At 43.2% G+C, this 71,772-nt stretch overlaps 2 protein-coding genes across 8 annotated transcripts; both read left to right on the top strand.

Annotated features, from left to right (window-relative positions):
- Window positions 1–15,976: 15,976 nt before the first annotated feature.
- On the top strand, window positions 15,977–50,313 carry SLC25A48 (solute carrier family 25 member 48). Of its 6 annotated transcripts, XM_080996356.1 has the most exons (9): window positions 16,230–16,262; window positions 19,245–19,330; window positions 24,827–24,870; window positions 28,130–28,201; window positions 29,310–29,562; window positions 36,440–36,700; window positions 39,760–39,893; window positions 47,785–47,911; window positions 49,813–50,313. In XM_080996356.1, the coding sequence occupies exons 5-8, from the start codon at window positions 29,331–29,333 to the stop codon at window positions 47,902–47,904; spliced, it is 747 nt and encodes a 248-aa protein (XP_080852482.1). In that variant the 5' UTR covers window positions 16,230–16,262; window positions 19,245–19,330; window positions 24,827–24,870; window positions 28,130–28,201; window positions 29,310–29,330; the 3' UTR covers window positions 47,905–47,911; window positions 49,813–50,313. The 6 variants fall into 6 exon arrangements, with proteins under 6 accessions (XP_080852479.1, XP_080852480.1, XP_080852482.1 ...); XM_080996353.1 differs by lacking the exon at window positions 19,245–19,330 and having other exon boundaries at window positions 15,977–16,262; XM_080996354.1 differs by lacking the exon at window positions 19,245–19,330 and having other exon boundaries at window positions 15,977–16,262; window positions 36,443–36,700.
- A 5,965-nt stretch (window positions 50,314–56,278) lies between these two features.
- On the top strand, window positions 56,279–63,373 carry LOC308468722 (uncharacterized protein). Of its 2 annotated transcripts, none has more exons than XR_013981828.1 (5): window positions 56,279–57,437; window positions 57,538–57,570; window positions 57,660–57,686; window positions 61,150–61,253; window positions 63,148–63,373. XR_013981828.1 is itself a non-coding variant. In XM_080991128.1 (5 exons), exons 1-5 carry the CDS (start codon window positions 57,342–57,344, stop codon window positions 63,268–63,270), a joined length of 414 nt encoding a protein of 137 aa, XP_080847254.1. In that variant the 5' UTR covers window positions 56,279–57,341; the 3' UTR covers window positions 63,271–63,373. The 2 variants fall into 2 exon arrangements, 1 of the variants encoding a protein (XP_080847254.1); XM_080991128.1 differs by having other exon boundaries at window positions 61,119–61,253.
- The last annotated feature ends 8,399 nt before the right edge of the window (window positions 63,374–71,772 follow it).

The raw sequence follows: 71,772 nt of genomic DNA on the forward strand, positions 1-71,772 counted from the left end.
TGGCCTAACATATCACACGCATGATCATCAGTCTTCACCAAAGAAACACTTGTTTTAATGAGCCATGCTGTCAAGACTGCGTTGCTGTGAAGGACCTTAGCTCTCACTGCAACTGAGAGAAATGTTCCCCTAGGTATGTACTGTGAGAGCAACTATAAACAACCTTTTTTGTGTTTGATTAACCACAGTTAAACATTTTGTTTGACCCCTAAACTATGGTTAATTTGAACTATGGTTTCTTGAAACAAGCCAGCTTCATAAAGTATGGTTTGAAGCTGGCATCTTTCAAAGAAACCATAGTTAAGATTAGCCACAGTTCAGATGACACAACAAACTGTGGTTATTCGAAAACAGATGCAAACGATTTCAGATGCCTCCACATGGCACTGCCTGAGGAGGATGTGGGCAGGCAGTGTGGCCTGAGGCTCACCAAATCTCATTTCTATCATGCTAAATCATAGTTTATTGTGACATCTGAATATAGCCTTAATTAATCATTTTTCTCTTCTTCAAATGGCTCTGGGTATTATTCGTTTTTAACAGTTATAAGCACGAGGTATAGTATCCAAGCTTTTATTATTATGTGTTAAGGGTTTACTTAATTGTGTGTTACATAGATGCTTCCTTTTCATCCCAGAGCTCAGCTAGCAAAGAAAAATAGGAATTTTTAAAGTGATTTACCTCCTGCTTATTTGAGGCAGATATTCAATAGCATTGGATGGGATTACACTGTAACTTAGTCCTTGGAGGACAATATTTTCTTACTCTTTTTTTATTTTTAGACCAGCCCTAGTTCTGCTGCCCTGGGAGTAAGCCTCATTGAACTCAATGGACTTAGTTTGGAGTAGACATGCATAAGATGACACTGTTGGTTGTGGGGTTGTGTGACAGTGTCTGGTTCCAAATGAGCCTCGCTAGCATCTAATGGTTTATGATGAGAGATGATTAATGGTCCTTATTCTTTCTTCCCCATTTTCCTTTCATAAATATTTATATCTGGCAGATGTATCCCCACTGGACTGCTTGAACTATTAGGTCTTAGTCATCAACGCACAGCTGAAATATTACGCAGCAACCTGGAGGATGCTTTTCAAAAGCACCACATGTTATGTGCAATTGTATCTTTACATCATTTTTATGACACTGTTAGACAAAAATGTTTCGTTCACATACAATGAACAATGAAATAAAAATATATAAAGAGTGAGGACTAAAAAGTTGGCATTAAATGCTTAAATAAGCTATTTAGAGCTAGTTACATCACCACACACAGTCAAAGCCACAGAATATAATTTAAACAACCTTTAAAGATGACAGCTTTTCTACTTATGGAAATATCGCTCCAATTTGTTTGGGGGGTGGGGGTGGGAAGCTTGCATTAAGAGAAGCTTAGCCGCTCTTTTGCATCATCTGCTTAAGATGTGGAGATCTCCTGTTAACTGAGTTAATGCCTGTTCATAGGTAATTTATATGACTGTCTCATAAATTAATCAGAAATTAATTTGAAAAAACATATGGTGCTTTGAAAAGCATGATCCTCCAGACAAAATGGCAAATAGTTTCTGTCTTGTTTCTTATTGGCAGAATTTATTTCTACTCAAACCTCTGAGACCCAGTCATTTGATGATGGGAATAAATTTTCTATGCCATTGTGTCATGATGTGTCAAGCCATGGAATATGAAGGGTGAAAAACACCTCCCCCCCCCCCATAGTTGCAACATAATCCTATCCATGTTTACTAAGAAGTAAACCTCACTGAGTTTGTGGCCACTAATTTCCAGGGTAGTGGGCTAGAACTGCAGTCCTGGTTGGCATCCGTCTACCTCAGGAAACAATGATGAAGTGCGCCTTTGAGTCAAACTGTTGGAGAGTTACAGTGCCTGCTGTGGTGTAGAGACAGATACAAGAGAGACATGTTTTGTTGCAGCTGGGGCAGATAAAGGAATCTGCTTGTGCTGCTGCATATGCACCATGGCGTTTCTCCTCTCTGCGCTCCTCCCAGCGGCTATTCCTCCTCTGGTCACTTCTATTGATACTATGGATTCTATGGACCTGTCTGTCTGTCTCCAGGCACTGTGGTTGTCTGCAGGGGATTCCCACATGGTGGGGTTGATGATTCCAGCCTTCATATCACATTTGCAGATGTCTTTGTAATGCAGAGTTAGTCTGCCAATGGGCCTGGGGCCTGAAGCCAGCTCTCCATAGAGCACGTCCTTGGGGATACGACCATCTTTTATTCTGCGGACATGACCAAGCCAGTGTAGATGTCGCTGAGACAGGAGTGTGAACATGCTGGGAATGTGGGTTCAGGAGCGCACATCTTTGTTTGAGACTCTGTCCTGCCACGTAATGCCCAAAATCTTCCTGACGCAGCACATGTGGAAGGCGTCGAGGCGTCGCTCCTGATGGTTGTAAATTGCCCACAAGTAGCATGCTCAGCACGCAAGGCTGGTATACCTTCATCTTGGTATTGGACATTAGCATCACATTCTCCCATACCTTTTTGGAGAGGTGAGCCATTGCTGTAGCTGTCTTGCAAACACGTTTGTCCAGCTCAGCGTCAGTGGAGAGATTACTGGTTATGGTGAAACCCAGGTAGACAAAATCGTCTACCACCACTAGTGTGTGGTCACCAATGCTGATGTGTGGAGTACTGGTGATGCCCTGACCTAGGATGCTGGTCTTTGTCAGGCTGATGATAAAGCCAAACCCCCTGCTGGCTTGGGCAAAATGGCTGATGGGTCTCTGCAGAGCTTTCTCGGAGTGTGTGGTCAAGGTTGTGTCATCTACAGACAATATGTCTCAGATAAGGACCTGCCACACATTTTTCTTGGCACTGAGACATGTCAGGTTGAACAGATTCCCATCACTCCTTGAAGGGATGTACACACCGTCAAGCTGAAGGCATATGAGAACAACCTATTTCTTTGTTAAACAGGGTAAGAAAAGGGGCAGCCAGTTTACTTTGTTAGCTGGACTTGCTCAAAAGGAGGCTTTACAGCCTAATTCCTATGCTTTCAGTTGGCTGTCAAGAAGGGGATTTTAAAACTCTGCTTAACTCACACATGTGGATGCCTGGAGGCATAAAAGGGAATTAAGATATCCTCCCCTACCTATTAAAACCCATCCTATACAGGTGACCTAAATCTTGCTCTTTAAATTTCCACCCACTGGAGTCTGGTGAAGCTCAGCTATTGATTCATGTGCCCCTTAAAAAAAAGAAAGAAAAAAAACAAACAAACAGGGTCTCCATATTTAACTGGCTGTAGCGGAATTTGAGGGAAGCTAGGCAGTAGTATATAAGTAAGGAACACATGGGGAAGAGCCCAACTCCATGAGTGCAAGGCGAGTCCTGGTTGACAAAGCTCCGCTATGGGAGAAAGGCAGTGTAGAAATGGAATAAATAGAAATGAATCAATCCACATGGTGGTGGTTGCATATTCTCATGTAGGAACTCACTCTCTATGTCACTACAAAATCGTGTTGTTGTTTTTTTGTCATGGGGGAAGAACAGTTTTATTCTATTTGTTGTAATCAGAACTTGAATAGCACAGAAGTCCTCTTGAATCAGTTTGTTCCTGTCTTTGCTTTTTATTTGTTATAATCCGTTGAAGAAAGCAGGTGAACAGGTGCTGGGGCTTGTTTGTTTATTTATTTATTTTTAAAAACGATCAAATTATAAGCACACACTGCTGCCTAAAGGATATCTGAGGAATGACTCAAAGCAAGGCAGGGGAAAGTAGTCGTGCTCTGGATATATTGTATGATATTTGCAAATATATATCACCAATCTAAGCAAATAGCCTTGAATTTTAAAAGGTCCACCAGTGTGTTCAACTTATGTTTCAGTTACAATTTTAAAAAAAACAACACCCCCAAACCCATCAAAACTTAGAGAAACAATGATTTTAGGCAATGCTTTGTCAACAATGCTTTGAAATACAGAAAATTAATATTTCCAGCATGATTCCCTGTGAGCTTGATCTGTAGCCTTTATTCTCTCAAGCCAGTCCTGCTAGTAACATGCTTGGGATTGGGCGGAATCCCACCCTGTTCAGCATCATGGCACCAAACATGGAGGGCTTCTTATGAAGGATCAATAGAGTACAATGTGTCTCCAAACCACCGTAGGAGATGCTGGGGCATTCTCAATGAATTTGTCTAATCCCCTTTTAAACCCTCTAACTTTATAGCCCTCACTGTGTCTTAAACGGCATCGTTTTAACCATGTGAAGAGGTACTTCCTCTTGTCTGTTCTGACTCTCTTGCCATTCAGCTTAATTGGCTGACTCCAGGTTCTAGTATTAATAGAGGAGGAAAGAATTCTCCCAGTAGGCAGCTGATTGGCCACTGCCAGAACAGGATGCTATAACAGCAGCAGCAGCAGCAGCAGCAACAACAACAACAGTACCCTCCCCACCCATCAGACTTTTCTGTGATCTTTCAGGGCTGTTTTTATATTCCTGTCCACTGTATAAAACTTTTATAAACTAAAAACCAGGGAACCAGGCAGAGGGCCTTCTCAGTAGTGGCACCCACCTTGTGGAACACCCTCCCATCAGATGTCAAGGAAATAAACAACTACCTGACTTCAGAAGACATCTGAAGGCAGCCTTGTTTAGGGAAGTTTTTAATGTTTTATGTTTTACTGTGTTTTTAATATTCTGTTGGGAGCCACCCAGAGTGGCTGGGGAAACCCAGTCAGATGGGTGGGGTATAAATATTTATTCAGTCAGTCAGTCAGTCAGTCATTAGGTTATAAAACATTATAACCTTTCCTCACAGGAGCTGTGCCCTGTTTTCTATAGTTGCCCCTTTTCTTACTCAAGATCTGCATCATATCCATGAATCTTCAGTTTCCTATAAAATACCTGACATGCAGAGACTTGGAAAGAGAGAAAAATATATGGCCACACCCTCTGCGGGCAAGTGCTGCATTTTTAATGGCAAAGCATTTGCTCCTAATATTCTGGAATCTGTGAATAGCTATTTCTGCAGATTCATAATCAATTATTTGTTTCTGATCCTTCGTACATGTGATATGATCCACTTTGGTTTGCATTTGGTTGGTGCAATGGAAGGCTTGGAGCAGGTGTGGGGTGCCTTCTGACCTCCACATGATGTTGAACTACAGTTCCCACCATCCCATGTCATTTGCCATGCTTGCTATGGCTCATGGGATTTGTAGTTTACCAATTTCTGGAGGTCTGAAGGTTCCCCATTCCTGGCTTAGAGGATACATCAGTCAGGAAACCTGACAAGTACTTTATTGTTGCTCTCAGTCAAGAGCAGAGCAAAACCAGAAAACTTCTGACACTACTCAGATACAACCAAGTCCAGTGCTACCTAGTGGCTAAACTATATAATAGCACCGTCCCTACAGAATTCCTGATTTCAAGAGTAAAATGGACTATAGTTAAAGTACTACTGCACTTTTAAAAGTACATAAATACGGCTGACTCCTATCCTTGCTTTTCACTTAATTTGCAGTACATGCTCTCCAAATGCTTTGTATTTAAGCCTGCAATAATCCTCTGTGCACATGTTGTGCCTTTCTGTGGAAAATTACCTTTCGTTTTTGAAAGATACACACAGCATTTGCCAGGAATATTCTCTGTTAGAATTAAACAACAAAAAGTTAACAATGGGATAGATAGACTCCTGCCTTTATACCACAACAGGCAAAGGAAATGTACTCTGTGTTACGGTAATACATAACATCCAATAATAAAAAATAGCAGGTGTTTATAGTTTATAATCAATATTATTTATACCCCGCCCATCTGGCTAGGTTTACCCAGCCACTCTGAGTGGCTTACAGCATATCTAAAAACATAAAACATCAGGTGTTAAAAAAATAACATTGAGGTAACATTGTTACTGTGGCAACAGGGAAGGTGTGTGATTATTTGTGGTAACAATATGTTTCCGTGGGTTTAGGTGGCACACATTTTATGATTATACAACTGTGGCTAAAGGGAAATTTTGGAAACACCAGCTGAAATGAGAGGAACATATGAACAGAAACAGATTTGTAGCGAGACACTGAATTCTTTGCAGAACTGAACTTTTGGACTGTTGTGGAGGTGGCCTTTTGCAAGAAGATCTGTCCATTTCTCTCCCAACTTTTCGTTAAGGATAGGTTAATTTGTGGAAGTAATAATGGGCAAATATCAGAAACTTCGTTAAAAAGTTGGCTGCTACCTTTGCCCCACCTATTAAAAAATAAGCACTCCAGTACTTCAAATCTCAGGTCCTAACACCCTTGCTCTGCATTCCAAATTGCAGCAAGTGAAAAGATGCATGCTTGAGTTGCAAGATGTGGATAAGAGGAGACACCACAGGAGGGAAGGTTTGTGCTTCGTGACAGAGCACCTCCTTTGCATGCACATGGCCCCCGGGTTCAATCCTAGGTAGGGGTGGGGGAGACCCCGCTCTGGAACCCTGGAGAGCCTCTGCCAGACTGTGTAAACCAGGGACAGTTACACTCAGACCTGTGGGGACAAATGCAGACTTCAGAACTTTCTGTCTTGACTCAGGACTCTCCTGGGCCATGTTCCTGCCAGTTTTCATTTCTTAGTACAGAAAGTATTGATCTGATATGTAGAGATCTTTCCTATTCTGATTAGTTCAGGAGGATTCTAGAAGGTTTATTTCTATGTGAGAGAAACGGAAAGAAGGTTTCTGATGTTTTGGTTATTTCTCTGGGAAGCTGTGTACAGCTGGTTTAAACTGGTTCTGTTATGTTTCTGTCAAGGTCATCCTATAATAGCCAGGCCAGGAGGAGCCTGGCTCTCACTCACGCTCTCCTTCTGTCTCTTTGTTCTGATGTTCTGTATGTTTAGTGTTAAGGTTTAAGTCTCGTTATAAGTTCTTTTAAATATAGGTTTTGTTTTAAGTGCTGCAATTGGATTTTTTATGGACTGTGCCAATCCTGATATATTGGGTTTGTGACCATTTATGCTCATTTGCCTTCAGTAGAAAGTGAAGCTCTGCTGGATGAAATATCTGTGGTCTATTTTTTTGAAACTCTGCTACATGTTTAAGTTTTTTCCTCCTCTGGCGCTGGTGCAACAGTTCCCTCCCCAGTCAGTATGGCTTAACAGTCCTGCTCCACACACCCCATCTGCCTGGACTATTTCCTTTAATTGTGATAGTGCCTCTAGCTTGGATGTATGAATTGAAGTGTATATAAAAAGGGGGAGTATTTAAAAAAAAAGTTCTGGCCTTTGCATAACTGAAATGCAGCCTACTGTGCAAAAGTAAGAGTTGCATCCATTGTGCTGCCCTTTTTTAATCTCAACTGCTACTCCTCTCTAGCAAATGGTTGCTCTTGATCCTGTTAATGCCCTCTCTGAATCTGTACAAATGTTTCTCCATGCAGATGTGAACCATACTCATAATCCTACAGACAGCAATGGCCAATTGCCCTGAGGCTACACTCCAAAGCACACTTACTTAGGAGTAAATCCAAATGAACTTATTTTGGAGCAGGCATGTTTAGGAATTGGAAGCAGAGAGTTTAAACAGTTTTAAAGATAATTTTGCTCGCATTTATCTGCCTTGGGGATCTTGTAACCTTCCCTTCGTTCCTCAAATAAAAGAGCAACAATGGGGGGGGGGGGGGGAGAAATGTAACTCTGTAAGAAACCAGGGAATTTGTAGGGCTGAAATGGACATTGGATATAGGGACAGAGTCACGTCTGAGACGAAATAGGAATCAGAGAATGTGTGTTTTCTCCTAAACACAAATGGCCATTTTCTGTCTATCCTGGTATTTCCTTTCTTCCATAAAAATTCTCAGTGCTATTCAGGGCTTTTCATAAGTCTCTAGGAACTCTCCTTTTAAAAAACCGCCTTGTGATTTCACTGTAGCACTGTATTTCCCCCCATTATTGTTTGCCAATACGTCTGTGGGTAAACAGAAACATTTGCCTTCAAGACAAGCCAGCTTCTCCTTCCTAAACGATGACCTCAGGCTACCATTGAGCCCCATGTTGGCACCAACACAATTCCATCCATGGAAAGCAAACAACAGAGTGAGAAAGGGGGAAGAACACTTGGAGAGGCAAACATGGATGGAGCTATATTTAGCTTTGACAAATTCCCACAAACTTATACTATTCCTGAATTAAATATTTCAACAACTTAAAAATTGGATTTGCTTTGGCATTTGAAAGCCCTTCTCCCCAAAGCTGTGCATATAAAGCTACTTAGCTAGCAAGTAAATATGTTAGTGAAAGTAACATGCAAATAGGCATTATTATTATTATTATTATTATTATTATTAAAATTTGTTAGTTGCTTTATCTTGACCAGGGCAAACCAAAGAAACTTATAAACAGACAGACAGACAGACAGATGGACAATGAACACCTCATAGATACATTAAAACCAAGGGGAAAGAGAAATACAATAAAAACATCCCACCCACTTCTAAAAAGCCAAAGATAGCTAAAGGCCAAAGGCCTGATTATAGAGGAAAGTTTTTGCCAGGCGCTAAAGATATATAATGAAGGTGCCAGGCAGGCCACCCAGGAGAGAGCAGTCTATAAATAGGGAGCCACTGCAGGAAAGGCCCATTCCTGTGTTGCTGCCCTCTGTGGAGTGGGCAGACATAGAAGGGCCTCAGCTGATGAGTGCATGGTCTGGGTTGGTTCATATGGGCAGAAGTGGTCCTGGAGTTATTACAGTCCTGAGCCGCTTATTGGGTAAAGAAAGGGGCTTGCAAAACAAAATGTGCACATTAGTCAAAGCTACATACAGAATTGTGATTATCAGGAGAAAGTCACACATGAATTTTCATGCGGATTAAAAATAAATAAATTGGAAAATTCTGTGGAAATGTGGAGAACTGAATTTGAGATTGGAAAAATGAGAAATTGACAGGTTTGACTGTCCCTAGGAGTGAGCATTTCATATCAACATCTTTACTGTCACCATGAGCTCTATGTAGGGATTATTTGTGTGCAAACAAAGCGCTGTTTGCAATTGTCCTTAGTCCTGCCTCAGCAGCAAATAAGTGGTATAATACTTCCAGTAAGGCAGGAAGTGATTGGGATCCTTCTGGTTTGCTCCCAACAACAAACACCAATCTCCCCCATGATAGCTGAATGATGTCAAAGAACCAGGCCGGCAACAACCTGAATAAGGATAAGCAAAGGGTTGGGGTCAAGAGAGGAGTTTCCAGTTCTTCTGCATTCAAGTTTTCTCTCTCCACTCATACAGAGGTAAGAGATGTCTGAGAGCGGGCCTACAGTGAACTCATGCCTGCAGCCAAAAACTAGCTGTTTTATTTCTACCCCTCTCAAGTTTTCCTTCATGATGGATCCCAGGCTTAGAGGCTTTGGCTCAAGAAAGCTCACTTCTAGGCACATCTGCAGAAGGAATTGCAGCACACGCAGGAGACAGCTCCACTTTGTATGTGCAAATTATGTTAGACTTAATTCTCTTGATCATACTGCAGCTCTGTGAAGTCTGAGCGCAATAAACAAAAGTCTGCTTGACAGCTACACTTTTTTATGGAAAGAATTTGGGATTCAGAACAAAACACAACATCTCTGGACATAAAAGCACAGAATTCTGCACCCAGTTTGGAATGGAGAGCTTCCTGTTGTTCCGCTTCTGGCTATATTACAGTACTGTTGTGCTCCATTCTGTCTTCAAGACTCAGCGATGAGGATATGCTAATCCCGTATCTCTTTGGTAATCTCCAGGCTTCTTGTTAGAAAGAAAAGATGACTTTGAGTTCCACTTGGGACAAAGGAATATTTTCCCTCTGTGTATGAAGTCAATATAAACAGAGAAGGGAACTCTGCCCAGAGGCTGGAACATGAAAGAAATCCAGGACTTTAACTGATGAATGTTATGAATATGGGAGTAGAATGTGTTGCAGTAAAGCAGGTGCAGAGACATGAATTATAACTGCGGATAAAGGACCTGAAGGCCTTGATGGCATCCAGGTGGCTTTCTTTCCCCACCCAGAGAGTTTCATATCCTCAGCAGCCAATTGGATTGAGAGCTTAAAACATCTCCATTAGCACAAGTTGTTGGCAATGCAAGTGAAGACAGGAGAAGAGTGGAACTGGACAACTGGGGAGAGAGCCTGTCTGCCAAAAGTCCAAATATCCTGTACTAGTTCAAGCTCTCACGCTAGTCCAGACTCCTACATTAAGGCAAGTTCCTCAAGAGTCCATACCCAGCATGTATTAAAGTATTGAAGGCAAAAAAGAGGAAGGGTTGCAGATGAAGTGTTGTTATATCTTTCCTTTGCTTCAAGACATTTGGGCAAGTCGGTACCAGAGTAATAGCTAGGCTCTGGCATTAACTGACACGTTGATGAAAATAACGTCTGCTGAATATTCTCATGTGTCTCATTTGTCTTTTTTAGAAAATTTAGCACTTCAGGGCTGAGACAGATATGACAACAGAAGGAGATCTCTGATCTGATCTCCCTTTTTTAACTTTACAGGACACACAGCGCCCTCTGGGTTTGGCTGCAAAAGCAGAGCTGGTTAAAATGCTTAATTATTTTATCGACACCAGTTTCCTGATTAAATTGGCCTCCTAATTAAATTGTCCTTCCTCACCTGCTGTTATATCCACAGCAGGGGTGAAAAATGAAGATACAGTATTCTACCTGTATTCCACCCCCTGTGGAATTGTGTAGTTTTGGGGAGGTGGGGAGTCCACCCTATACCTGTTTTGTTTTGTTTTTTTACATAATTTCAGAGTGCCAGTCACATATTTAATTCCTCATCGTGTCTTATTTACCAGCCCTCAGTTGTATTGGACAGACTTTGTGTTCACTAAATGGGATAATAAAGGCCCAGGGAAAATCAGCTCTTGCTGACAGCAGATGGCAGTGTGCTAACAGTTTTCCTTTCTTTGTTTCTTTTAAATTTCACCTGCTGCTTGAGTCAGAAGCAGTTTGTGGCTTGTCGCTGATGGCCCAAATGCAAAAGGCAAATGAATTCCTCGCAAGCCATGACTTGGAGCCTAACTACAATGATGCTAAATGCATCACTACCAATAGCAGGGCAGGGGAGGGGTTTTCATGGATATCACAGCAGGGATTTGGAGATGTGAAACCACCCTTGCATCATAGTCTTGATAAAAAGTGGGTGTTCACTATTAAATAAACAAAAGCCACTGATGTGGATGGGCAGTGACCCATTTAATATCACATGTAGTTAGAGCGTTAGGTTTGTGGGGTCATCAGTGCCAGGATTATTTCTCTTTTTTAAGGTGAACTTTGAGCTAAGTTTACAGGCACATGTACCCCTTTGCTGGGAAAAGCAGCATTTCAAGGTGGAGTGTGTGTGTTGTGATTATCTTATTAAACAAAGTACAGCGAAAATGAATTAGTTGTGGGGAAAGTTGCAAAAATATGGCACATATGTGTTTTGAAAGTTTTATCTAGGCAGCTTAAGGAACCATAAAGTAATTTAACACATATTTTTGAGCAATGGTGTGCAACGATTTTGGTTTCCCTCGGTTTCTCATTTGTCCAATCTTATGCTCCGTTCTTTACATTAGCACATCGGTTTGGGAATTTTTTAACTCCTCATGCAAAATCAACAGTATTTCAGTGCGAATTTCTCCTAATATAACATTTGTATGCAATTTTATCTATTAGACTCATTTTTACAAAGCAATTTTTTACTTTTCACATATATATGCTTTTTTAATATACCTTTTCTCCTAGTGTGTGACTTTTTGCACACATTTCCTGGCTGGAAAACTGCATTGCAATGTTTGGAGAAGCCTGAATTTCACAGGATGGCTGTCTTTCAGTTTGCACAATGTCTCAAAAAGTGTGAAATAGTTAGGTTTGCCTTTAAATGAGAACTGAATTGAATTTCTCTTCCCTGTCTGCTCAGAACTAAGAGATGACAGAATTCAACCAGTCTTACCTTCCGGTATTTGTGACTGGCGATATATCTAAAGACCTGGAAAGGCGAGCCTTATTAGACTTGCTATGTCAATTATTCTTGAGACGGCTGAGAAGATATTAGAGAAGCTGTTAATCTGCTGATGTAATAAAGTAAGCCCATTGCAGAGTATTATCCCTTGGCACTTTTTCTCTCACATACATTTCTGACAGGTCATCTTTCCTCTGAGCTGCTGTTGGACAGCAAAAGCCAAACCCCCTCATTTAATTTTAGACCTGTACTATATTTCCAGTTACTGTTTTCTCTCACTGTATGTAATTCAACTTCATGTTGCAGAAGAGCTAAGAATAGTCACCAAATCCATTCTGGCATGACTTGAAGAGTGGGCACAACAAGAGTTTGGATTGGGTAAGAACTCAAACTGTCACAGTAGAAGTCTGGAGCATATTCTCAAACAGAAATTCAGAAGACTGGTTAACCAAAGTATGGGGTATAGTGAATATGATAAAAGTGATCAATCTGATAGGGCAAGAGGGGGAAGGTAGTTTTAGAATGTTTTGTAGAAGAATGATGTACGTTCATAATGCATTGGATGAGAAAGGCACAATCAAATGCAACTCACACATACAGTGGTACCTCGGTTTAAGAACAGCCCTGTTTACAAACGATTCAGCTTATGAACTCTGCAAAACTGGAAGTTGTGTCCTGGTTTGCAAACTTTACCTCAGTCTAAGAACGGAATCCAAATGGTGGATGGGCACCAGCGGCAGGAGGCCTCATTAGGGAAAGCGCACCTCAGTTTAAGAACGGTTTCAGTTTAAGAATGGACTTCCAGAATGGATTAAGTTCGTAAACTGAGGTATCACTGTACTTTGTTAGGTGTGATCTATGATTATTATCAAATGCACACTTATTCTTAGTCTATATGGCCATGTATATGATAGTATAATTATTAATGGAAAAGGTAATATTTTTTTCCTCATTTTTTAATTATCTTTTCTTCCTCTTTTTGCACATACATTATATAAATATATCTTCCTTCACTGGTACTGTACTTTTTTACAATAATGATCATGATAATGACATTCAGAAGATGTCACACAGTGGTCTCTCACACATTTTCCATAGTTGACTTTGTTTTAGCAACTTGTTCATGTCCAAACTGTATTGTTTTTAAAAATCCCATTGAGATAATTTGCTTTCATGATTGTGGCTCTGTTGACTGGCCTGCTTCTTTACACCTGTAGAGATTATTTCTCTAAAAGCTTAACTTAAATATGAAGGCACTTAAATGATAAGTGGTTGTTTTCTTAACAATAGTCACAGACGTGAGGAAATAAGAGTTCATTCTGGGTCTGCACAATTCACAGTTGGAAATCTTTTACCTTTGGGGTAAAAAGTAAAGAACTGAGGTCATCACATTATGAAATTATGTGATCTTAGTTAATGTGCCACTGGTTTTATCTGGTAATGTATAACTATAGGTCAAGAGTGAAAATCCTGAGAGTTTGGTTACTACTGTGCTAGTGAATCCCAACCCTCATTCAAAGTATTAGCACTGGGCTCTGTGGATTCTGAGTAGCAAAATGTCATTTCCATCATGGAAATTTTCTTAAATGCACAGGCCAGGGTAGGGGATGCAGTGCTGAGTTTGGGAGTGGAAGGCTCAGATTCAAATGTAATGATTGAACTGGGTACATAGACATTTTCTTACAAAAAGGGTCAAATACCCCCACTCCCCACCCTGATGAATGTGCAGAATACAATATCCAATTTCTTTGGATTTGCTTTTTGGGACAAAACACATACACAGTGTATACAGTGAAGGAACAGCACAGTACACATAACTCTGTGTCTATGCTGGTTTAACCATTTTGCAACCTCTGTGATACATTGTCCACTCTGGACAGTTACTTTGTATTTCATAATTCTGAGATTAGGAAACCTGTTTTTCTAGTTCTCAGTAACCTGGCAGCAAGTGATGTTACTCCTAAAATATGCCTCAGTTTAGCAATCTGTTTCCAAAGAATTCAACCCATTAATTTGCTTGTTGCTGGTCCAGTCTCCTTCTTTGCATGACATTTGCACCACTGTCCCAATAATGTGAAAAGTAAGCCAGCAGATCTAAGCAGTGTGTGCATATAGTGAAACGTACACAGGAACAAATTCAGCAGTAACAAAAGCCCCATATGGAATATACATGTGAGGGTGGACAATTGTATTGCACCTGCTGGTCCAACCACTGGCTTTCATATGCTCACTTGAACCTAAGAAAGGAGTCTACATGCGATTCAGGGATCACTGATGCAAACAAAGGTTGCAGGACATGTGTACTGACCCAAAGCACATACAAGATGAATGGGTGCAAGATCTGTCCAGGCATTTGGGCGAACAAACAGAGGACACAGCAAGTATGACAAGTTCATATCCCAAAGGGATTGCTATCTAAAACAGACCAGGGGAAATAACAATATTAAATAATTAGCTGAGCACTCCTAGAAATACGTAGGTCATTTTGTTGCAGCAAAAGGGGAAAAGAGACAATGTAAAGGTGAATTGATTATGGCACAAACTTCCACATCCAAGTATCTGTTGGAAACACCTTCCTGTCCATTGTTACATTTTGCTGGAAAAACAATTAAGAGCATAGGTATATTTCTGATTATCAACAATAATCCTCCTAGTGTTGATGGCTGGGGATGGGTGGGTATTAACAGAGGAGCAAGTATGCCCCATCCTAGCCTACTTGTCTCTTCACCAGCCTCTGCTATGAGAGAAGAGCACTGCTGCTGGGCAGTAGGGGGCTCACTAAGCAAGCTTCACCTGCCAGGTGGGAACGTACCACTAGCAGCAACCCAGGGTGTTTCACAGCACTGCCAGCTTTGCATCTGCTGAATCCAAATCCTTGTAATCCCTCCACAGCCCTGATCCTCAGACTCCTCAGCTGGGCCAGCCTAGAGCTAGTGCAGCAAAAAATGTGGGGTGGGTGGGAACTGTCCCCCACTCGCACTTTCTGCCTTGGCCAGCAGGAGTTGGCAGAGCTGCAGCTGAAGTGGTGGGTGCCAGACCCTCCCCAGGCCCCCTATTGCTCTATAGCTCAAAATGAAGCAGCAGCAACTAATCTGTGTTAAAGCTAATGCTATTTAGCCTAAATTCTCTTTTGGCTAAATTTTCCTTCCTATCCATCCAGAGAATTCATGATGATCTTCTTGAGTTCTTCTGTTTTCAGGAGGATACTTAAGTTAAAGATTGCCAAGATCTTTTAGAAGCAGAGTGCTCTCATGTTTCTGTAACTGCTTAGTAATGTTCACCCTATGGATGAGGAGGTGAGATGACTTTCATTTCATACCCACAAATATCGCTGGCCACTTTGGGTTTCTTATACTCTGTCAGGTTATGTAATTCCAGCTATATGTCCACCAGTGTTGGATTTACGAATAAGCTAAACAAGCTATAGCTTAGGGCCCCACTCCCTTGGGGGGGATTTAAAGAAAAAAATCCTGGATGTACATTTCCAAAATATAAGATAAAAAACAAATAAAATAAAACCTACATACAGCAACAGTGTTTTGTGTTGTGTAGGCTCCTATGATGTAAGTAATGGGCCCGGCAAATTGTTATTTGCACATTTGTTATGTGCAAATGGCTTTAGATAGCTATTAGGTCCACAAATTGCCATATAGCATATATTCAACACAAAAAACAGTGATAATTTGTTGTTGACAAAGGACAGCTGGACATATAAAGGGCCCCATTGCCTTCAGTAGCTTAGGGCCTCATCAAACCTAAATCTGGCCCTGATGCCCACCCATACAATTGTACTTTTAGGTTGCAAATCAGCACATACACATACAAACACACACACACACAGAGAGAGAGAGAGAGAGAGAGAGAGAGAATGAACTTCCCTTTTTCAAAAGCAAAAAACATATATGTGAACAAAGCAACTTAGTTATTTGCATTTAATTGGTAACATATCCAGACTGTTTCTGTAGCCTTTGACTCTTGTGGCACTGTCCCTTTAAACTGGGTGAGTGTGATGTCACTGTGGGCTTTGAAGGCACTTTGGGAGAGACACAGTGTGAGAGGTTGGAATCAGAGTTGTTTCAGTTCTGAGGCTGCTGAAAGTTGTCAAAGAAACAAACTGCTGCAGTCACTCTGGGACACTGTGGGATGTGGAAAAAAACAGGCTGAAGGAGGCAGATTCAGATTCTCTTCTGTTGCTTGCTTGGTGCTGAAGGAGCTGAATGCGAACTGCAAACTGTCCAAGAATAAAACTGAACAGGACTGCTTTTAAAAAAACAATAATAATAATAATATTATGGGCAGCCTTCAGTTGGATGATTTTGTAGCTGGATGGGTAGGAGGTAAGTGACCCTTGTGGGGTGCTGTGAAAAAGGATCAGCAGAGGGGCACATATTGAGCTGAATACTAGTTAACTCTGAGCTTGGCTGATGGTACACATGACATTCTGTGTAAGTGTTCCATGTATGTTAATATGTCCAATTTTGGAAGAAAAGTTCTGAATTAAGCAGTATTCCTTCATTGTGCCTCATGAAGTTTTATCTACTTGTTATGGATATAAAGACGTGTGTGTGTGTGTGTGTGTGTGTGTGTGTGTGCATGTGCGTTTGTGTGTGTCAAAGGTAGCATACTCACACCCACAGGTAATGTATAGTTCCGATTTAAAAAACAAAAAGTATACTTCTGGGTGAAATACCATTATTAGCATATCCTAAGTCAATTAGCTATGGAGACAGAGCCCAATGTTTGGACAGCTGGGACATTATGTTGGCCAGTCAAAATGCACCATTCATCCACTCCCTTGCCCTTCATGAACTCCAGTTCTTTCTAGAAATCCTGATAAGAAAATATGGATAATTGCCAGCATTTCCAGGCCACTTTGCTGCCTGTTTTCTGTGTGTGGACAAAAAGGCTGATTGCCTCCCCTCACTCTTCTTGTTCACTTGGATCCAGAGGTACTGTAAGGCCCTACAAAAAAAGAGATCATTTCCTTGGATTTCCTCTTCCCATGTAGCTCCCTATCCTCCATCAAAATTTGCTCTGGAGATGTGGGAAACATAAATATTTATGGGAAACATAAATACCAATGGGCTGGATTCATAGATCCAGTGGATTTCTGCTCTTTGAATGTTTCAGTTGATAGAAAGGGGGAAGCGAATTCCCCAAATTTATCTGCCAGCAGCCTTCTCCACAAAAACTGCATCAGAGGCTCAGAAGACTCCTTTCCCCCAAGAATACATGAGAAGTAATGCGGGTAATTTGAACCCCTGACCTTCCGATCGGCGCGCCCAAGAGGGTCAGTGGTTTAGACCACAGCGCCACCTGCGTCCCTAGGGCATGAATAGGGGAAACTAAGTGAAAATTACCTTTCCCTCCTCTAACCGAGAGAGCTTCTGCTGGACTGAAGCCAGATCTGCAAAGAGATGGAGCCCTTCCAGGAATGGAAGAACCCCTTTTGCAAATGGAAGGGCTCTGCTGGCTTCACGCCAGTTGTTTTTCTGGATTCCTATTGGGAATCGAAAGGCAATGCTTGCCACAATGGGCTACTAACAGTCCATGAGTAAATATACACATACACGAAGCATTCAAAAGTGGATCTTGTGGTGACAAGCGCTGCACTGTACATGGATGGGTAAAATCTCTCATCAGCTCCCTTTTTGCTCAGAATTTACCAGCTCTCCGAGCAAGCATTTGGGAAAACCTCATCTGTTTTCTGAAAACGTGGACTACAGGAGCCACATGCACCCCAGGAGATCACCTTGTGGTTTACGATGGTGGCATTTGCCATACATCCACGGCTACTGAGAGCTCAGATAGACAATTTGCCAGATTTTATTCTTTATTTTTTGTAAAACTGTCCAAAGGAAACATTCGGGACAGGAAAAATTACTTTCTGTGCTTTTCTCACTGGAGGAATAGTCATGCAAAAAGTTGCTTCAATTTAATGAGCTCTTGATGCATTGCAGCCCTTGAGATGAAGCTGAAGAAAGGAACAGTCATAGCTCGGTGCTAGCAGAGCATCTGCTTTGCATGCAGAAGCTTCTAGGTTCAGTCCCTGGCATCTCCAGTTTGGGCTGGGAATGTCCCCTGCTTGAGACCCTAGGGAGCTGCTGCCAGTAGACAACACTGAACTAGACAAACCAGCAGCTTATGTTCCTAGGAGGAATCGGAAATACTGGTGTGTGTTTTTAGTAGAAAGGTCATATTGGGTAGTATGGGCTTTTGTCCCTCCAGTAATGGACAGCTGATTCAGTAAAGGCTTATGTAAGCAGAATGGAGGGAGGAAAGCAATTTTTGCATATTTCCTCTTCTCCCTGCATTATCTACCACCCACCCCTCCAAATCCGCCTGGTGGATTGGGGGACTCTTTGAACCATGTGAGAGGTGGCATGGGGGTGAAGAGGGGAGGGCAAATTGGGATCAATATTCCCCTCCTTGTTCCATTGACAGGAGCTTCTGATGGATTAAAGAGCCTCCCCGTAGCAAGAAGCAGAATTAGATACGACTAACGTATTCCTGAACCTTTGTTCATGTGTTTACTGTATTTTCCAAGTATGACACAAAGTAAGACCCTCCTGGATTGTATCAGGGATTTGTGGCTTTCTCCAGAAAGGAGAGCATATGAAATGTCTGTGATAGCTTTGCAAAGTTTCATTGAGCCTGATCCTCCTTCTAGCCAAAAAGGGGGTTGGTCTGTCTTATCCCATGATTCTTTGTACTGTCTGAGGCAGAATATGCACATATTTCCCCCCTGTGCAATGTGAGAGCTTCCTCTCTTCATCAGGCCCTCATATGTTCATTAGGAAGATCATTGAATCTTAGAACTGTCGAGCTGGAAGAGAGCCCAAGGGTCATATTGGTGGTGGGTGATGAAAGGATTCTGCTTCACAGATTACAATGAAGCAGAGAACAGGAAGTACGAGTGGCTTGTGCTTCCTTTGGCGCTCTCCACCAAGTCATAAGATTCTAAGTCACTGAAGAGATGAGTTATAGAGAAGAACAGGAGTACAGTCTTCCTTGTTTTCTTCTTTTGAGGAATTTCCCTACTCCTTAGATTGGGTTGCCACATTCAGTGTTTGGCCCTCCTTCTCTGGCCTTGGAGACGGCCTTAGATCTCAGGTCCAACAGCTTCTCCATTGGCTTCCCCACTCTCTCATACCCAGTTCCAGGGCTTTCCCTCATAATGATGTGAATGCTTGTGCTCTCTTGATATTGACTGTTCGTGCCTTCCTGCTTTTAAGAGGTGCGAAGATGTATAGTACTGAATTGTAATCCTACCCCTTTCAGGAGAACCTGAGGTGACAGCCTCTTATTGTTATTTGCAGAGTAAGAGTTCAGGCATGCAGGTGTCCCAGGAAAATGTATGAGATCTTCTGAAGAGGCTGCAACAATATCCTTTAGTTTACCAGAAGTGAGCATAGAAGGAGGTTGGGGTGGAAGATGGACTGGGGGTGTTCCTGGTAACCCTGTTGAATTTCTTAAGCAGGAGAATCATGTACACCATCTTGAGCGCCTTGGGAGAAAATGTGGTATATATAAATCATAGAATCATAGAATTGTAGAGTTGGTCATCTAGTCCAACCCTCTGCAATGCAGGAATCTCAGCTAAAGCATGTAAATATGTAAATACATACATACATACATACAGAATCATAGCACTGCAGAGTTGGAAGGGACCCTGAGGATCATCTAGTCCAACCCCCTGCAATGCAGGAATATGCAGCTGGTCCATACAGGGATTGAACCTGCAACCTTGGTGTTATCAGCACCATGGTCTAACCAACTGAGCTATCCATACATACATACATACATAAGTGGCAAATAGAAAAGCCAGCTATCCCAGGTCTCTTGTTTTGCCAATTAACTCTTATAAGAGAGACTGTTAGTTACTTTGCAAAATCCTTGGAGTAAGAGAAATAAGGCTATTTTTCTCATTGCTTCTTACCCTAAGATGCATAGCTTTTGTAACAGGTGTAAAATTCTTATATTTCACTTGATGAAAGAGTTAAGGAAGGGGGAAGTCTTCAAATTATAGCCTAATAGTGTGTGTGTGTGTGTGTGTGTGTGTGTGTGTGTGTGTGTGTACACACACACACACACACACACACACACACAGTGGTACCTTGGGATCCGTTCCAGAGCCCTATTCACATCCTGAACAGAATGTAAGACGCGTCTGCTTCTGCGCATGCGTGTGACATCATTTTGACTGTCTGTGCATGCGCAAATGGTGAAACTCAGAAGTAACGCACTCCGTTACTTCCGGGTCACCATGGAGCGCAACCCGAAAATACTTATCCTGAAGCATATTTTTCCCAAGGTATGACTGTGTGTATGTGTGTGTGTGTATAGTGCCATGCTCATGCAACATCCTCTTCTGTTTTTCAATGGGCAAATGTTCATTTGGCAAATAGCACAGCCTGCCGTCTTGCTATTACCTCCCAAGGGAGCACATTTCACGGCCACCAGCCTTTCCAGCTGATTCTGTCTGGTGGCAGTCCCAGACACTGTAGTGGTTGTTTATACTGTAAAGCTGTAAAATGACAAGGTAATTAACGGTAAGGAAAATGTAAATGACCTGTCACCTTTACAGTAGACGCAGGATCAGTTCTAGTGAAGATTTACTCACATTACTAAAAATAAACTCCAGTTGCACTGTGTGTACACGTGATAAAGAGGGATGGTCTGCCTTGCATGCTATCTTTCTAGTAAAGGCACATGTTTACCATGCTAAAAAGATAACGTATTAGGAAGCTCTTAGGACCACTGAGTTGATTTTTTATTTTTAAATGACAAATGGGTTGGATCATGAAATTCTGTGAATGGAGTTCCACTCTTGCAATGCTCCCTCTTATAGATACAGGGAGAGGCAATTTCCATTGAATGGCACTACAGTATATATATTTATATCTCCACTCATTAGTGCATATTCACTGGGTACTTTATAAACACTTTCAGTCCCTGAAAATCTCCTCTGGATAATTGGGGGATCCTTCAATCCTTCATGGAAGGTGGTATAGAAGCTTGAAGCAGAAAGGTGGGAAATTTGGCCAAAAATTAAAATAAATCACCTCCATCAGTGAGAGTCTCTGCTGGATCAAAGGCTCTCCAAGAATGGAAGATCAATTCTGGATCCAAAATTCTCTCTTCTATTCCACCTACAATTTTACATTAATTTTTAAAAAGAAAAAGGTGGGAAGAAGATTGTTACTTCATGTACAGAACTACTCATGTTCTCAGACTTTGCTTAAACAATATAACAAGGAACAGTAACTGTTCAAATTTGGGCGAATGATAAAAGTATAGTTTTATAAGCAGGCGAGACTGATGGTCCAATGGTCAATAAGGTGATTTCTGCAAGTGCTGTAGAGAGAAATGAGGGGCAGATAGCCCGGCCTGATCAGATCTAGTGATCTTATAATAGAATTCCAAGAACTGATCTTATTAACACCTTGTGATACAACCCAAGATCTCAGTGGACAGAGCATCTGTCCTGGACGCAGGAAACACCAGGTCCAATCCCTGGTGTCTCTATGTAGGGATGGAAAAGGCTTGTGCCTGACACCTTGGAATGCCATTGCCAGTCAGAATAGACAATCATGAGCTAGATGGACCATGGGTTAGATTCATTATAAGGCAACTTATGTTTCTAATAGATAAACAGAACACAATTCTTGCATAGAGAGAGCAACTATTGATTAAGTTTGGAACCTAAGGCTTGTATCCCATGTAGTGCTAGATAGCTGCAGGGCCGTAGGAAAGGGGGGTGGGGGCCATCATGGAGATGGGTGACAAATTATCAAGGAACAATTACTGCCCTACTAGGGCGGTTCATAAAAAAAACTTTTCTTTTGAAAATGCCTGCTCCAAAGGTCTTATCTCACTACACTAGGGATTATATAGCTACATATGAAATTTCATGCATATCAGTTAATATCTTGACCCTCCTCCACGAAAATAGCTGTTTACTTGGCCTTTTTCCTATGTCATGAAGGCTGAAATTTCAACAAAGCACGTGCCTTTGCTAGACTCTCTTTGGGCACCTGCTAAGAGCATTCTTCTTTAGGCAAGCATACCTAGATGCTTAGGAAGTTGAAGTAATTTTAATCTTAATATTTTAGCTTTTGTATGTTTTAAAGTAGGATTGTTATTTTTTCTTGATTTTATTGCTGTGGTTTTTTTTGTTTTTTGTTTTGGTAAACCACATTGAAGGTTTTTTAAAATAAATTTTATAAAATAAATAAACAATAAATATAAATCAAATAACACAAGCCAAAACACAATCCATCCTGTAGCTTTAAGTATCTGTCCATAGTTGCATACTGTTATCAGAGGCTCAGAATCCACATTCCTTTGTAAGAAAATGTGAAATAACGTAAAACCATTTTTGCAGGCAATAAAAAAATCAATGTGGGGGGGGGGGCGTGACAAAAAAAATTTCCCCACCGGGTACCACCTGGCCTCTGGGTAGCTGTCATAGAATCATAGAATTGTAGAGTTGGAGTCATCCAGTCCAGCCCCCTGCATTGTCCCATTGGTGCAAGGATTTATTCCCCCTCTCTCTTCCCACACCTCCTGTGCATGCCGTGTGCCCTCCTCCCAAAATCTGCTCTGGAGCATTGGGGGGAAATCCCAGAACAGATTTAGGGGGCACGTAGGGGGAGGAGAAAAGGAAAAGCACCATTGCGCAAGTGGAAATCCTTGTGCTGACAGGATGGTTATGCAGTGCTATATTGGATACAAGCCTAACAGTTTCGAAACATTGGCAATATTTAGATCCTTGGTGGAAGGCAAGCCAAAATGCCACGGTGCTAATTGCTTGGCTTTTCATCTAACAGCTAAGCTGTAGTTGCCAGATATCTCAGCTTGAGAATAACAACCGCAAATACTGATGGGTTCAAACTTGTTCTATAGATTGGTTGTCAGTACATCATCTGTGACTTACCTGGCTAATGACCAAAGACAAGAATGTTCATTTCCTCATCTGTATACTTAAATAAGTTTTGTCATAGCACTCGCTCGGAAAAGTTAACAGTATATTTGACTCCACCTTGGTATGTGCTAAAAGAAACACACCTTTGGGGCAGAAAAGTATAGGTAGCTTTCTCTGAGTGAAAGTAATTTGATGGGAATCCCTTCCAATTAAGATAATGCATCACATATGACACACACAAAAACAAACCTGAAAAGGGTGGAACTAAATTTTACTCGGAATATTGAAATTAATATTGAAATAAATCTGTGATGTTCATTCATTTCAGTGGGTTTGCTCTGAGTAAAACTTAGCTGAATACCACCCTGAAACAGGAAACGGTTTCCAGATGGTTTCCAATAATAGTTGCCAATAAAGTTGATCAAACTAATTGGTTTCAAATTGGTAGGCAAATTCCTGCCCCATTTATTTACACTGGTTTACCAATTACATTGGTTTCAATGTTAACCGAACCAAATAGCATGGTAACAATTGGGATTCTCATCAATATTGTACTTAAAAACCTCCCCAGGAGCAAAATCCTCTCCTGGCACCTTACTTCACAGATGACGGTAATGCATTCGATATTTTCCTGCTGAATGAGAAACAGGTGGGTAAGAATTAAGAGTGTTAGCTCAGATTTGGCAGCCTCCTCCTCTTGCACAACTACTGTCTTATTGAAAAACTCTCAGAAATGCTCCCAAGTAAGTAAAAAAACAAAAAATCTACACAAAACTGTCATTTATTTTCTGCATGAGAGAAATCTGAAAACTTAATTTCTGTATGCATGTTATGCACGTCTTATTCATAGTATGTTTAATTATTTGTCTGTATTCTCAGTGTCTCCTGGCAATTTTGAGTCATCTTGATCTCAAATTGGGTGAACAATCAACTGGATGTAAAAATCAATGTTAAGGGTAAAGCTTTCAACACATCCTGACTTGTAAAAGAAAGCTGCAGAAAATCTTTCCAAATATATTCTGTAGATCACTTTTAGCACAAGTGGTGGAGGGTTATGGGCTACATAATTCCTCACAGGGAAAGTACCGCCTGGATAGGTGAATTGAAAATAGGCAATATTTCACATCAGCTGATGGTCTGTAGTTATTTCATTCATGTATTTTTCATGGCATCCAAACTATTGTGCTCAGATCTATTTTTCTAGAAAAAGAGGTGCCAGAACTCACCATGAACCCCTCCCTCATTCTTCTGAGAGGTGCCAGAATTGAGTTCCTGTGAGTTCTCCCTGAAAAAAAGGCCCTGATTACGTTCTGACACACAGCTTGGAAATTGCTGGCTCAGGATGCAACCCAATCCTGGCAAGGCTTAAAAGAGTGGTGGGGCCATTGCTGCATCCACAGCCCCACTGCGCATGGTGTCAAGGGTGAAAGGGAAGGCTGATTGCTGCACCAACCTGGAGATGACACAGTGAATGGACCCAGACAGGACCCTATGCTATCATGTGGCAGCAGTGGGGCTGGCCTGAGATCTTTTCCAGAGCTTTCTGTTGCCTTCTGTCAATGGGGAACCCACCAGCAGCACTTTCACCCACCTGTTTGGTGGGCAGAAGGGTGGATCTGCACTAGAGATGGGGCACTGGCATCACTCTGCAGACAGAAGCTGGCAGAGCTGGGCAGAGGAACCCTTTTGCCCAGTCCAATTCACACCCCAGCCTGGTCCAGAGAAAGTACGGATTTGAACTGACAAGCAATTCCTCCGGGGTGCTTATGCAGTGACCATCTATGGTTCACATTGTTTTCTCAGCTTGCATAATTCTGCTGGTGGGAGCTGACTAGGAATTTACAAAACAGAGAGGTTTGTCGTTTGTTCAGATGGCAACCCGCCCCCCCCCCAGCCATGCTTTGAGGTAAACAACAAGATACATTTTTTAAAAATGACTTGTTTTTTATTCAGCCGTTTTATTTTAATCTCCAGGAGCAGCTGCTGTAATTGTGGGACATCCTCTGGACACAGTAAAGGTAAATAGTGTTGTGGTTGTTCTGAAATCAGTTTAGTATACCTCGGGTTACAGACGCTTCAGGTTACAGACTCCGCTAACCTCGGGTTAAGAACTTTGCTTCAGGATGAGAACAGAAATCGTGCTCTGGCAGTGCAGCGGCAGTGGGAGGCCCCATTAGCTAAAGTGGTACCTCAGGTTAAGAACAGTTTCAGGTTAAGAATGGACCTCCAGAACAAATTAAGTTCTTAACCAGAGGTACCACTGTATACAAAACAGAAAGAGATCATGTTACAGATAACATGGGTACTCTTTGTAGTGAGATACATAGTAAGAATCTTGCACACCGTTCAGAGATTGAGGTGGTGTGCAACAGTGTGTGTGTGTGTGTGTGTGTGTGTGTGTGTGTGTGTAAAAGGACCCCTGGACGGTTAATTCCAGTCAAAGGCAACTATGGGGTGTGGCATTCATCTTGCTTCAGGCTGAGAGAGCTGGCATTTGTCCACAGATGGCTTTCTGGGTCATGTGGAAAGCCTGGGGCAGCATTTCACAAATGCATGAAACACCCCCATAGTTGTGTTTAGGGTTGCCACCTTTTCACTGACCCTGCTCTTATGTCTTAACTTCAGAGAAGTCACAGAAATATCAGTGAAGTTTTCTCCATATTTTACCTGCTTATTTTTCCCCCCTGCTGTTAATTCACAGAAGCAGGACTAATTTAAAAATGGCAAATCCTAGCTATAATTGGCAGGAAGTTTAGTATCATACAGTAAAGAAGTAAGTTGCAGGTGTCTGTATGCTTTATGCGGGGGAGGGGGGGAGCCCATATGCCTTTTTTGTCCTGTTTCTGCAATGTTCAGTTCGATTTATTGTGTTTAGCGAGCAGTCACTATACACATAAAATTAATAACAACAAGAATACTACTAATAGTGGTTTACATTTCTACTACCCGACCTCTACAGGATAAATCATTTCCCATTCCCCCTTTAAGTTTTGTTACACAAATCTGTAAAGTTCTAAAGGATAAATATATGTACCTCTCTACATCAGACAACAAAAAACAGATCTTTGCAAGAGATATCCTTCCCTTCTGCAATCTTAACAATGGGTGGATGCAAGTATTTCTAAGGACATAATAAAAAGGGCAAAAAGGGTTTCTGTAATGTGAGTCAGAAATGAAGGTCCATGTTATAGGAAACTGGTAGCTGCTCCATTTGGGAGATTCTTCTAGAGATGGCCTACATTTGTGTGTTTGTTTCCGTGGCTTGAAAATATCCAGTGCTTTTTTTTCTTAAAAAATGTTTAGGGGTACTCTCATTTTGACTCAAGAAAATCACCATTTCATAGTTCAAATTGGGAAAAATAAATACAGTAAATGGACAAAAGTACAAAGATTCACAAAATGTTTAGAGCCATGTGTACTCCTGCGTCCCCCCAGAAAAAGGCACTGAAAATATCTAAAGAGAAGCCACTGTGAGTGCAGAAAACACCACCAGAGTTCAGCTCCTGATTCAGCATGCCACTGTGAACATTATACCATGGATTTGCCATGCTGCAACCCAAGGAGCCCTTGGATGCACACGGATGACGCTGTAGGTTGCAAAGAAGCCCTGATTGTCCATGTGAGACTCGGCCCTGAGACTGGGAGTCTGCTCCAACCTTGGTTTACAGCCTTGTCCATTTTACGATGCAGAAGATGCTGCCTGTTGTCAGGGCCAGGATATTGCAGGAGACTGTTCCAGCGTGTAGCAAGTGCTGTCTTCCCATGAACAAGGTTGTGGCTGTGCATGCTTGGAGGGTTTGAAAGCGAGAGGCGTCAAAGTACAGTGCTTGGCTGAATGCTCTCCCCCCCCCCCTTCCTGCCGTCGCTGTGCCAGAGCACTAATCGCATTTGTGTGTTTACAATTTGTTGTGCTGTCCATGAAGCAAGCATCGAAGGAATATGTGCCTTCCAGTTCTGGCAAATGGATTGTTTCATACTGTCGCTGCTGGTAGTGCGTGCCGCGAGCCGACAATAGGTCTTGTGGGAACATTTTTGCTACGTTTCCTACATTTGCTTGAGCACAGCCAAGAAACAAGCAACGCATCTTTCAAGGCTTAAAAGACAACTGTCAAGCTGGCACCTTCTTTGCCCTTGGATCTGGATGCAGCAGGGGAATAGCAACGAGGCAGCTTTGTTGCATTTCCAAATCAGTGGGGGGAAGGGAAAGGTCTTAAATGGTGAATGGTGAAGTGGAGTCATAGAGTAGTTCAGTATTTACTGATGAACATAGCAAAGGCGCATCCTGAAGAATAGGGGGGTGAGAATGGGGAGCCGTGAGGAATAGCTTGGTGCATTGAATGTGGATTATGTTCCAGTACATCAGGTCTCTTCAAACTAACAAGTAAGCCATGTAGGCTGTGCTCAGAGGGAGTACTTTGACAAAACTTTAAACCCCATGAGAGATCTGCCAGCCAGAGGGCTGATTTCAGTGAACAAGAAATTAATGTGATGGTCAGTGAATAAAAGGAATTTGGAAGGTAGCTTAAGCAAGCATGACCTGGATTTTAATGTAGCTAAACCAGATTGCTCTTATGGTTTGTGTCTGTGTATGGGTAAGTATGGGATTCAGCTTTCACTTAAAGCCAGACAGAGACACTTAAGTGCAGCCCAGCACTCCAGTTTTTGATGAGTCCTTGAGTAACAAATCTGTTAAATGATATAGTATAATTAACCAAGCAAATAATAAAATAAAGAAGTGAAAAAGTAAAAGATTGTGCTAAATCCCACATGTGCTGTCTCCCTCTCTCTCCTCTTTTCCTTTTTGGTAAGACAGTAATTAACCTGGTATTCTATAAAGAATTTAAATGCTATTTTCCAGACTGATGTACAAGATTAATTCTCATAAATAATATAGGATCCTCCCCAATTTTTGTACTCTTTTTTGCCAAAATAAATAATTTTATCCTACAATGTAGCAGTATATAAATCTTTTATATTGTAAACTGTCCTGTGTTCCTCAGATGAAGGGCTCTATAGAAGTAGTAGTAGTCATAATAAATAATTCCTACATTCAAAATATGTTGACAGTAGGGAGCTTTAGATATCACAGTGTGGTTAGAACTGCTTCTGGTAATGCATAGACTGGACAGAGAGCATGATTTGTTGCCCTGATTTTTCTTTGGAACAAAGCAAGAATTATAGTCAAATAAAAGTGGACATTGTTTGTAAAGCATGTGCTCTCGATTAATTGGAAACATATTTCTTTCTGTTTAATTTCATAATTGTGTTCTTCTGCAGACTCGCTTACAAGCTGGGCAAGGCTATGGAAACACATTTAAATGTGTTCTCACTGTCTACAGGAATGAAGCTGTAAGTATATAATTTTGTCAGAATACACCATGACAACTCTAGATTTGAAGAGGCCCTCAGCATAGCAGCCTCTGATCCTATTCTGCTAGTGTCTCCCCCACCCACCTGCTCACCGTGGCAGCCTTAGCTGCTGGTGGGTGTTAGTGGCAGGCAGCAGCGTTGGTGATCAGAGTGCCAAAAAAGGCTGCCGAGCAGTGTTTGGCCCAAGCAGGACATGCCAGGTGCTGAAACTGTCCTTGGAATATACAACACTAAATGGATCAATGGTCTAATTTCATGTAAGGCAACTGGCTCACAACTAACTAACCGACATGGCCCATTCTGTGGTGACTTGAGACAGGGCCTTCTTGGTGGCAGCACCCAGATCGGACAGTTCTTTCCCTGAGAAAGTGTGATTGTCCCACACACTGTCAAGCTTGAGATATCAGGTAAAAAGATTTTTGTTGGAGATATGCTCTTCATCCTGGGTCTTAACAGTGTTATAACTCTACTGCTGCATACCCTCCAACATTTCTCCAATGAAAAGAGGGACGTCCCATTCCTTAATGATAATTTAACTATTTATACCCCACACAACTTACTGGGTTGCCCCAGCCACTCTGGGCAGCTTCCAACATATATAAAAATGCAATTAAACATTAAACATTACAAAAAGCTTCCCTATACAGGATTGCCTTCAGATGGCTCAGGGGGTGGAGAACTCCAAACCCTCCAACATTTCTCCAACTGAAATAGAGATATCCTAACATACCCTCCAACACTTCTCCAAGAAAATAGGGACATCCTAAGGAAAAGTGGGACATTCTGGGATCAAATCAGAAACCAGGACGGCCTCTGTAAATCAGGGATGTCCCTGGAAAATAGGGACACTTGGAGGGTCTGCTGCTGTATGGTGTCATTATTTTAGTTGTGCTGTTCTTAAACATATTGAGTTACTGTGTACAATTGCTGCACTTGCTATTGTGTTGCTCAGTGTCAAGAGGAAGGGAGGTGTTGTTTTTTAAAGCCATCACTCTTGTCTTATCTGGGTAAAACTGTGATTTTAAAGCTTTCTGGAAGGAACAATCATACACATTCTTATTCACATCCTACTTTCTTTCATCTGCAGGTGGCTGGGTTCTTCAAGGGAATGTCTTTCCCCCTAGTTAGCATTGCTATCTACAACTCAGTGGTATTTGGTGTATTTAGCAATACCCAAAGGCTCATTAGCCAACAGCGCTATGGGAATTCAAACCATCCTCCATCACTTGCGGACTTGGCTTTAGCAAGCATGGCAGCAGGAGCTGTTTCAGTCGGAATTGGTGGTCCAGTTGATCTGGTAAAGATAAGGCTGCAGATGCAGACACAAACATTTATTGCAGGTAAAAGAAAATCAATTTTTTAATTTCTTTTTAATCTTCTGTGTTATACTTTATCCCACCATATAATGATATGTTGGTGGTGTTACAGCTAGATATGACCAACATATATGGCTCATTCTTGTATATAATATTTTTTTACTCTACCATGTTGTAATGGGTTTAGGGGTTGCTCGTGCGTAAGTTGCCGCCACTCCTGGCTAGGTTACCTGGTTAACCCTTTCTGACTGAACAGCCTCCAGCATCGTGACTGTCTCAGTCGCTGGCAGAATCCGTCAGTGGGCGTTTCTTAAACTTCTTCCAGCACAAAAGTTCCTTGACGCCAAGTCTCCTCCTACTCTCCCTGCGCGGAAGTCTTCTGTGCAGGGAGGGTGTGGGCAGCGGAGTACCCGTACTCTCTCCGCTGGTCTCCGGCGAGGAGTCTTGGAGCCTCCTCCCCGATTCCTCAATCTGCCCCCCTTCTCTACTGGTGTTACGCTGATTTCCTTCCCCAGCAGACGGGCTCCCTCTCTCCCTACTGGGACCCTCTCTGCCATCCCTTTGGAGCCTTCCCTCCGCTTCCAGCTCCGATGGCAGTTCCCTGACATCCATCTCCCCCCAGGACCCCCCTCACCCTCGGCCCGACCTTCTGATCCAACCTCATCCCTTTCCTCGGCCGATGATGCGGGGAAACCCCTGAAGGAGCTGTCGTCATCCTCTGAGGATTCAAAACCCGCTTCCCACCCGCTTCGAACTCTTGCCGCGGGGCGGGCCTCCCAGTCTGATTCTTCTCCCTCTGACATTTCCCCTCCTTCCTCTTCGGAGGCAGGAAAACCCACAAATTCCTCCTCGTCGTCTGTGGTTCCAAATTCTTCCTCCCAGAATCTCGCTAGTGGTTTTGGTTTGTCTGGGAACAGGCTGTGGAATTCTTCCACTAGATACCCATCATTGACTGCCTCAGCGGGGACCCAAGTGTTTTCTGACTCGGGTTCTCCTTCCCAAGCCACTAAGTACTCCACCTGGCGCCCTCGCCACCTTGAATCGAGTATTTCCGTGGCTTGGTTGTGGAGTTCCCTCTCCTCTACCCGCGGGTGGGCGGTGACTCCTCCCTCCCGCCCCGGGAATTCCCGCCCCTCCCTGTACGGTGAGAGTAGGGACCTATGGAACACCGGCTGTATCTTCATGTTGTCAGGCAACTTGAGCTTGAATGCCACAGGGTTCACCTGCTGTGTTACCTCAAAGGGTCCCAGCCGCCTTGGCTGCAACTTCTTGCACCCTCCCTTTAGGGGCAACCCTTGGGTTGACAACCACACTCGGTCTCCCACCCGTATGGCATCCCCCTCCTGACGGTGCTTGTCTGCCTGCCTCTTATAAACTTCCTTGGCCCGCTCCAAATTCATCTTGAGTTGCTGGTGCAATGCCTCCATTTCTTCCACAAACTGTTCTGCTGCAGGTACACTCCACCCTTCCTCCACCCTCCCCGGGAAGGCCCTGGGGTGACACCCATAATTGGCCATGAACGGGCTCATGCCCGTGGACACATGTTCAGCGTTATTGTACGCAAATTCAGCCAGCGCAAGTTTCTCTACCCAATCGTTCTGCCTCTCGCTGACGTAGCAGCGTAGGTATTGCTGGAGTATACTGTTCGCTCTTTCTGCTTGCCCGCTGGTTTCTGGGTGTCGCGCCGTCGAGAAGCCCACCTCTACCTGCAGCAAGCTCATGAGCTTCCTCCAGAACAGGGAAGTAAATTGTTTCCCGCGATCTGAGATGACCCTTGAGGGCGCTCCATGCAACCTGAAGATGTGATCCACAAACAACTTGGCTGTCTCCTCTGCTGTCACCGCACGTGAGCAAGCTATGAAATGGCACATCTTCGTCAGTAGATCGACTACTACCATGACTGCTGTCTTCCCCCTGGACTTGGGCAAATCTGTCATAAAATCAATGGACACCACCTCCCAGGGTCTTCCCGGCGTGGGTAAGGGTTCCAGTAACCCTGCGGGGGCAGCCCTCTCCCCCTTTGCCCTTTGGCAGCGGTCGCACCCCCGTACATATTCCCGTACATCCTCCCTCACCCTTGGTCACCAGAACTGCCTGGTGACGAGCAGCATGGTTTTGTGCTGTCCAAAGTGCCCAGCTGCGGGGTTGTCGTGGAGTTGTTTGAGTACCTTCCCCCTCAGGGTCTCCCCCGGTACATACAGCCCCCCCTTATAGTACAGCACCCCTTCCTTTTCCTCAAACCCTCCTTGGGTTTCTCTTCCGTCTTGGAGTTCCCGGATTTTAGTTTGAGCGAACACGTCGTTTCTAGTAAGCCCGGCCAGTTCTCGTTTCCCAACCAAGGCTCCCCCACACACCCATTGGTCCTCGGGGATCACGTGTCGTATATCCGGTGGTCCCTCTCCTTCCATGTACTCCGGCTTCCGGGAGAGAGCATCTGCTCTTACGTTTTCCTCTCCCGGCACGTATCGGATCTCAAAGGAAAACTTGGAGAACTCCTGTGCCCATCGAATCTGTCTCTGGTTGAGTACTCGTGCGGTCCTCCAGTATTCCAAGTTCTTGTGATCAGTACAAACCTGGATCTTGTGCTGCGCCCCTATTAACAGATGTCTCCATCGGCGAAACGCCGCATAGATCGCAAGCAGTTCGCGGTCATACACCGTATAGTTTTGCTCCGACTTGCTCAGCTTCCTCGAGAAAAAGGCACACGGCTTCCATTCCTGCTTGCTCCTCCCTGGCTGCAAAAGTACCGCCCCAATGGCTCTGTCGGACGCGTCTGTCTCTAGCCTCATGGGTTTCTCCAGATCAACGTGTAGGAGCTGCTCTTCCGAAGCGAACGCCTTATTCAGTCTTTCAAATGATTGCTGGGCACTTTCTGTCCAGGCGAACTTCCTTTTGCTACTGAGACAATCTGTGATGGGCGCCGTTAAGTGGGCGAAGTTCTTGATGAACTTCCTGTAGAAGTTGCTGAACCCTAGGAACCTCTGCACATCCTTCCGGGTTTTGGGGGCTTTCCATTCCAGCACTGCCTGCACCTTGCTTGGGTCCATAGCCAGTCCCTTGTCTGACAACTTGTACCCCAGAAACTCGACCTCTCTGGTGTGAAATTGGCATTTTTCCAGCTTGACCCACAACTGGTGCTTCAGCAGCCTCTCTAGCACTTCCCTGACGTCTCTGACATGTTGCTTCTCATTGTCTGAATAGATTAAGACGTCGTCCAAGAAGGCTACGCAGTTCTTGTACAGCAGGGGCCCCAACACGTGGTGCATGAAAGCTTGAAAGCAGGCGGAGCCCGACTGTAATCCAAATGGCATGACCAAGTACTCAAAAGCCCCCAGGGGGGTGAACATGGTGGTCTTCCATTTGTCCCCCTCCCTTACCCTGATCAAATTGTACGCTCCCCTGAGGTCCAGCTTGGTGAAAATTTCCCCCTGCCTCACCCGTGTTAAAATGTCGTCAATCCTGGGCATTGGGAAGGTCACGGGTTCAGATACCAGGTTTAGGGCCCGGTAGTCCACGACCAGCCTGGGCTGATTAGTCCCTTTTTTGTCCACAAAGAACACCGGACTGCCCCCCACCGCCTTTGATTCTCTTATGAACCCCCTCTTCAGGTTCTTGTCAATAAACTGCCGTAACTCCTGCATCTCCCTGTCCGACATGGCATACAGCTTACCCACCGGCAGCTGAGCCCCTGGGATTAAGTTGATTTGGCAGTCAAAGGGCCTATGGGGGGGGTAGTCTGTCCGCCTCCTTCTCACTGAAGACTTCCTTTAGGTCAGCGTATGGTGGTGGCACCTCTCCCTTTGTTTCCACCGCCAGCCCAGCCACCCTGGCCACTGTCCTTCTTGGGGTTTTCCCCTCCCCAGACAGTGTTCCAAACAGTAAGCTGACCCAAAGATGACTGACCGCTGATGCCATGACAATACTGGATCATGCAGTGCCAACCAGCTCATTCCCAGTATTATTGGGGGTCCTGCCAGTGTGGCCACGTGAAAGGCAATGGCCTCTGTGTGCCTGGAAACCCTCATTCGCATTGGCGGGGTCTGGTGTGTCACTTCCCCTCCCAGAAGTTCCCTGCCATCGATGGTGGTCACTTGCAAGGGAAAATCCAGGGGTAGCAAGTGTATTTGGTGCTCCAAAGTGAAGTCCCTGCTAAAGAAATTGCAGGAGCTGCCCGAATCCAGCAGCCCCTCAACCTTAACTGGGTGCCCATTCGGGAGTTCTAGCACCACTGCTATGGCTATCGCTGCCCTGGGGGGGGCAGGCTGGGGCACTTCTATTGGTTGCTGGCCTGGCTGCTGGCCCCTTTGGTTGGCAGCCAGGCGCTGTCGTTTCCCTGCGCCTGCCCTTCGTCCCCCTTCTCCTCACAGCCAGCAGCCCCCACCATCCCTTGCCAGGCCTTTCTTTGAGGGCAGACCCTTGCAAAATGTCCCGGCCGTTGGCAGAGGAAACACTTCTTGGTGGTTTTCCAATCCTTCCCCTCCCTCTTGCGACCTTCACTGGAGTTTGAAACCTCACGCGCGCTATCTATTTCCATTGGCTCAGCCGCCTGGGAAAGCTGTCTTGGTATTTCAGGAATGCGGTAGTCATGGCAACGTTCCCCTCTCACTTCGCGTATCTCCTGAGCCCGCGCTTCCTGCCTCACTCCAATCGCAAGCACAGCCTTGGTCAGCTGATCCATCGACTGCGGGCAGGGCGCGCGGCACAGCTCGTCCTTCACCGTTGGGGACAACCCCTCCTCAAACAACATTTGAATAGGTTCAGAGTCCAGATCCCACCCGAGACGGTGGATCAACATTGCAAAGCGCAACCAGTAGTCTCTAACTGACTGGCTCCCCTGCTTGCACCCCATCAGTTCTCGCCGAGTCACACTTTGCTGGACTTCACTGGAATACATCGCATCCATCGCCTGAAAGAATTTCTTAAGGTCCTTCAAGGCATGATTTTGCGTCGCCATAAGGGGCCTAATCCATTCCCTTGCCCCATCCTCCAGATGCCCCACAACGTAGGCCACCCGTTGCTCATCGTTAGCAAAGTCATCATGCTGCAGTTCCAAAGCGTACTCTATTTCCGTTCGGAACGCATTGTAGTCCTGGGGTTTCCCCCCAAACTTGTGTACCAGCCCCGGTACCTTCCTTGCGATGGGGGTGGGTCTGACCTGAGCATCCTGAGCTCGTCTTTCGTCCAGCCGCACCGTCAGGAGAGCTACATGCTGTTCCAAATCTCGGTTTCTCTCTACCAGACCTTGCACTGCAGCTGCTTGCTCCGTCTCTCCGGCTCCTCCGGTCTGGCTCATGGTGCTGCCTCCCTGGAGCTACGCACAAGCAACATCGGTGACTGACGGATTGCTGTAATGGGTTTAGGGGTTGCTCGTGCGTAAGTTGCCGCCACTCCTGGCTAGGTTACCTGGTTAACCCTTTGTGACTGAACAGCCTCCAGCATCGTGACTGTCTCAGTCGCTGGCAGAATCCGTCAGTGGGCGTTTCTTAAACTTCTTCCAGCACAAAAGTTCCTTGACGCCAAGTCTCCTCTTACTCTCCCTGCGCGGAAGTCTTCTGCGCAGGGAGGGTGTGGGCAGTGGAGTACCCGTACTCTCTCCGCTGGTCTCCAGCGAGGAGTCTTGGAGCCTCCTCCCCGATTCCCCCATCTGCCCCCCTTCTCTACTGGTGTTACGCTGATTTCCTTCCCCAGCAGACGGGCTCCCTCTCTCCCTACTGGGACCCTCTCCGCCATCCCTTTGGAGCCTTCCCTCCGCTTCCAGCTCCGATGGCAGTTCCCTGACACATGTGTTCTCATATGTGTAGAATGAAGTATACCTAACACAACTCTCTTTTAGCATTTATGGACTAAAAAAGTTTAAAATGCTTCTAATTGCAGTTGGATAAATATTTAACCGCATGAAGGTGCAAAGATTCTTCAGAGTCCTGACCTCAAATTACGTGATGGAAAACATACAGTGAATAGAAGCAATATTGTGAGGCTCATTCATCTGATATGAGTGGAGAATTTCTCTCGCTCTTTAATTTCCAAGCTTTGAGCTACAGAGAACTACACAAGCAAAAAACAGTATCTGCCACAGTATTGTTTTATTTCTTAAAGCAGAAAACAAATAGAAAACAACAGTTTTTTTAATAAGCTGTTAAGGCCGGAACATGAGTATGACAAAGAAAATCTGAATGTATTGTACAGCTCATTTTGAAAAGTGAGCTGTTGTTCAAATAAAAAGATTACCATCAAAGCTGCAGGCAATTTTCCTTCCTCCTCTTTTTGCCATTGCTGTCAGTTTTCTCCCAGTGTAATATTACAGAGGGATGTCATCAAAACTATTTGTCCTACAGGCAAACCGCATCCCGTTAGTCACATGTTTAAATTAGTGTGAGTAGCACTTAATCTGACCAGTTGTATTTTAGAGAGCAGTTTCAGGGGCAAAAGGCAGACCAGGAAATGGTAATTGGCAGCAAAAGTTGGAATAGGACCAGAATGGGAGCAGGTTCCAGATTAAGGTTCTGAAGGCAGATACTTTTTATTCAAAACAAGAGCATCTGGAAAACACTTTTGTTAAATATGAAAGGTAGTTTGGACCTTAAATTGCAATCCCAAGCACCAGAGCCAGCACTGGGTTTGTAGGTAAGATGCCCCCCCCACCTTCCCAGAACCACCTGGGAAGAATCATAGAGTTGGAAGGGACCCTGAGGATAATCTAGTCCAACCCCCAGCAATGCAGGAATTGCAGCTAAATAATCCATGACACGTGGCCAGCCAACCTCTGCTTTAAAACTTCCATAGCAGCTTTTAGTTAGACAGAGATTTTCAAAACGAAAGAAGGAACATAAAGGAAACAGACATGGAAAGCGATGTTCTCAAGAATACTAGGTAACTTGACTTACGTTTTTCCTTGCTCCAGCAGCCAACCTAAACCTGAAGCACAGAGCGGCTGGCTTTTCAGTAGAGACTGCTTACAGAGGTCCAGTTCACTGTGTTGGCATGATCCTTCGGCAGGAGGGTTTAGGGGGATTGTACCGTGGTTCTTCTGCCATGATTCTGAGGGATATTCCAGGATATTGCTTATACTTCATCCCTTACACGTTACTTTGTGGATGGATCACTCCAGATGGATGCCTTTCTCCGAGTCCCTTTTCTGTGTGGATGGCCGGTGGCATTGCAGGTATGTCCATTTCTGTTCTCCTTCACCAGAAATGATGCTGTCTAGAGGCTTGATTAAATTTGAGCTCATTTATTCACTCCTAACATGCTTTTTTTTCTGTAGTGATGGCAGTGTTAGTGGTAGCCCTAGAAGTGTTTTAAATTGAAGACATATTGCGTTTATTTATCACATAAGTTGCTCCTAGGATTGCCATCAGTATTCTGAAAAACTTTAATGTGCTTATCTATTATATGAACATGCACACTGTGCAGGGAGAGGCCCAGAAAAATCTGTTACTACTGTGCAATGCACTGATCACTGTGCATAATTTAGCAGCCATGTGCTGTGGCTGATGTTGCACAAGGCAATGAGGTGCCTGGCTGGCTGCCTCCTTCCACTTGGTGGCACATGCCTTTTGAGCAGTAGAGTCACAGTGGAACGGAAGAGAAAAGGTGACAAAACAGGGCACACAGTCAGAAGAAGCTGACATCTGACTGACACCTTGAGTCCACCAGCCAAGCCAAGCTCATCTCCCCTTAAGGATGAGCTAGCTCAGTCTCACTCATCTGCTTGGTGCCTGCCTAAGTCCAATAATTTAGTTTTAATTATTTAATTGGATTTCTATACTGCTTAATCAGCCACAGCTCAAAGTGGTTTACATGGTTACTTCGAAAACCTCCTTCTAACAACAAAGGGACACGGCAAAGGAATGGTCTCCACAATATACAAACCACTGCTCCAAAACCCCACAGACCCCCTTGATGTAATTAAAAAACAATTGGAGGACAACACAGACTATGAGATTAACCCCACCCAATGGACTAGAATGTGGTCCAAACCTCCCTTTAAATCCATATCAGCGATAAGGAAAGGACTCACCCTGAAACTCACTTACAGATGGTACCTAACACCATGGAAACTGATGCTAATACGCCCAGGAACCTCACCAAAATGCTGGAGAGGGTACACCTTCACAGGAACATACCTCCACATGTGGTGGAAACCTGGACATCAATCATACAAGAAATATGTGAAATAACTAAGCAAGTATTAGAAGTCACCCCAGAACTGGCCCTACTGAACATCTTCCAAGATAATAATGCCCACTCACATCACAAAGAGCTCATAACCCACTTACTCTCAGCAGCCAGAAACATCATGGCCAGACACTGGAGAGACCTGTCAGGAGTAAACATGGACCATTGGTATCAAATAGTATGGGAAACATCCTTATTAGAAAAGCTAACCAATACCCCGAAACTGACATGGGGACAAATAGAAGAAGACGCCTTCACCCCGGTTTGTTTCCCCTTTATCACATACACAGCCCAACAAGACAACAAGAATCCCCTGACAGCATACGAATCAATCTGGATAACCTTATTAAAAAATACACACTCACACCCCACTCACATACAAAAACAATTCTCACTACTGCCAACCAAAGACAACCAGCCACACCCTTAGCCACACCCAACCTCTCTCACCACCAAGGAAATACAACAAGTAGATAGTAAGAGAACCCATACAAGTAACGCTGACACAACCCCTCACTCACACTAAGTAGAATAATAGAAGCATAACCATCCAACCCGACCCCACCCCACTCACCACTCCCACTCCCCCACTTCCCCCCTTAATTTTTTTCTTCTTTTTCCTAATTGTTTAAACCAATTCATAAACCAAGAATTTATACATTGATCACTAATAGTGAAACATATGTTCTAGATACGTATTTTCCCACATTTATTGTGCTGTTTTTGTGATATACAAATGACATGAGAAAACTTGGTATGCTTATTTGTATATTATTATTCTTGTTTATAAAACCCAATTAAAAAGTGGTTTACATGGACTATAGTGGGAGGAATTCAACATTTCGCTCTTCTCAACATTCTGCCAGTGCAAGCGTTTCTGCTTGCCAGAAGAAACAATCCTCCTCTCCTCTCCACCATGAGATATTGGGGGCAGGGGGGTTTCTCCTGATCAGCCAGAGTGGATTTGGGGGGAAGCTTGAGCTTTGAGGGAAAATCCCAGAACAGCAGAGAGCAAGGATTGTTCCATCTGGCAAGCTGGCATTGAATTCCTCCCTATGCATTTTTATGAGCATGGATCTTTCATTGTAAACCACCCTGATAATTTCTGTAGAAGGATGGAGCATCATTTTACTTAGAAAATATAGTTTACTCCACTGTTGGCTCTCTGTTACTGAAGAGCAGAAGCCCAGCTGAAGTAAGTAAGTTAAGTGACAATTCCAGCACATTAACACCATCTCACTTGAAGACAAAGTAGCTGCCAGTTAACAAGAAGAGGACCTCTAGTACAGGCATAGGCAAACTCCGGCCCTCCAGATGTTTGAGACTGAAATTCCCATCATCCCTGAACACGGGTCCTGTTAGCTAGGGATGATGGGAATTGTAGTCCCAAACATCTGGAGTTTTCCTATGTCTGCTCTAGTATTTCACAACACTGACACCATCTCAAGTCTCTGTCCTGTAAAAACACATTTAGCCCAATGTGAAAAGCCCCAGATTTAACTATAGCAAGCAATCCATATTTATGAAACTGTAGTGCATTAACATTTCACAACAAATACCACATTCAAAACTCTGCAGTTCTTAAATGTCACCTCTTTTTAGTACTGAATAGAGAAACACTTAGGAGAAGGGGGGGGGGAATAAGTCATTGAATAAAATAGGTCAAAATCTACTTACGGAAGTCTCACTTCCCTGCTGTAGCAAGAAACGTTGACAAGCTTGCCTGAAGCAGATGAGGTAATTTTAAATGGCAAGCTAGGGCCACTTCATAAGTGGATATATTTGTTATTAAGTAAAAGTACACCCGTCTGCCATTCAACAAACAATGAGCATGTTGTATTTAGACAAGCAAGCCAAGTACCATTAGCTACCAATCTAACTTTATTTTAACCAGGTAGCAAAATTCACATTATTTTAAGTTACATTTCATATTCTAGCATATTTTTTATAGCTTGACTCCTAAAGACGACTACCATTCTCTTTGATGAAGGTGCTCAGAAGACCTTTTGTATTCATATATAATACTTTCCCTTTTTCTCGTAGGAGCAATATCTTGGGGAACAGCCACTCCTATGGATGTTGTCAAGAGTCGCCTTCAAGCTGACGGGGTTTATTTGAACAAATACAGAGGAGTCATTGACTGTATCTCCCAAAGTTACCACAGTGAAGGTCTAAAAGTAAGCACTATCAAAATACCAAATATCAGGAAATAGGTTTTGGTAACAAGTTGCATGTGGGTCTATTGTCCCCATGGCAGCCCTTATTTACAACTTAACTAGCACAGTTATGCATAATGAAGAAATGGAATTCAAGTCCAAATGGCCTTGAATAGCTGTGATAACCATCCTCTGCCTCCAGTAAATGCGGCCTACCCACTTTATTTCTATGATTGTAAACTGGTTTTAATATGGTGTTTTATTTGTTGTAACTCACTCTAGGACCTTAGGGTGGGGGGTAGGTAATTAATAATATTACTTGCCAAGCTGTGGTGGCAGACTGCACGTCCCCCATTTCCATGGACCATAATTTTTACAGACATTCCTTTCCCAAGTCAAAAATGTTGCCTCATGTCATTTGAAAATCATGCAAATTAAAAAATTATGGCTTGAAGTTTTCCCCATTAACCATTGTTGATCATGGAGCTGTTTATAACTGATAAGAAACCACTAAACAAGGCTAGCTAGTTGTTCTGGTAAATATGAATTATCCTCATTTTGTGATGTGGGAAGCAGGCACGTGGAATGTCAGTACCAATAAATCAGCACTTGCTTATAGATGATTAAATCATGCTATCACTGTTGGTTTCTGCTTTCCTTCACTGTGCAGCGAAAGGGCTTGTCACGAGACAGGTGTTTACATTCCACAGTCTGTACTGTTGGAGTTTCTCACGGGAAAGGGAGACTGGATGTGACGTACACTGGTTTCCTGTTTTTCACTGTACTTTGCTGTTTCACTTTGTGATTCTCTCCGAGCTGTCGAGGAGAGAGGATGCATTTTCTGCTCCAGCAGAGGCAAGATGTCTTTCTGTAATATACCAGCTTTGAACTATAAATAAAGCAACCAAGAGTATGCAGCACGTACTCCTCATCCTTCCGCTGGGCACGGGACTCTGCTTTAAATTAACACGTGGTTATGGGCTCCAGAAGTCGAATCGGAGTGCCGGCAAAGGATCGGAATGCAGAGGGACAGGTCGGATCGGAATCTGCTCTGCGCGTAAAAGTGATTGATGAGGTATGTGCTACTGCTCCGGGCAGCCTGCCAGCTTCTAGTTAATGGCTTTATGGCTGGACTTTGAACTTTCAAAGCCGTTTTGCCGGGAATAGGCAAAAGGCTCCCAGGCACAAGTTACTATGCTGGGGAAATCGAAAGTAACTTTTAAGTGCGCTTTTGGAATAAAGCAGCTGCAGCAGTGACGCAGCAAGATTTAAAGTAGCATATATGACGCTGAAGGCTAATGCCAGAGTCATGATGGCCCTTCAGGATGCTTGTGGGATTCCTAAGCTCAGCAAGAAAAATTATGCCGACTGGGTTCTGTATGCAGAGGCAATTCTGCGGAAAGAGGGTTTGTTTGAGGTGATTACAGAAACCCCCCCAGTTCCAGTTACAGATGCATGGGAAGCTAAGGATTCCAAAGCAAGGGGAACTCTAACATTGATAGTATCCCCAGAAGAGCTCTGTCTATTGCGTGATAAGACCTCAGCCAGAGAAATTTGGGACGCTTTGAGAGAAGCTCACTTAAGGACAGAAGCTGGATCCACTATGTTTTACTTTAACAAGCTGCATAATATGGCTCTTGCTGAAGGTGGAGATGTGCGTTTACATCTGATGGAGATGCAAAATCTGAGACATGAGCTGCAACAGAGAGGACTCAACTTTCCAGAGGCTGTGTATTCTTTCATGATACTACAATCTTTGGGTTCAGGTTGGGAGTCTGTTGCAACCCAGATTGCTGTGCAACCAACTGCTCAGCTGACAGTGGACTTTGTTACTGCCGTGATTTTAAATGAAGCAGATCGCCGGGGTGCTAGCTGCATGGGCAAGGGGGAGTCTTCACAGACGTCGTCCCATAGTGCAGTGGAACCACCAGATGGCGCCAAAGCTTTGAAGGCAGTGAAATGCTACTCGTGTGGACGTCTAGGCCATATGAAGAGGGAATGCAGATATCCCAGGGCCAAGACAGAGCAGCGCAGTGAAAGCTCATCGCGCGGAAAAGGCCGAGGCAAAGGCAAAGGTCCGGTGTCTAGGACAACGCAGCACAAGGCTATGGTTTCACGCTTCACTCCAAAGGTTGCAGAGGTCCAGAAGACGTCTAGATCTTTCTTCGTTGTTGATTCAGCGGCAACCCACCACATGTGCAATGATAAGAGACTGTTTGTGTCTTTTACACCGCAGGAAGGTGCGATTCACCAGGCGGATGACCACACTATTCCCAGTAAAGGCTACGGAACTGTTGTTCTTCACAGTTTGGACTTATCGATACAGAATGTGCTTTACGTGCCAGACGCCAAACATAATCTGCTCAGCGTTGGACAGCTGAATGAGCGGAACATTGACGTATCCTTCAAGAACAAGAAGTGCATCATCACAAAGAAAAATGATTATGTATTGCATGCTGAATATGTTGATCGTTTGTTTGTTTTGTATTATGATGATGTTGAAAAGGATGACACTTGTTGCATTGCAGGTTCTAACAAAAGTTTGCATGCAGAATGTATTCATGATTTTCACCGAAAATTTGGTCATTTGCATTTTGAGGCAGTATCTAAAATGCCTGCCTTGGTTGAAGGTATGACTATTAAACCCTGCAGGTACCACATGAAGTGCAAAGCATGCGCAGCAAACAAGGTGAAAATGGCTGCGAAAGGTAAGGTGTCTAGTAGGCAAGCTACAGAACCATACCAGGTTGTTCATGCAGATTTGGTTGGACCACTAGCGCCCTCTTTGGGTGGAAATAGGTACTTCATGGTTCTCGTTGATGCATTTTCCAGATATATTTTTGTGTACAATCTCAAGCAGAAATCAGAGGCTTTTCCTAGGTTCAAGGAATTCTGTGCTTGGTTGGAAAATGTGCACGGTAAGAAGATAAAGACTCTTTTCACTGATCGCGGGGGGGAATTCACTTCTCAGCAGTTTGAAGCTTTTCTGACTGAGAAAGGAATTCAACACGATTTGTCTAGTCCTCGCTCGCCATGGCAGAATGGACTTGCGGAAAGGGCAAATCAGACATTGCTTCAAGGGTTAAAAACCTTGCTGCATGATGCCAATCTTCCAGAGAGTTATTGGGCCGAATCTCTCTCGTGTTTTGTTTACAGTTACAATCGCAGGTTATCTTCAGCGATTGGTTGTACCCCCTATGAGAAGATGTTTGGCAAGAAGCCATACATCAAACACATGAAGATTTTTGGTTCTGACATGTGGGTTCGCTCACCACAAAACTCCAAGTTAGACAAGCGTGGATTGCATGGTATCTTTCTAGGTTATCAGAAAGGGTCTTACAGAATAATGATGACTGACTCTAAGACAATTAAGCTCACGAGAAGTGTTGAGTACAATGCAAAGTGGGGGGAGAATGTGGGAATTTTCCAATGTTATCCTGATGACGGTGATGAGACTGAGGATAGTCAAAAGCAACCACAACAACCCACACCCACTGATGAAGGTTCTGAGTCTGAATCTGAAACTGAATCGGGTGATTCAGAGGATTTCAAGAGTGCGAAAGCCTCTATGCGACCCTCTGAAAGCTCTGATCAAGAATTGGAGGAACCATTGTTCACAATAGGTCGTTTTTCTCCTAAGAAGGAAGAGGAGAGTGTTGAAGACTTAAGGCTAATTCGTAGGTCACAGAGAGCCACAAAAGGCAGACCTCCAAAGAGATTTGCTGATGAGTTTGCTACGATAGCAGTAACAGCTGTTAAAAGCTCCAAGAAGGTATTTGAACCTTCAAGTTTCCAAGACATCCAGGGTTTGGATTCAAAGGAAGCTGAGCCATGGTTAAATGCCATGAAGGCTGAGCTTGATTCCTTAGAAAGGAACAAAACATGGGAGCTAGTTCCAGTAGTTCCAGGAATGAAACTGCTTGGAAGCAAATGGGTCTTCAAAGCGAAGACAGATCAAAATGGCAAGATAGTCAGACACAAAGCCAGATTGGTAGCCAGAGGTTTTGCACAGGTACCAGGTGAAGACTATCACGAGACCTATTCACCCACAGTGAGATATGAAAGCATTAGGCTTATGCTCAAGCTAGCTGCAGAGGAAAATCTACACATTAGTCACCATGATATTAATACAGCTTTTCTGTACAGATCTCTAGATGAATCACTTTATATGCTTCCACCTGATGGCGTACAGGTAAAACAGGGATTTGTTTGTGCTCTGAAGAAATCCCTTTATGGTCTCAAACAAAGTGCACGGTGTTGGCACACAAAACTCACTGAAGTATTGTTTTCTCTAGGTTTTCAGCAAGGAAAAGCTGATCCATGTGTATTTGTCAAAGAGGAGGGGCAAAAGAAACTGTACTGTTTGTTTTATGTTGATGATTTATTATTCTTTTGGAAAGATGTCGCAATGTACAATAACGCCCTAGCTCAACTGAAAGAGCACTTTGACATGAAAGATCTTGGTGAGGTAAACAACTACCTATCTCTGGAAATAGAGAGAGTTCAAGATGGTAACATTCTAGTACACCAGTCACGGAAAATTGCTGATGTGTTAAGCAAACTAAATCTGATGGATGCTAACCCTGTAGACACACCGATGACAACAGGTTATCAGGTAGATGACACTGAAGAAGCATTTTCTGACACTACACTGTACAGAAGTGTGCTAGGCAAGCTAAACTTCATTGCCAGATGTTCAAGACCAGACATTGCTGTTAGCTGTAATTTGCTAAGCAGACAAGTCAACAATCCTAGTGTCAAGGATTGGAAAGCTCTGAAACGCATAGCGCGGTATTTGAAAGGCACTATGCATTACAGACTGAGATTTAACAATCAGAAGTCTGGTGGTCTTGAGATATTTGCAGATGCAAGTTTTGGAAGTGACACTACAGACAGGAAAAGTACGTCTGGAGTTTGCTACATGTACAATCAAGGTCTGTTTGATTGGTCATGCAAGAAGCAAACAACAGTTAGTTTAAGTACTTGTGAAGCCGAACTGAATGCACTATCGTATTCACTTAAGGATTGTGAATGGTTAGTACAATTGTGCAAAGATATGAAAATTCCTGTCAAATGTCCAATCCAGGTTTACCAGGACAACAAAGCATGTTTGGCTTTGCTGAAGTCTGAAGGTTGTAAGCAAAGCACGAAGCACTTGCAATTAAAGTTGCAGCATGCTAGGGAATGTATTCAGAAGGGACTCGTAACGGTGTCCTATATGCCAGGTAATGAAATTCCTGCTGATGTATTGTCCAAGATTGTATCAAGGGATCAACACTGTACCTATGTGCAGAAGTTGGGTTTGTACTGATATTGTACGAACACGCTGCCCAGTGATGTTCACAGAAAGGGGGAGGATGTTGGTTTCTGCTTTCCTTCACTGTGCAGCGAAAGGGCTTGTCACGAGACAGGTGTTTACATTCCACAGTCTGTACTGTTGGAGTTTCTCACGGGAAAGGGAGACTGGATGTGACGTACACTGGTTTCCTGTTTTTCACTGTACTTTGCTGTTTCACTTTGTGATTCTCTCCGAGCTGTCGAGGAGAGAGGATGCATTTTCTGCTCCAGCAGAGGCAAGATGTCTTTCTGTAATATACCAGCTTTGAACTATAAATAAAGCAACCAAGAGTATGCAGCACGTACTCCTCATCCTTCCGCTGGGCACCTCAATCATCATCATCCCGTTTATCTCAGCTCATCAGCCTTAGGATGCCGCCATGAATATTCCCACTGCCAATTTATATTGCCTGCAGCCACCCACAGCTGTATAAACAGATATAATCAGTGGAAAAAACATCACCCCAGACAACTCCTTGTTGTCTATACGGCATCCCAATTGTGGAAACTTCTCCTTCTGAAGTTTGTCTAGCACCTAATTTACAGTGATGCCTCGCAAGACGAAAAGAATCCGTTCTGGGAGTCTCTTCGTCTAGCGGTTTTTTCGTCTTGCGAAGCAAGCCCATTGACGGATTAGCGGATTAGCGCTATTAGCGGCTATTAGCGGCTTTTAGCGGCTTTTAGCGGCTTTTAGCGGCTTTTAGCAGCTTATCAGCTTATCAGATAAGCAGATAAGCGGCTTAGCGACTTAGAAAAAGAGGGGGAAAAGGAAAAAAAAAACCCAGGAACTCGCAAGACATTTTCGTCTTGCGAAGCAAGCCCATAGCAGATTCGTTTTGCGAGGCACCTCCAAAACGGAAAACTCTTTCGTCTAGCGAGTTTTCCGTCTTGCGAGGCATTCGTCTTGCGGGGCACCACTGTATTTATTTTCTAGTGCCAGGTGAAGACAGTTCCCTTTCCCCAGTCTTTTGGATAGGCCTTCTGAATATCTGAGACCCATATGACGGATGGGGGTGCTGATATGTTTTTAAATGTAATTTTCATACTGCGTTTTATACTGTTGTGACTTTCCCAGTGATCGATTATGATGAGGGGTGGAATATTGATTTATTTAACTTATTAAATAATAATAATAAATAATAATTTATATTTATACCCCGCCCATCTGGCAGGGTTTCCCCAGCCACTCTGGGCAGCTTCCAGCAAAATATTAAAATACAATAATTCATCAAATATTAAAAGCTTCCCTAAAGTAACCTGGGCAAAACACTGCTCACCGACCAGTCCCTGTATCCATTTCAAATATATATATTTTAAAATCCTCTTTTTTTAAAAAAAAATCACTTAAGGGGGGAAAACCACCTTGTTCAAATTCATTTTGGCTCTATGCCTAGAAACATAAAAGCACAAAAGACAAAACCATCAACGAGGAGAACAGACATGGGAGGAAAGATTCTCCTGAAATCCATTGTCATGGACTGGCTGGATGCAGAAGATTTGTGGAAGGCACCAGCCAGGGAACCCCCAACAGAACCACATGGGGAGGAAGGCTCAGAGACAGGGGATTGGTGGTGGAACAGCAATGAGTGGTCAGAGGAAGAAGGAGCAGTCTGGGAGGAGGAGGTGTCAGCAGCAGGAGAAGTGACAGGGTTTAGTGAGAAGGAAGAGTCTGAGATGGATTGCAGTTCAGACTCTGAGGCTGCAGAGGAGGGGGGTCATTTACAGTGCTGGATTTATGTATAAACTAAACAAGGTATAACTTAGGGCCCCACTCTTTTGGGGGCCCCAAATTTTTTTAAAGAAAAAGAAAACTGGATCTACATTGCCAAAATATAAGATAAAAAACAAATAAAATAAAACATACATACATACAGCAACAGTGTTTTCTGTTGTGTATGGACCTATGGGGATGTGGGTGGCGCTGTGGGTTAAACCACAGAGTCTAGGACTTGCTGATCAGAAGGTTGGCGATTCGAATCCCCATGATGGGATGAGCTCCCATTGCTCGGTCCCTGCTCCTGCCAACCTAGCAGTTCGAAAGCACATCAAAGTGCAAGTAGATAAATAGGTACCGCTCCAGTGGGAAGGTAAACGGCGTTTCTGTGCGCTGCTCTGGTTCGCCAGAAGTGGCTTAGTCATGCTGGCCACATGACCTGGAAGCTGTATGCCGGCTCCCACGGCCAATAAAGCGAGATGAGCGCCGCAACCGCAGAGTCGGTCACGACTGGACCTAACAGTCAGGGGTCCCTTTACCTTTACCTTTACGGACCTATTAGGTCCATAAATTACCATATAGCATATATTCAACACAAAAAACAGTGACAATTTGTCATTGACAAAGGACAGCTGTAAATATAAAGGGCCCCATTACCTTCAGGAGCTTAGGGCCTCATCAAACCTAAATCCAGCCCTGGTCATTTATCAGTTATCACAATCCTTTTAGAACATTAATGAAAAAACCAGAGTTTCCTGATGTCTAATTCCCATTCGTTAGGCCCTATTCCAATTATGTTCTGTCCAAAATACAAATTGATAAGCTCTTTTGCTGTAAACTTTCCTTCTTTGTTTTGAACAGGTCTTTTTCAGGGGCCTTACAGTGAATGCAGTGCGAGGATTCCCAATGAGTGCTGCCATGTTTCTTGGATATGAACTTTCACTCAAAGCTCTAAGAGAACAAGCAGAAGCAAATCCTTGAATTCCAGGTCAGCTGCATGATAACGTTTTGAGATTTCATGCCTTTTCTGTCTATACAGCTAGGGAATTATTGCAACACCAAGGTAGACAGTGATGCTGCATATATTTATTTGAAGGCAATTTCCACTTAAACCAGTTAAAAATACTTTCACATAATTGTTAAAATCCAGCACAGACTTGAATGCTCTCCAGCACAATAAAATCAATGTAAAACCAATTAAAGTTGTATTCCTGCATGGTCTGCCTTGAGAATGAGTCTCATTCAACTCATTGAAGTTTACTTCTAGGCATGTGTGCATAAGATTAGACTTTAAATGAACCAGATTGTCTAGGAATGGAGGAGAAATTCAATTTAGTACTTATGTAAAGTCAAATCTACCAAATATGTACTTTTTTTTTTTAAATGATTTTTATTAAGGTTTCAGTAGAAAGTTAAACAGAAAAACATAAAAAAGAAATACACAAATACACAATACATAATCCAAAAAAGAAACAAGCACAGAAAACAAAAAACAAAAAAAGAAAGAAACAGAACATTTAAAAACAATATCACCTTTTCATTTCCGTTTTTAAATTTACTTATTTTCTGGACCTCCTCATACCTCCCTCTTTTGTATTCCAGTTCAAATTGTTTGTCCAGCAATTTCTTTCCCACTTTTTTAATCCCAATCTTTAATCTTAATATAATATAGCATTAAAATTTTACCTCTTAAATACCAGATTTCCATTTCCTTAAACTTCTTTAATCCTAATCTTTAATCTTAGTCTATCTATAACTTTAAATCCTGTACAGCTGGAAACCACTTATTTTCAATCCAACATCACTCTAGCATTCTTTAATTTTGCAGTGTTTCTGTAAATAATCTTTGAATTTCTTCCAATCTTCCTCCACAGACTCTTCTCCCTGGTCACGGATTCTACCAGTCATTTCCGCCATTTTGAAGCAATATATGAACCAAGACACACATTTGCACTGCTCTGAATTTTGTGATGCAGTTCTTCACCCAAACAATATTTACAGCAATGCATATATTAGGGGAAAATATGCATAACATGAAAATATTAGTGAAAATTACATCCAAAAATGCATAACAGTAGGGGTAATTGCTTACAAAAAATGGTACATTGGTCAAAACGGCATATAAAAATATTTTAGTTCGGAGAAATTTGCATGAAAATTGACTTTTCGTGAGGGTTTCTTTTTTAAAAATCTCAAATTGCTGCAAAATGTGGAGAACGTAATTTAAGATTTGAAAATGAGATACGGAGAGAACTAAAAGTGACAGATCCTTCGACCCCTTAACCTTTGTGTCGGATTGTTGCCACTAAGTCCACCATTCCCTCATTTTCAGACAGAAGCACCATTCTTTATATAGCTAAAACTGCATTGTGCACACACAAGAGGGCGGTATCAGCTGGCTTGAGAGAATCCCAATGTTTGCAGAAGTAAAAATAAATAAAAATTTAAAAATAGCGGAGGAAGCAAAACCCAAATAGCCTTTGGGAACATAAGCTGCCATACAGTGTCAGAACACTGGTCTTACCTACCTATTGTCTACACTGACTGGTGGCACCTGTCCAGAGTTCCAGATGGGTCTCACCCAGCCTGACACAGCAGAGTTCTGGTCATGGGAGTAGCTTACTCAGAACGGGCCCATCCAGTAGATCTGTTGCAGGAATATTGACCATGTTTCTGGAAGTTGGTTTTGGCTTTTCCAAGAAACTAGTTTAAGCTTTATAAGCTCTTAAACATTCACAACCAGTTCAACCAGAGATGATGCAGGAATTCCAAATTAATGTGTGTACCACAGGCACCAGCTACAGTACAATATCAATGTCTCCAAAATGTTGCTGTATGTAGCCAGCTTGTGGGATTGCTTTTCTGATGACTGTTTCTTTTGATCCTAAGGGAACTTCTGTACTTGACCATTGCTTTCACTTCCTGAACCAAATCAACTGCACGGCCTTGATCAGAAACTTGATTTTACCAACATGGAATATGAAGTGAAGAAATTTCATCAGAGAATGTTCTGTTCACGATGAGTGATTTTTGATATGGTACATGGACTGAAGAGTTTCGAGGATGGATCAGCTGAATTCTCATTCAAATCCTCTCTCTTCTAAATGTTTTGTTCTAAAAACAAAAGCAATTTTAACATGCACATGGTTGTCTGGCAATGATAAAAACATTTATTGGTGAAGTAAGAGTGCAGCGTGTTCTGCTGGGAAACGACCACAGATGTCACTTTCTAGAACCATCAGTAAGTAGTTAATTGTGGTCCTTGAAGAATCAAAGAAAATATATTCCCGTGTACTCAAACTGTCTTCCCGTTTGTTGCCATGTGACTAGATACTTTATCCGTTGTAAGACAAGAAAGAATGTAATAACCTCATGAAGAGTTTAAGCATTTATGTAGCAAATTTACACTTTTGATTCTTTTCCCCCATCCCAAATGTGATAAATGTGATAAAATTATTTGTACTGTCCCATGATGTTGCGCTCTCTGACATTTTATCTTATGGAGCATGGTTCATTGCACCAAATGAGAATCCAAATGTAAGATCAGGTAAATCAAGTGGAATCACTGTATATCTGCCATCCATTCAGCACTGCTGTGGGTATCTGACTCCTAGTTGGCTCCTGTTAGTAAATGGGTGGCAGAGGAGTAGTGCATGCAGAATAAGGCTAGGCTGCTGTTTTCAGAATTTCCCCTAGTTAGCCCTTCTTAGCCAAGTAAAAACCAGTTTCTCGATTAGCAGACCTCAGTCTCAGACATTATTTCTCAATTCAGGATTTTCTTTAACAATTGGAATGTTATCTGCTGCTGCAACTAGATGACCAGGGAAAATACTTTGGATAAAATATCACTCTGAAATAAAAATTACTTTACTATTAGCACTGCAACACAGCTCCACGGAACCCCAAATATACTGTAAATTGTGATCTCTGTTTACATAATGGAAGTAACTCCCTGTTGATGTAGTTGGAAGTTTCAGCAGTCTTTGTTATGGTGGAACACACTATTCTCTTGGACCATTTATCTGTCAAGAATGGCAGTACAGTATCTCTGTTCTTTTTGCCCAGTAGGACCCAGAGGATGCTTATTGTGGATTATTAACACTGTCAGCATGTAACTTAGTATGAACATACTGGTTAAGAACATCTAATCTGGGACTCACATAACCTGATGGATCCTGTCTTCCTACATCATCCCATGCTACACTTGTGGTTGGGAAATCTAGCATGGATCTTTATGCTATCAGTGCACCAGATTAGGACAGTGATACCTAAGAACAGGGCACTTACCACTGTTCCCCCTAGCCTACCCCATTGATCCACTTTCCTACTGCGGTGAGGAGGACTTTGCTTGACTGGTTTTGCCAAAGGAATATTTTCTTTATAATTTTAGTGAGCTCTTAAATTATATTTTAACAGACCTGGGGTGGTTAATTTTAGTGGGACGCATTTCGTGTTTTATGTGAACTGCTTTGTACATTTAGGAACCAGACTTTAAAGTGTTTTAATTAAAAAGGAGTTGTATCCAATATGAATCATACTAAGACCAGACCCATTGAAATTAATGGGCAAGATAAACTTAGGTTCATTCATTTCAATGACTCAAGAGTATAATTTAGCTTGATACAACTCAAGGAATGAAGCCGAATGTTGGAAGGCTCGGGACATACAAAATTACCGTAACTACGCATTGTGTGAAGAAGTAGTTTAACTTACGGTATTTTTAATTTAAATGGAGATTAGACAAATTCATAATATCAATTGTTACTCGACATAAGTATAATATCAGTATAATATCAGTATAATATCAGAAGCAGCAAATCCCTGAATGCCAGATGCTGGGAAGCACACAACACTCACATCATGCTCGTGGGCTTCCCATAAGCATCTGGTTGGACACTCTGAGAACAGGAAACTGAATTAGTTGTGCCTTTGAGCTTATCCAGCTGGACTCTTCTGATATTCCTCTTCTGAATTTCTAGATGGCAAGTACTTAGAGTCATTAGGGACAGGTCCATATCTCAGGAACCCAGGAAACTGCCTTACAGCGGCTCAGACCTATTCATCCACCTAGCTCAGTATTGTCTATGCTTGTTGGCAGCAGTTCTCCAGGGTTTGTTTTTCCTAGCCCTACCTGGTGATGCCAGATATTGAACATGGGACCATCTGCATGGGTTCCACCAATGAGCTGCAGCCCTCCCCTCTTCCATTTCATTTCCCCCTAAGCCCACTTTAAAACCACTCATCAGCATGTTAGATAAGATAGACAACCCTTGTGCATAGATGGCAAATAGGTTTCTGTAGAATTCAGGCAAATGTCTTTCTCCCACCCTGTCATGAGATTCCAGGTGAGTTGGGATCCTGCACATACAAGCATTGCAAGCCAGATTTCTTTTTATTGACTTCAAAGTTATTCTAAGGTCTGATGTTCTCCAAGACGGGCCTGTCAATTTTTCAAAGAAAAAAGTGTAAACATTAATCCAAAACTGGAAGCCGTGTTGGTTCACTGAAGATGCAATCGTTAACTGTTCTTCTATAAGCTTACATATCAACTGATGGTCAGTGCCAGTGTAAACTGAATTGAAGAATACAACACTTCCAAAAGGGAAATCTTTAACTCTTCGTATGTTTATTTTTTTCTGTCATTTGGAGAAGGAAGAAAATAGGAGAACAAATGACATTTGCAAGGGGTTTCAATTTCTCTTGTAGCTTGTATATATGCACAGAGGGAATTCATATTGTCTGGAACATGAAACATGGTATATCCTCAAGTTGTCCATTACAAATCATTGATATAATGGCTGTTTTAGGAATGATGTGTGACGGGAAGAGGGAGGCTATTTTAGTGATCAGTGGAAGTTAAATATCTGTCAGGTGCCATGTGGGATATATGCACACTTATATGCCTGGGATATATCCCAAAATATGCCAGGGAACTACTTTTTGTAATAACAAAAATGTAAAAAACAAACAAAAAGCCAGTACTATTATATTGTAACATTACAGGTTTTTACCATTATAGAAATTAGCTCCCTGTGTGAATTCTTTTGCCTCTAGCTTAGCAGTTGGATTTTTGCTCCAACTTGAGCCATGCTGGACTTTCACACATGACATTCTTGTGGATTTTACTAATTTCCTTGAAGAAATCACTTGCAAAATTTGCAGAATTATGTTCTAGAGAACTTGGTTCAGATGGGTAGGTTTGTATCTCAGTTGTAGGAGCATAATAGGGTTGTCAGCTTTCCTTTGCTTAGGCCGCAATGCAGACCTCCCGCCACTGCTGCATCTCCTGCGCTGTCGCACATGGCCGGGGCAGAAGGTCCCTGGGAAGATCGCTGAAGCAGCCTGAAGTTGATGCAGTGGCCAGGCCACCATACAGCTACAGTGTGACCACCTTGGGATCTAATGAGCTGGCTGGCTCAGCCTTTTCCCCTCCCTGCCTCATGAATGCCCCACTTCAGAGCCTTCCAAGAGCAGGCTGCAAACCAATAACACTCTCACCCCGCCACAAATTTAGTGATGCCCTCACTGATGGTATGATGCTTGCAGCACTCTGTGGGTGGTGGGAGGCCAATATAGCTAGGAGAGCTGGCCAGAGGGACACCTCCGTCCAAACCCACACCTACCAAGTGCAAGGTGGGGGTTAGATTGCTCTGTTACTCAGAGTACTGCAGGCATTCGTGAAGATAGACCTACCCTATCTTTTAAATTATTTCAAGTTGATTTTTACTGTGGTGAGTTCCCGAAGATAAGAATATAAGATATATCCTCCTTATCCTCAGGCGTTTTGTGCTAGTCCTACTCAGAGTAGATCCATTGAAGTTACGTAATAGATAAATTAACTTCTGTGTAATAATTTCAGTGGGTTTATTCTGAGTAGAATCTTGGAGCACAAGGCTGCTGTCAGGAGAATTTCAGTACTTATATCAATATGTTGTTTTACAGTTCTTACAAACAATTGCTAGTCACATCTACTAAGCTGAATTTGCTATTCATTTTTGTTTCGAATTGAGATTTATACCACACCCTGCAAGAAAATTATCAGGGTTTGGTATGTATTGATCATTGTTATTGTCCTACAAATAAAGAAGTATGTTTTTGTTTTTACTGCTCCTGTGTTTCTCATGAATAAGGGTAATCCAGAATTGATTAATGGATGGCCTTCCATTTGGATTTATTCATAAAATAAAGAATGGTCTTATCTGCAGTGAGGTACCTTTAAACTTCTGTACACTAAACTGTAGACTTTGTAAGTTATATGCTGCCTATTTTCAGTGTTTTGTTCTTTGAACTTCTAATATAGTTTCTTCAATTTGCTTTTTTATAATCAAATTGTGGCAACATTGTTTTTGCTCTTACTGTTATTTGATCACAATCACATCTTTTGGAATAGATTTTTTTCTGCCTCTGGTTTTCTACCTGCTCCTTCATTTCCCTCCTCATTCTTCGGTAACTGTTCTTGGATAGTTTCCGGTTTGAATTATAAAAAGAAAAAGTATTGCATCTAACAAACATTTCTTGCGATTATGTACTTACATTTCAGAGTAAAAGATAGATAGGTGCTTCCAAAGAGTAATGGCGGGGTGACAATCCTCCCCCTCCTAAAAACCTACAAAAAAATGGAAAGGAACTCATACCAACACCACCCATGGCCCATTTCACTTATTACATTTTCCCAATCTTTATTCACAGAGCTTGCAAGTGTGGCATGTACAAGTACAGTGAAAGGCATAATCCAAAGTGTTGCTTTAAAGCTTGGGAGTGCTGAAAGTGCACCTTCTTATACACCAGGCATCCCCAAACTCGGCCCTCCAGCTGTTTTGGGACTACAATTCCCATCATCCCTGACCACTGGTCCTGTTAGCTAGGGATGATGGGAGTTGTAGTCCCAAAACAGCTGGAGGGACGAGTTTGGGGATGCCTGTTCTACACAAACCTACCCAGTTTTTAAGAGCTTCGGAAGCCGCCTTGCTCAATCCCCTCTTCCTGCGTTACATGAAGAAAGAGGGAAAGTGGCACGCAGTGATCCCCAAAGCCTGCCTTTGCTTTAGTCTGGCCATCTGAGTTGAGGAAGCATCAGTGCATTTATTTCTTCACATGGAGATTTTGACAGATTCTGGAGCCCTGGGAAATCAAGGCACTGGGATCCTGAGAAGCCTCTTGATCAACACAAAAAGGCTTCCCTGCTGTCAACCAAAGGAGCTGTGCTGGTAGGAGGCATGTTTCATGGGGACAGGGCCAAAAGCTTGGCCATACAGCCTCTCCCTGGTCACTTTCTCTCTTTGTGAGTAACACATGGAAAGGGTCTCTGAGGTACATTTGAATGGGCACTCAAGATAATAAAATAAACAAGGAAAGGAAAGAAGAACAGCAGCATTAACATTCACCATAAAATATAGCACAGGATATAAAAGTCATCCAATGAAACAATTCACCTTGCGTGATAGATTTAAGAATAGCAGTATGTCTATATCACGCCATCTTGGTAAGGGAAAATTTAAATCAAAATATATTTGGGAAGGAAAGAAAACCTAGACTAACTTATTGGGAATATGTGGTTAATTTTATGAATCTTTTCTAATTCTCCCCTTAAAAGGATTTCTCAGAATCCATTCTTTATTTTTTCTTGTGTTAACTAAACATTTGTAGAGCACTTGTGAGTTTCATTTCTTTTATCTGGGCTTGATCCAGACATATCTTTCTACAAAACAAAGCGCTCCTTAAATTTGAAGAAGAGAGTCAGAGCATCATTATGACATCATATATTTATAAAAAAATTAGTGAGAAAATCAAGGAAGGATTATTTATTTTTGATTGACTTCAAAGATGCATCTGATAATATGAAAACAAAAAAAGATAAAATCACCCTGCCTTCAAATTATTCAACAGAGACAGTTAAAACCAGTGGGTAAATTCTTGGAAGTTTAAATCACAAGGATTAACAAATCAGAGGTTTCTTCTCTTCCCCTTAATCATTTAACGCACAATAGAAGCACTGACACAACAGATATCAGATAAGTTCACCATTTAAGGTATTCCAGTTAAGGGATGTAACTTTAAAATTATTAATAATAATAATAATAATAATAATAATAATTTATTATTTATACCCCACCCATCTGGCTGGGCTTTCCCAGCCACTCTCGGCAGCTTTCAACAAAATGTTAATATACAGTAATACATCAAACATTAAAAGCTTCCCTAAACTGGGAATTCAGATAATATTATACCAGTTTGAGTGACGCAATTACATTATTGGCTACTCCTGATAAGATTATACTAGGTCCTGCTTGCGGATTTATGCATTAAAAAGGTACAAACAACACACTCACATCAACAGGAACTTCTTCAGGGATAAAGGCGGGTTCCTTGTTCCACCCCAGGAAAGCTGCTCAGTCTTGTAGGTGAGAAGCAAGCATAGAAACAGGGAGACATGGACAGAAAGAGGGAGGTATTCTCCTTGCAACAACTCTATGGGTGTCAAACAGAGCTTTAAACAAGATAAATGCTATAAAGAGATAAAGTGAAGAAGGCAAAAGGAGCAGAGGATGATGAATTTTGTCTTCAAGTTATTTTTCATTTGGCATGTCTCACAAGCCTAGCAACTTGACGGATTACGGATTTTCAAAATTTATAAAAATGCAACATGCATAGAATGCCTTATCCATAGGCGAGAGAAGACAGGTTCTGCAACTTGCACAGCCCAGCAAATTCAGGGTAGAAAGGTAAGTATCTTAGAAGCAAGACGAACCAATTTTTCTGCAATTATATAGGCTCATTTTGACCAACCTGCTTCGTCACTTACTCAGGTACTGTGTATAGTGAGCACCTTGACAACTTATCATAGTGGTATATATCAAGTTTTGGGACCTAATATGTAATCCAAGTTCTTCAAGACAGCACTTGCAAGCTTCTGTGATACTAATTCAAGGTGCAGTTTTGCCAAGCAGAGTAAGAGAACAAGAGTTCTTCAGTTGTGATCATAAGAAAATTCCATGATGTTGTAGGACACATTTTGGAATCAAGCGAAATGCTGTAACTTCAGAATACATGCAACAGTTTTTCAATATTGGGTGGAAGTTTCAACTGGAAGAATCTACTAAGTACGGAAAATGCACCTACTTTCATCAAGATTATACAGTGATGGCTTCCTATGGTGACATTATTCAATCATAGTCAATTTTATCACCGTGTTAAAAGTTAAATAAAATTTTCCCTGTCTGAAGGAAAACCACAAACACAGATGACTCATTTCCAAATTTACTAGCACTAAAATGTACCGTTACCTTAGAAGAAGCGGAAATGGCTACTGAGTTTCGGTTCTGAGACGAGTCTTTTCCCCACTTCTTGTGAAAAACGGAATTTTGATCAAATCGCAATTTAAAGGAGTCTCTCTAGCAACTTTGCTGGCATCAAACAGAATGAACTCCACAATGCTGTCTTATGTGGCTTTTTGTTGTTTGAACATAGTGAACCAGTGCAATGTCAATGAGTTCAGAAATAAAATAATTAGCCTTGTAAGTATATACAGCTTAATATTATTTTTAGATTACCATTATTTTCTATTTACAAAATGATCATAGTTATAATAAAATTGTTATAATATTGTCATTTCAGAATAACAGTAAAACTTGCCTGAACAGAGAATTTGTAAGTGTACAAGTCTTTTCTTGCAAATATTATTTTTACAAATATTAGAGCCATGCTGATCTAATGCTGATTTTTCTCCACCTTTTCAGGTAAACTTACGTCTTCCTACTAAGTGGGTAAGAAAACAATTCAAACACTTAAATTACAAAAACCTTGGAAGATTGAAGCCCTTGACTTATATACATTGTTGTTCTTAACAATTTATTATCACCTGTTTAAAATTCTTGCAAGAATGAACAAGTTAATACCAATAATGTTATTAACATGTCTATTCGGAATTGTTATTAATTAGCAGGAGATGAGAATGTTGTTCCCAGATTAGCTTAAAAGGTGTAAGAGCATTTTAAAAAATTATAATATGTGTAAGAGTGTCGTCGTCGTCATCATCATCATCATCTTAAATAAACATAAAACTTAACTGGTTAGACCTGGATTTCATCTTCCACAAACAGAAATGCTTCTTCTGTTTCACAGAATGCTTTTGATCTAGCAGAAGAATGCTGCTGATGGAAAGGAGTAGATGATAGCTGTCAATTTCCCCATTTCCCTTGGAGCCTCAAACAACACCTCCCACACTGCTCCAGAGATCCCACACTGCCGCTCTGAGGTTGTTTCCACTGGCAGAAGTGAACTCTAGATCCAACTTAATAAGACAGACCACCTCCCAACAAATTATTTTATCTATTTATTTTTAAAATTTCTATACTGTCCTATACCCGAGGTCTCAAGGCGGTTCACATAAATTTATACAAACATTGATATACCACTATTCATTTAAAAAAATGAGAGTGGTTTACAACATAAAACCATACCATTAAAACCAGTAAACACCAATAAAAATTATTGGCAACTTAGATATGTTAAACAGACTGCATGCACTCACTCTACTTTCAACATATACTGTACATCTACAGTATATATTCATGTTGATTTTTTTAATATCTGAAAGTAGAAGCAATGGATTCATTAGATTTCTTTTCCAGACAGTTGTTGCAAAAAAACCCCAAAAAACCATTATCTGGATCTGCTAACAAACTATATCAAAATCATCACCTTTCTTGAAATTGCAAGGATGAAATTTGCAAATGAAATTTGAACACGTTATAAATTTTGGGTTATGAAAAGATTAAAACAAAGGGGTCTTAAGAAGTGAAATGTGGCCCAATGGCTTTTGTTGATCTTACCAGCATGAAAAGTGCATGGTTCTGAAATGTGAAATATGCATCAAGTTGTGTCATTTTTTAAGTTTCACAGAAATCAACAGTGCTGAACTCCTCTCATGAATCATACTGTATCATTTTTGTAACATATATATGTTTCAATATATCTAAAAAACTACAGCCAAAAATGCATAAAACATGAAACAAAATTCCCTCTTGCTCCCTACAAATGAAGGGGGGAAATCTAATATTTACAAGAAAACTGTCGGATTTTGTCAACCTGTCATACATTTTTTTTTAAAAAAATTAGTTTGGCTAATTCAGATTCAGAACTATACAACTGTTTTCGTTTTGGTAAAGAAGCTTTAAATGCTCTCTTGAAATCATTTTAAGTACTGCATTAAACTGAAGGCTTGTAGGTAAAATGACATAACTCTTAATTTCAAAATATTCACCAGAGCTAAGTTTTTTTAAAAACCAAACATACTAGGTTTGGATGTGAACCATTCCCCCTGCTATGCCTTGAGAACTGCATTCAACAGATGCACAATCTCATCCTATGCAAGTATTTAATTGGAAATAAGATCCATTGGGTTCAATGGGGTTTACTGCTAAGTAATTATGCAGATGGTTTCAACCCTAGAGGCTAGGCTTTTAAAAACATTTTTATGGCAAGCAGATGGTCCACTCTGTTCTAAGACCATTTTCTCATGAAGGAACCGTAGAGAGCTGTTTATTGGACTGGAAATGTTATATGGGATAAGTGCATGAACGATCCAGTGTCCGCTGATCACCTACCTCCTTCTTGGAAACAGAAAGTCCTTCTCCGGTGTTTATAAGACCGGCATAGCTTAGTTTATTTTGGGAGTTTGTTGCCTGACTGAACAAATACCTGGGAGCCCAATTTAAAGACATATAATTTGGCATGATTTGAGATTTTCAGAATAAAACTTAGGTGGCCCCTAGGTGACCTATGCACTTTTATGTTAAGTATATTAGACATCCAATATATATATATATTTGCAACAGCATTTAACAATCTGTCTCCCTTACACTTCAGACCAGATAATTTTATGTTCTTACATATCTGGTTTCCCTGTGCCCTTTAAAATTTATAGAAATAAAGATCAGGCCAGGCCGGGTGAAGGCTATAATTAGTTATGACATCAAAACCCATAACTGGTCAGTTCAGAAGTCAAATTTGAATGATTAAAAAAACTGCTAAGTGGCTGACTTGGTTGCAACAGCAACGTCCCATGTGCATTCCAAGGTTAGGCACAGCACACTTCTGTTGTGGTTTTTTTTAAAGTAACCGGTCTAAAAGTGGCTACCACAGGGAAGCAAGGGGTCTATGATGGAAAAATTGAACACAAAGCACGTAACCTGGACATAAATCACATTTAAAATGTGAAGAATCCTCTCAGAGGGCAATAGCACGTCATCAAGAAAACCTGTTGTTCTGTGGGACTTTCTCTACCCTGATTTTTAGCTGTGCCACCACTCTATCAATCTCGATTAGTAGTACTGGCACTGAGGACTGCCTAGAGAGTGACAGCTCATCATAAAGTGGGAGGCACAGCAGTGATTTCAAGTGCATGGACTGGACCCCAGCGGTAGCCACAAGCAGGAGCCAGAAGTCACTTTTTAAAAACAGGAAGATAAAAATAATAAAAAAAAGTTACAGCAGGCATCCCCAAACTCGGCCCTCCAGATGTTTTGGGGATTATCCCATTATCCCTGACCACTGGTCCTGTAAGCTAGGGATGATGGGAGTTGTAGTCCCAAAACATCTGGAGGGCCGAGTTTTGGGATGCCTGAGTTATAGGATCTGTTAAAAGTTCAACCAAGATGATGCTGCAAGAAATAAATGGGGAGACAATAGTGAGTTCCAACAGAGCCCATCACAGTAGGTTACGCCTCCGCTCACTTAACCATTAAGGATGGCTTCCATTCCATTGCTGAAATATAAACACACACTAATAATACATTTGACCATGAATGACAATGTTAGCAATAAAATGGTAGTTTTATATTATGAGAAGTATGCCACAATTTCTGATCCAATATATGCATATTTCAAGTCCTAATCACACAGTTTTATGCAGTGCTTTTGGGGGGGGGGGCATACCCCTAAACATTTTGTGAATCTTTTTACTTTTGTCCATTTACTGTGCTTATTTTTCCCAATTTGAACTGTAAAATGGCGAGAGTACCCCTAAGCTTTTTTTTTTAAAGGAAAAAAGCACTGGTTTTATGCCATTTTCTAATATAAAGGATGGGGTTATTACTCTATTTTATATTCTGTTAGCAGAACACTGTGTTTTACACAGTTGTCCTTAATATAAGTGCAGTTGGTTTTGATGTTAAAATAGTACTTATGTTTCTCAGACTGGTTGTAAATGGTCATGTCTTGATAAAGGATTTGAAGCTATTCAGAATCTGAAGCCAAATTCCAGGTGTGCCAAGAAGATTAAGGGCCTTAATAAACGCTATACACAAATCAAGAGGAAACAGGCATGCAAGGTAGGTGGTGTATTCCTATAAATATCAAATACAAACAAGAGTTTATATATTTATAATGCTTAACAAACACAGCTACATTATTATGCGCCATTTGTATTTCTAAGTCTTGCCCTTATATCTTTCTAATTTCTATTTAGTTCTACACTTATTAGCAGTTCATACAATTCTGCAACAGTTTTTGTATGAAATCTGGATGTCTGTATTAATTTCTCAAATGGGGTTAATTTTCTAGTTATTTTTTCTTTTAATAGCTTTTTTTTACTGAAGAAGTAACATTTAAGAGGTTTTGTCATAGTAGTAAACTGAAGACAGTAAACGGTACAAAAATAAAAGCCACCCAGGAAATGGCCTCTTCAGAAGTGGCCCCCGCAGTTAGCCTTCTCAGACGGGCTCACCTAGTGTCATATTTGTGGTATTTTCAGCATGAGGTAAAGACTTTTCTGTTCACCCAGACCTTTTACATATTTAAGGAATCTGGGTGTTTGTTTTTTAAAATCTATTTTTAATTTTAAACTTCTAAAAGCGTAAAAGAAATCTATTATCTTAATAACTAGCATCCTAAGGAAGGCCCACATGAATTCCAGAACAGTGAGATAGTCACCAATAATGCCTGTTCATATGGTTTTGAAGGACAAAGATGGTGTTCTCTCTTTTTTTAAAAATGATTTTTCAGGTTTATACCTTTCAAAAATTTCACAGTCATTTTTAGTATTTTCTGCATCTCCAAATTAACTTAATTTGTTACGTTGAGAAAGATGGTGTTCTCAATATGTTTGAGACACTGTAGTGGGGGGAAAGGAGCGTGATGGTCTGTCATGTTGAGCATGTGAAGTCCTGGCTTCACCATCAAACTACTGGTTGCAATAAGATGCTAAATACAGTATATGGGATTTATGTAAATTGAAAGTGGTAAAATCACCATGGTGGGCAAAGGGAAGGCCACTCTGATAAAACTACCTGAAACAACCCTTCCACACTTGCCATCAATGCAGCAGCTTGGTCCTATTATTATTCACTCAGAAGCAAGCACCAGGAAGTTCGGTGGAACTTATTCTCAGGTAAATGTGCAAAGAATAACAACCTGTTGTTTTACCTATCATAAACCCCAGGGACCATTTTATTTGCTGTCTTCAGAGAAAGAAGGTCCCTGTATAGGGAAGTTTTTAATATTTGATGTTTTATTGTGTTTTTCATATTTTGCTGGAAGCTGCCCTGAGTGGCTGGGGCAACCCAATCAGATGGACGACATTATTTATTATTATTATTATTATTATTATTATTATTATTATTATTATCCTGTGTATGCCTAGTGATTATCCAGTTTTCTAAACACCAAAATCATGCACAGAGTGAGCAATTGTATATTTCCTTTTCCAAAATACAGTACTTCAGAATGCTTCACATCCTTTCAACATCTCTGCAAAGTGGCCTCATGTTACCATCAACATAGTTCAGATGGGGACTATGAGTGAAAAATGTGACCTAAATCCACTTGATGCCTGTTTTCTGTACATCCATGGCTCGAAAGTAGTGCACACACAATGTTAGCCACAATCTATATCGAGCCTGTCATTTCTTATGAAATGCTGCATTTTGCATCTTTTCCCCAACTCGTTTCGATCAGAATTGAGAAAAAATGCTCTAGGTATGTTTTAAGCTGTACCCAGTTTTGGAAAGATTGTGGGCGGGCCGAGAGAAGAACCTGGGAACTTCCTGACTGATAATCAAAGGCATTCATCACTACATCACACTATTTCTGTTCTCTTTCGCTAAGCCGGGAAGGGAAAGTAAAAAGCACTTGAATTTCCGTGTGCAATAAATCTGTCCTTTAAACTTGCTTGATAAAATGTATTAGACCATTCATCATGTTTCCCCCCCCCCCCCTCTTCCACAGCCTGTAATCTGCAACACAATGTGTGACAACTCCACTAGTGGAGATACGGGGAAATTTTTCAGCGAGGCTATAGAACATCTTCAAGCAGTAACATGGGAGAACATGAGGTCAATCTCAAATTAGTATTTACTGTATTTGACACATAAGGCCATACCTTTCAGTAACTTTCTGTAAAACCACAGAACTGCCATATATGTGTGCAGAGAATAAAGATTTTCATATGTTAGCTTTTTACTCCTTTTTTATTTTCCAAATTATTGTGCCAAGAGCTTTCTCAGTAAACAGGCCTAGGATATGCCAGGTAACTTGCATATTGAGCTTTCATCACGATCTCTTTGCAAAAGTTTGAGGACCTCTGAAATATACTCAGAGTCGCAAAGTGATTTCATGCTCTTTATTCAGCTCATAGTGGTGAGGAGGAATGAATAAATGTCCCCTCACAGTATCTGCTTTATATACATTATTTACACAATGGGCTGCACATGATTGGCTAATTCTGGAATTCTACTGTAAGCCAATCAGGTTGTGGATTCACTTCTATCTGGAGCAGGATTGGGTGGTTCCTGCCAACCAATCATACTGCTGCATTGTTCTAGGACCAATCAGACTGCTGCATTCTGAATCCTATTGTTCTAGGACCAATCAGACTGCTACAGTTTGGATCCTATTCAACTCAGTACATAACACCCCTCCCCTCTAAGTTCCAGTCCTGCCCGGGAGGTCGCATTCATAGTCCTCAAGGTATGCCGGCGGCCTACGTGTGCGTTGTGGCCTGGGGTGTTCCCTGGTCCGGGCTCCGGGTTCTGGCTCGTGTTCCAAGGATGCTGGCTGTGATGCGGCTGTTTGGTCTGGTGCAACCGGCTCGCTCAGTCGTGGTTCTGGTTCCGGTGTCCTTTCGGCCTCACGGGTCCTCTCTGTATTTACTGATTCTGCCTCTCCTGCTGGCCCCTCCTGCTCTATGGGCCTCACTGCCCCGCTGTTCCCTTGGGACTCCTCTGACCTGTCCTCCTCCTGGTTTTCTCCCGGGAATCGTCGCCGTATCTGGTCGCAGTGGCGGCGCCAGCATTGCCCCCCATCCGTTAGCACCTCGTACGACACGGGGCCAGTGACCCTGGTGATTGTGGCGGGTACCCATGCTGGGCCTGCCCCAAAATTCTTTGCGTACACTGGGTCCTGGGCCTCGAAGGTCCGGGGGTTCCTGCCTTCCCCCACCACTACCTCATCCTGAGCTCTATCGGGGTGAAGGCGGTCCAATCTGATTGCAAGGCGCCGACCCATTAGTAGTTCAGCGGGGCTCCGGCCAGTCGTTGAGCTGGGGGTGCTGTGCTGTGCTAGAAGGAATGTGGCAAGGCGGTACTCCCAGTCCCCTTGCGTCATGCGGCGAAGGGTGTCCTTGGTGGTCCGCACCATGCGTTCTGCTTGGCCATTGGTGGCAGGGTGGAACGGCGCCGAACGGATGTGGCGGATGGCGTTCTGCGCTGTGAAGGTTTGGAATTCTCCTGACGTAAATGCAGTCCCGTTGTCTGAGACGAGAGTGTCAGGGAGCCCGTGGGTTGCAAACAGCCTGCGTAGTACCCGGATGGCTGCGGACGTGGAAGTGGACGGTACCAGTGCGACTTCCAGCCATTTGGTGTAGGAGTCCACCACTATGAAGAATGTTTTCCCCTGAAAGGGGCCAGCGAAATCCACATGCAGGCGTGACCATGGTGCTCGGGCGGACTCCCAGGACTGGACTGGGGCCCTTGGGGGATCTGGGCGGGATTCTTGGCAGGCCTGGCAGTGTTTGACCCAGGCCTCTATCTCTCCATCGATCCCCGGCCACCACACATAACTCCTGGCAAGGGCCTTCATTCTTACTACCCCTGGATGTGTCTCGTGTAGGGCTGTGAGGACCCTTTTGCAGAGGGGCTGGGGAACAACGACTCTGCTTCCCCATAACAGGCACCCCTTGTGGGCCGACAGTTCATGTTTGCGGGTTGTGTAGCCGGCGAATTCTGGCCCGGGGCTGCTGCTGGGCCATCCCCTCCACACCCAGTCCAGGACCCGGGAGATGACCCTATCTTTCTTGGAATGGTGTGCAACTTCTTGTGCCTGAATGGGGCGGTCGGGAAGCAGCTCCAGGCTCATAACCTCTTGTGCAGGTGCTGGGTCAGGGCCTGTTTCCGGTAGTGGTAGCCTGCTGAGGGCGTCCGCATGGCCCATCGCCTTCCCAGGTCGGTGAATCAGTGCATACTGGTAGCTGGCAAGGAAAATTGACCACCTGAGGACGCGAGGAGACAGCACTTGGGGGGTCTGCTTTTCGGGGGCAAACAAGCCAAGCAACGGCTTGTGGTCAGTCACCACGGTGAAGGGCCGCCCGTACAAGAAATCATGGAATTTTTTTACTCCCTTTACGATTGCCAGACCCTCCTTGTCGATTTGCGAGTAGTTCCGCTCGGTTGTGTTGAGTGTCTGGGAAAAGTACGCCACCGGTACCTCTCTTCCATCCGGGAGTTGGTGCCCCAGGACAGCTCCAATGCCATAGGGTGAGGCGTCGCATGCTAGCACCACCGGCAGCCTCTCGTCGAAGTGTGCCAAGACCGAGTTTGAGACAAGCAAGTCCTTGACTGCCTGGAATGCGGCCTCCTGGCGCTGGCCCCACACCCAAGGGGCCCGCTTGTCCAGGAGTCTGTGTAGGGGCTCCGCTACCGCCGCCTTGTGGGGAAGGAAGGAATGGTAAAAGTTCAATAGTCCCAAGAAGGCCTGAAGTTCAGTCTTGCTCTTGGGCGCTGGGGCATCACAAATGGCCCGTACCTTGTCCCCAGTCGGGTGGACCCCTTCTGCGTCCACCATAAATCCCAGAAAGTCCACCTGAGGCACTCCTAGTAGACATTTTTCCCGCTTCACCTTGAGACCCGCCGTCTGGAAACGGTGCAGAACGGTGCGGAGGCGGTCCTCAAACTCCTCTGGTGTGGGGCCGGCAATCAACACATCATCGAAGAAGGGGGTGACGCCAGGAATCCCTTTAAGGAGAGAGTCCATTATATTCTGGAATATGCCTGGTGCCACGCTGACACCGAATTGCAGCCGCTTTACCCTGAACGCTCCTCTGTGCGTCACAATCGTCTGTGCCTCTGCTGTGGCCTCATCTACTGGCAGCTGTTGATATGCTTGGGCCAAGTCCAGCTTGCCAAAAATTTTCGACCCAGCCAGGGTGGCAAGGACATGGCTGACCACTGGCACTGGGTATGCGTGGGCCGTGAGGGCCTTGTTTATGGTACATTTGTAGTCTGCGCAGATGCGGACCGAACCATTAGGCTTGACGGGTGTGACGATTGGGGTTTCCCAGGGAGCATTAGGCACCGGCTCCAGCACTCCTTGCTCTACGAGTCGGTCCAATTCCTCGTCTATACGGGGTTTCAAGGCGAACGGGACCCGGCGGGCCTTGAGCCTGACCGGTCGTACTGCGGGGTCAAGCTGTAGCGCAATGGGGGGGCCCGTATACTGTCCCAATTTCCCATCGAAAACCCCTGGAAATTCCTTGCATATGGCGTCCACGTCCACTTGTAAGCTAGTGTGGTTCACCCCGGTGACAGCTAGCCCCAGTGGTCCAAACCATGCCAATCCCAGTAAGCTAATGTAGGGGCCCTTGACCACAAGCAAGTCCAGTTGCCGCGTCCGCCCTCGGTATTGCACCCTGAAGGTCCCCACCCCCATTGTGGGGACCTTACGTTTCTGGAAGTCCCGGAGGGTGAATGGGGCCGGCCTGAGTTTGGGACCCCCAGTGGGACACAGTTTCCTTAAGGTCCTTGCCGAGATTATGGATAGAGTTGAACCCGTGTCAAGCTCCATGCGGCATGGGGCCCCCTCTATCTGTACCTCTACATAAATTTTCTCTACGTTGGGGTGGGGCAACTGGTATACCTGGAAGTCCGTGAGCTCCGTCGAGTTGCCTTGGTGCGTTGGGCCCCGGGACCTGGGGCTCTTGGATTGGTCATCTGATGCCTGGTGTCGGGTGGGCCGAGCCCGACACACCCGGGCGATGTGTCCCGATTTTCTGCACTGCCTGCACTCTGCGTTGCGGAAACGGCAGGTCCTCCTCTCGTGACTCTCCCCGCAGCTTGCGCAGTTCCCTCCTTCTCGTCGAGGCAGCTGTGGTCTGTGCGCTGCTTGAGTGCGCTGCTGTACTCGGTGCACCTCCTCCCTGTCGGATCCTGAGTCGTCGGTGAGGTCTTCATGGTGGACCCTCGGTTGGGATGGCAGGCTCGGCCGTGCCTCTTGGGTCGACCTCTCGGCAGCTTCTGTTGCCAGGGCCTCCTCCAGAGCGAGCTGGAACGTTAGGTCCTTCTTAGCGTAGAGGCGCCGTTGCAGCTTCTCATCCTTCAGGCCACCGACGAGGCGGTCACGAAGCATGTTCTCCAGCTCTGAGAAGTTGCAGAACCGGGCGGCTTGGCGGAGAGAGGTCACAAACCCAGTTATGGTTTCCCCAGGGGCTTGCCGCTTTGCGTAGAAGGCATTTCGACGAGCCACCACTGAGGGCTGCGGCGAGAAGTGCCCCTTCAGCTGTTCCATTATTGTTTTGTATGGAACAGTAGCGACGTCTTCAGGCACAAGGAGAGCCCGGGCGATTTCAAACGTCTCCTCTCCGCAGACGCTGAAGAATATCGCCCTCTTCTTGGCGTCTTCTTCGTCGGTGACCCCTTTGGCTTCTAGGAGGAAGGTGAAACGGGAGGCGTACGCTTCCCAGTCTCCAGATGCTGGGTTGAATGGCGAGAAGCTGCTGTTGGCTGCCATTCTGAGTTCCTTGTGCCCCGGAGCTGAAGCCTGGATACACGGTGCGAGGCAGCGGTGCGGCAGTTGGCGGTGCTGCGGTGCTGTGTGTGGCAGTCAGCTCAGCGGGATCCCACCTTCGTCGCCAGTGAAATATACTCAGAGTCGCAAAGTGATTTCATGCTCTTTATTCAGCTCATAGTGGTGAGGAGGAATGAATAAATGTCCCCTCACAGTATCTGCTTTATATACATTATTTACACAATGGGCTGCACATGATTGGCTAATTCTGGAATTCTACTGTAAGCCAATCAGGTTGTGGATTCACTTCTATCTGGAGCAGGATTGGGTGGTTCCTGCCAACCAATCATACTGCTGCATTGTTCTAGGACCAATCAGACTGCTGCATTCTGAATCCTATTGTTCTAGGACCAATCAGACTGCTACAGTTTGGATCCTATTCAACTCAGTACATAACAACCTCATTGAAAATAATCCATTTGCACAATGATACTCTTTTCTAATGAGAAACCCTATTTTAAAGGGTATTTCTTGACTAAGAATTTCACAGCCTGTTGTTGTGGTTCGAGGACCCGGTCCCCGCTTTGTGGAATGAAGACACACAGACACAGTGTATAAGGTTAATGGGCAAGAAAAGGCCACAACTTTATTGATTACAGGAAGTGAGAAGGTATTGGCTTAGGCATTGGACCACGACAGATTGACTCCACCCACTCAAAGAGGGGTGAGCCCAAAAGGCTGTTTATTCACCAGAAGGTGGAGCCTGTTGATGCTAATACAACTATAAGCTCTCCCCTGATGTCACCGAGGGTCGTGCCATGGCCCCCCGCCACACAGGCATTGGACAGGATCCACGACCGCCAGATTCCTTTAACGGAATACCCATATTTGAAGGGGTAGGCGATGGCCACACCTAGCCCTTCCACACACCCACACCAACAACACATTCCAATGCCTAACCGCTGCACGAGAAGGCGGAAAATGAGGCAGAATAGTTGGCACAGCAGTATCTTAAACTGCCAACCACGCCCCCTCCAAGCTGCCCGGTTGGGTGCTTACCTGTGGGCATGGAGCGCCAGCCAGGTGAGTGGGCAGGGGGCATAACGCCCCCTGCGTGATGCAGGAATTGCGTCCTGCCCACAACAGCTCCCCTCTTGGAAGAGGAGATGCTCTTCCAGACAATGCCTGGAGCAAGGGTCTCCAAGCTTTCCTTGCTTTGGGCCAGTGTCTCCAGCAACGATTGCACAGCGGGCCAGAGGGTGGGGGAGCATGTGTAAGTACACACACGCACATGCTATTTCCAGTGCACTTCCAGGTTGGAGGAGGCCTGTGTGCATGCGCACAAGCTATTTCCAGTGCTCCTCCGCCCTGGAAGTGGATCCCCGCACCGAGCCGCGCCACTCCGGTAAGGGCGGGTGGTGGCGGGCAGCGGTGGGGGTCGCCGCAGGCCGGATAAACAAGTCCCTCAGGCCTTATCTGGCCCCCGGGCCATAGGTTGGTGACCCTTGGCCTGGAGTTTACCTGGATTACAAGTACACAAGAAGCCAAACTCCACACAGGGCAGAAGTCAACACAAGCATTTTTTATTGCCCAACAGAATGATCTTCCTCTTCTTCCCAGTGCACTGACCTGGGGATTCTCCAAACTCTCCAGAGCAGATTTGGGGGAGAAACGGAGGGTGAGGTGAGGGGGGGAGCCCTGTTGCACTAGCACATTGAACTGCCTTGTACTAGTGGAATGGGTACATTGTTCTGGACCCAAGCATTTTATTCATAATGTTTCATATCCTTCAACATTCCTCAGATGAAAATAGGGACATTTCTCACACACACCAATTCCAGCTCCCCCACCCCCGGTCTACAGAGCATTTCCTATCAGAAGTGCTACCACCACTACATCACTGGGACACAGCACAAACACCCTCCACCATCCTGAGAAAACTCCTTAATCCCAATTTTATTTTTATTCTGTGGCATCTGTCCCAAATCAAAACTCTGATAACCCAATGCTTGTGAATTCATCGCCCAGATAACACTGCTCATAAAGTTCAGCATAACACATTCTATGAAGCCTTTACAGGATGGGTCACCAAGGGCATCTACAGGGTCCTGCCTGGTGCCGAAATCAGGCTTGAAAAAAGCCTTGTAACTGTTGCCAATAGGAGGTTTTTCCAGTCCTAATTGTGACACAAGGAGGCAATATGAGTGGGTTAAAACTGGGGAGAGTTAATTCCCCTCCACCAAAAATTCACCTCTGCCACCATTAGGCTTGAACGAAGCATTCTATTGCAGCCAATAGAAGACTTTGTTCAACCCTGACTGCAATCAAGGTGTTTTAGTGTGTGCAATTTAGGAGGTTCTTACTCGGAAAGCAAGAACTAACTCTTCCTTCCCCAGCTGCCACCGACACCAAAACTGCCCTTCTCTCACTGCAATTAGGCTCAAAGAAGTCCTCATATCACCTACAGCAGAACACTTTTTTCAAGCCAAATTGCTGCCAGAGATGTGTATGCACATGTGCACAGTTGCATGTGTTTGGTTGTGCACATACATGGTGTCTATGACTGCGAAATGTTTTGTTTTTGTTTGCCGGCTATCTAGGGTCAAATTTCTGTTTGGGCTCTCCAGTAGGTTCACAGGCATACATAACTTGGATACACTTTGCTATCTACTGTTGATCAAAGCAAAGTTGCAATTCAAGGCAGACTAGACTATTTGCAGCAGTAAAACCTATAGTCATGCAGTCAGCTGCTGCTTACTATTGTGGCGTTTTCTTTAGAGTACAAAATTGCTAAGATTCTACAAGGCAAACTCAGTTTTGTAAGATCTGCTAGATAGATTAAGTGAACAGGAACAATGGTGCTAAAACATATTTTCAGCGAAAACAAACCATCTGTTATCTTGATGTCACAAACCTTTATGGATTATTCAGTATTTGCCATTTGCTACTGATTCTGACATTTCCCAAGATAAGCTTAATCTCTCCTTTTTTTAACCAAGTATAAACAAAGGTTGGCTTGACTTGCATCACTTAATCCCTCGGAACTCTTTTCTTTTTCTTCGTTCCGATTGTACATCCTCTTTTGCAAAATATGTGTATCTCAGCAATTTTCTGTAGGATCATTTTGAAATGGATCTGTGGTTGTGGGTCTCTTTTCACAGGAGCAGTGCCTGCTGAAAGTTCAGGGCTGACAGAAGCAAGGATAAACCATTCAGCTGAAAGTGTAACCTAGAGGCAAAGTTGGTATAAGGAATGAAACATCAGAGCATCAACTACCTTTGTGTTCATTTTAATACATTGAGTTATTAAACTCTTCATATTATGTTTGAACAAAGCAGTGCAAATGCGAATTCTGACACATATTGGGAATTACCCAAAACTGAAGATTCACTGAGACAACAGACTTCCAAGCATGCAATGGAGATTCTTTTTCAGTCCCCTGCAGCTCCCCATACCCCTCAAAATCAGTTCTGGAGGGGTGGTCCACCCCTTGGGGGGCACGCAAGGAAGGAGAGGAAATGCAAATGCTCTTGTGCTAGCAGAATCCTGGATATGACTCATTATTTCTTGACACCAGCACCACCAGCAAAAATAGCTATACATAAATTATCAGTTTCCTTCAAATGTTTTATGTTATGTTGCCCTATAGTTAAGCTGCCGTGCTCTTGGGCTTTTAAACTTCACTGATTCCAATTTACCAAACTTTCCTGATAGTTTTCTCGTGAACATCCAATAGGACCAGCAGTTCCTATAGTAGGCTGGGAGTGGATGTCTGGAATATCTAAACAAGCATCAGTCCATGCCAACAAAAATAAAACATCCAAGAGCACCAAAAGGGCATTTGGTAAGAACCTG

The sequence above is a fragment of the Podarcis pityusensis genome, assembly GCF_964106645.2.
Source record: "Podarcis pityusensis genome assembly, chromosome: 2".
NCBI classification, from domain to species: domain Eukaryota; kingdom Metazoa; phylum Chordata; class Lepidosauria; order Squamata; family Lacertidae; genus Podarcis; species Podarcis pityusensis.

Bases quoted from the DNA above. Each gene is read 5' to 3' on its own strand.
- SLC25A48 (XM_080996353.1), top strand. From the start codon at position 16,217: ATGGGCAGCCTTCAGTTGGATGATTTTGTAGCTGGATGGGTAGGAG. The intron at 16,263-24,826 runs GTAAGTGACCCT...TTTAATCTCCAG, and splicing joins TGTAGCTGGATGGGTAGGAG to GAGCAGCTGCTGTAATTGTG. The intron at 36,701-39,759 runs GTATGTCCATTT...TTTTTCTCGTAG, and splicing joins GATGGCCGGTGGCATTGCAG to GAGCAATATCTTGGGGAACA.
- LOC308468722 (XM_080991128.1), top strand. From the start codon at position 57,342: ATGAACTCCACAATGCTGTCTTATGTGGCTTTTTGTTGTTTGAACATA. The intron at 57,687-61,118 runs GTAAGAAAACAA...TATGTTTCTCAG, and splicing joins TACGTCTTCCTACTAAGTGG to ACTGGTTGTAAATGGTCATG. The intron at 61,254-63,147 runs GTAGGTGGTGTA...CCTCTTCCACAG, and splicing joins AGAGGAAACAGGCATGCAAG to CCTGTAATCTGCAACACAAT.